Below are 60,948 nucleotides of genomic sequence, written 5' to 3' on the forward strand. Positions count from 1 at the left end.
CTTGTTTATGTAGCCCCCTCTGTGAGCTTTCTCCTAACCTTCACTTGGCAGATTAGCTCCCTAAATACTAGCCAGATTACTTCTTTTGTTGTCAAGGAAGGGGTTGGAGTTTCTAATACTTTATTTTCTTTTAGGTACTCTTATCCTCTGTGTTCTCCAATAGCAATTAACTTTTACAAAATGATACATAGGGACGAAAATAGAAAAAAAAATCCCTCCAAACCTCTCCTCACTAGGTGCCTGGGGACAGTAGACTAAAATTTAAAATGGTTGGTAGAAAACACTCCCTGCCATGGAAGGTGGGGTACTTCCTAGACCTGGGAGTCCCTTTCCCCTGGGAGTAGGCTCTGGGAGAAGGGCAGGATGCAATGGGGAAAATGGGTGATATCAAAATAAAAAGACTATAGAAGTATGTGTTATAAAGTATGTATTATACATATATCTGCATCAAATCTTGACCTTCTCTAATGTGTGTTTGGGAGAGAGGAAGATAATTGGGAACTCAAAATGGAGCAAAAAAATTTAAATGAAAATAAAATTTAAAAATGTAAAAGACCACCTCTTTTTCAGAGACTGGGAACAAAGGAGGAGAGGATGGGGTAATGTTGAAATTTTGTGTAGAACTGGGAAGAAGATGGGTGCTCACAACTGATGACTTCTGTTTTCTAGATAAAGTTTGAGGAGAGTGATGGGGGAGGAGTCATCTAAGTGGCTTTTGAGGAAATTAGTTTTGGAACAGAAGGTGAGACTCAAGATAATAGTCCACCAGGGAAGATGAAAAGGATTTAAGAGGAGCAAGGAAGCCCCAGTGGAGATTAGATTAACACAAATTTGCAGTGGAACTAGTCAACAAAGTTATGTGACTTTCTCCTGGGTCAGGAGGTAGGAAGGCAAATGTTGGGCGTGGTCTAGAGTTGAGGTTTGGAAAGGGATGAGCCACAGTGATATGGCAGTGGGGTAAGGAATTTGGGTATAGAGGACAGCACAAAGTTATAAAGCCATATTTAGGATGGGAGGAAAGTGAGGCCAAAGAAGACCTGATGTAATGACAAGAGGGCGCTATGGTAAGTCAAGAATAGCTTTAGGAGACATGAGGTACAGGGAGAGATGGAAGGAAAGAAAGATTACCATCTAAGAGAATTTCAGAGTTGGGTATCATGGAAGCTGAATAAATACAAATGATAGTGTCATCAAGGGTATAATGTTTCCAGTGGGTTTGAGTTCAAATCGTGAGAGTGAAGGAGGTTGATGGACTGGGAGACCAGGAGTTTGAGGGGACTTGAGTATGTACAGTAATGTTCCCAAGCATAGGGGCAGAGAGTAGGTGGAGAGAATACTATGAGCCTTGTATTCGTTATTTTGAGGAAGGAAGGAGAATGACCTGGGAGGATGTTTAAAAAATGTTATCAGAAACACCTTACAAACACAAGGCAAGGGGTAGCTAGGTGGTGCAGTGTGATAGAGTACTGGCCCTGGAGTCAGGGGGACCTGAGTTCAAATCCAGCCTCAGACACACAACACTTACTATCTGTGTTACTCTGGGCAAGTCACTTAACCCCAAATGCCCCCCCCAAACAACAACATCAAAAAAACCACAAGACAAACTTTAGGCAGACCCTCTAAAATTTACAAGAATTAATTACTGACTAGTGGAAGAGCACCTCTTCCAAGCTGTGAGTGTTAATTATTCACATACCTCTGATCTGTACAGGTTAAGTGCCTACACCTTCTGCCAGCTGATTTTTTTTTCCCTTTCTCACCAAAGGTGTAAAATACTGCCCAAGTCACTCAGGCCTAGCAGGGGATCCGAAGATGTGTTTATTTTGCAATTAACAAATAATGTTAGGCAGTTCTGAGCCTGGAGCGAAGGGCCGGACTTTCTAGTATAGTATATTAATTTTCAGTCATTTGTGTGCAGTGTTGGACAAGTTCCAAAGTTGCACGTGTGTGCAGCTTGTATATTTTAAGCTTCTCGAGGGCAGCAGACAGTTCATCTTTCCCTCCCTCCCTCTCTGTCTGAGAGAGAGAGAGAACCTAAATATACTGTGGATGTTCATTAAATGTTTCTTGATGGTGGGGGTTAGGACCTGATTGACAAAGGGGAGTTAGGTCAACCCCAGATTGCAGGTTAAGGCTTTTATCTTTTGTACACACCTGGCTTGAGATACACCTTTATATTTTTCTCTAGGGATATACAAAAGAAGAATGAGTAGAGACCAGCATTCGGAGATAGGAGGTAGGGGTAGAGAACAAACCCAAGTGAAGTCGACACCAACCATCCCCCAAACAAGCAACACAGCACGTGATTAAGTCCTTCTAGGATTTGACTAGCTCCGAGTCGCATCCGCAGCTTTTATCTCCAACCCAGGAGATAACTGGGGGCGGAGCCTAGCTGCGGCTAAGCAGGAGGCGTGGGCCCTTTAAGGCAAGCTCGGTTCCTGTCCCCCGGAAGCGCCGGGCGAGCAGAGTGTGGTCAGGGGGGTGTGCCCGCGCGCTGAGCTGCTGCCGGAGAGTCAGGAGCGTGTGCGCGCGGGGCCTAAGGGAGCCGGACCAAATAGGGGCGGAGCGGGGAGAAGGAGGAGGGCCGAGCTCGCGCCCAGGGGGTGGGCTCGAGCCAGCCGGGTTTCTTTGGCACGCGGTCCTGGCCACTCAGAGAGCCCGGCGCCTGTGGACTGACAGGCAGAACGAGAGAGGGGAGGGGGTTGTAGGGAGAGGGGGACACAACACCGAGGGGAGGTCGCGGCTGAGGTCGCTACATAATTAATACACTCCACTCCCTGCTCCAGGCTGGAGGCTTGCAGAAGCTGGGGGAAGGACGCACTGGGGGGGCCAGGGTAGAGCCTCGAAACTTGTGCCGGGCTGTTGCTGGTGGTGCCGCCGGGGATTACGGGGCCAAGACCCTCTGTCCCACTTCCTCCCCTTGCCGCGGGATCCAGCTTCACCCAGGGAGCTGCTGGTGCTGCCCTGAGTGCGAAGAAATTCGGAGACCCGAGCGTTGAGGCTTGGCGCCCCTTGGGAGCCAGAACCGGGGCTTGCACCCTGGAAGTTTTTCCTCCACCGCTAACTTTGTCTCTGGAGGAGAGATTCCAGGCAGGTGTGTGAGCGCTGCTGGCCGGCGGGGCTTTCTGGGGAGGCACAGCTGACTACCAAGGTAAGATCGGGAGGCGTGTGCTTGTGTGTATGGGTGTGCTTGTGTGTATGGGTGTGCATAAGTGTGTGCGTGTGTGTATTTATATTTATGCATGTGCGCGAGCTCTGTTTCTCCCGGGAGGAATCATCTCATCTCTGAGGAGTTCCTCAGCCAGCTGGTATTGGGAGGTTTGCACATAGACTAATTGGGTAACTTTTATTCATCTCCAAACCTGCTCCCCCACTCCCTCCACTGTACCAGAAACGGTTGTTTTAATCAAGTACCTCTGAGGGTCCGCCAGCTTATGCTGTGGATGTTTGCACAGGTGAGAGAGAGCCTGGTCTTCAGGCTGGGGAGAGCGTTGCTTCCAACACTTCATTTCTTTGCTCGATCCCTTTCCATCAACCCCCGTCTCTGGGGCCGGAGCCTGCCTAGTTGGCCCCTAAGCTTAGGGGGCACCGGAGCTCTGGGGTTGAAGTTGCACCCTGCCTACTCTCCTTAGGACCCAGGGGGAGTTAATAAGTCGGGCTTCCCCGAAAGCCCTCCCCCTCCCCTTTTTCCCCTCTCAGTCTCTCTAGCTGCTGGGAATACAGGGCAGTACTCAGTTTTCAAGGACAGGAAAAAATCTGCCGGAGTTTTAAAATAGGACTTGCATCCGTCTGATTCCCAGCAGTTTCCTTAGGACGCCGCCTGGGGCCAGGGTGTGGGTTCTTTAGCCCTCCCCGCGAGGTGGAATCTCTTCTTCTGGCTCCGCTCCCTGCGTGTCAGCGCCCTGGCTTCGCGGGGCTGTCGGGGTCTAGGGGTTTGGCCGCTGGCTCCGGGCGGTGACTGTACGATGACTGTCCCTTTCTTTCTAGTTGGAAAGGGCTGGGTGGAGGGAGCCTGACTCCTTAAACCTAGAGGCGGGCATTTGCTAGGTGGTGTGTAATGAGAAGGGAGAGGAAAGAGCTAACGTGGGTCACTGCACATTAACCTCTGGTCCTGTATCTGTTACTGCCCACTCGCCCCCTTTACACACACTCCTTATTCCTCTCCTCCTCCCCAATTCTCCTACCCCCACCCCCGCACTCTTTCGGGTGACTCAGCAGAGGGCGCCAGTTCATGCTTGTTGCAAGAGGGGAGGAGAGTGGGGAGAGGAGAGCGAGGCCGAGTGTTGAATTTCTCTGCTAGCAGGTAAGGCATGAAACCTACAGACGCCCTGGAGAAATGGGCAGCCTGGCCCGCCTTCAAGGATCTTGAAGAGGGCTCCGGGAGCCTACGGATGGCTCCGGGAGGGAGCAGTTTTCTGGGACAAGAGGTTGGAAATGAGAGGGAATTTAGGAAGGTGAGGGGTTACTTTTCCAGTATTCTTGCTTGTACTGTTTGACTGAGTCACGCCGGAGGTGAACTGGATTCACAGTGCCTAAAGATGCCTTGGTCTATATATATTTTCCAACTAGGAGGTGGACTAGGTAGGTGCGGGGGCCACCCATATTCCTAGGAAAATTTTATGGCTCCAGATCTTGCAGAGTTAGAGAGGGAGAGAGAAGGGAATTGAGGAATTGTAAAAGTGGAGGTTTGCCTGTTCAATTTTGTGAGCTGTAGAGAAGTGCTTGACGTTGTTATCATCCGGAGGTAACTTACGTAGCTGGGAGTCTCACTTGAATAACAGTTGCACGCCCTAGCACACACCCACAGCTTTACCCTCACCCTCCACCCTCCTCTGCCCTTCCCCCTGCAACACTTGCAGGGAGCCTTCTCAGGAGCTTTTGATGCACAGGATGGTGGTTCAAGATTTCCCTTCTTGAGTTTTGGGAAGCTTTGCTGTTGAAAGATTATCCAAGGCCGGGGATCTGGGAAAGGGGGGGGGGTCTCAAGATTGGAGGCGGGGCTTGTATGTGTGTGTACTTGGGGGAACCACCATTTCCTTTGACGTTAAGAGCAACTGACTTGAATTTGGAGCTCTTTCTGTGCCAGCCAAGCTCTGGGGAGGCTGCATTTGACAGCACGCTGGTACTGAAGTGGGAAAGCCCAGAGTACAGGACTGGGAGTCCCGCCCTGCCCTCTCCCCTTGATCAGTTCCGTATGTACTCACCACATTTTTACGTAACTATAACCTATCTTTAAGAAAGTTTAAAAAAAAAGGCACTTCCCTTCCTTTCTCAACTCTCCCCCTTCCTCTTTGCTCTACTCTCGACATGCCTTAGACTTCCAGTACTTTTCTCAAATAAATAGAGTTACTGATCTGGTAGTATGTCGAGGACAGGGAGGACAGGTTAGCAAAGACAGCAGACAGACAGAAGTCGATAATTGTATTAAGATGAGGCTGCTGAGGCCGTGAGGGCAGCCTGAAGGTTGAGACTCCGTCGAAATCTGGGTCATGTGCCCTGCTTAAAAGCCTCGAGGGTAGGAATAACAGCACCTGTGATGTCCAGCAGTTCATGCAGCTGAAAGTTCCCCAGAGGGTGATGAAGGTTCGGAACTGGAATTGGATAACTTGTTTTCTTTCTTCCTTGGGGTTGTAATAACCCATTTGCAAGTGCTGGGGCGACACCTCTCTGACTTTGTGCATTAAGTACCTGATTTAGCTGAAGAGAAGAGCCTGGTGAAATTGGATCTGATAAGCAACTTTTAAATTCTCTCCGGTCCTGAATCTAGAAGAAATGAATGAGTTCTCCTTTCCACCTACTGCCCACCTCTTGAAATGGGGATATATATTTTCTTGTGTATATTGGGAGGGTGGGGAGGAGTACAAATGCTTAACTTAAAAGCTTTGGGAGATACAGATTTGGCACATGCCCTGTTGACATTGTCTAATGGAATCACATGTTGCTGTCCTAAGGCTCCAGTCATCTATATGCAAGTAACCCTATACAGCCACATGTGGAGACTGACTTACTGTCCATATGCTACAGGTTTTGATGGACTTTCTTTCCCAATACCACCCTGGCCATTGTTAGTGTTTGTGACTTAATTAAGCTGGCTTCTATTAAGCATTCAAGAAAAGGACTGAATGAGAACTTATCCCTGGCACTCCTTGGAACCAATTTTTTGATGGAATTATACAATGGAATTAGAAATAGCATTTATTTACTTCATCTGGTGGCTATTCTGTAATGGTAGACTCTTTAGAATCCATACCTCCTTTTAAAGTATTCATTTTATTAGTGTGAGAGAGTCTATTGAGTTATTCAGTTGACTGACCCAACTTAAAAAAAGCTACCTCAATCTGGTAAGACTAAATCAATCTCCACTCAAGCAAAGGCATTTAAGTAGATGAAAAATTCTTAATCAGTTTGAAAGGAAAGAAAGTGTGGATGAAATGAAATAAAGCAACATGGGAAATATGTTGGTATTGGTTGGGAAGACAGTCACACCCAATGGGGCTTGTATAAAGTAGCAAGCCATGCTAGAATCTGGGCGTTCAAATGTAGGGCAAACCTAGACAAGTAGCCAGCCCCCACTATAGGACCCCAATCTGCCAGTGGCTGGGGTTGGAAAAGTGAGCCCCAGGTTTGCAGTGCAGTAGTGTATCAAAAATATAGCTGTGTTCAGTGTAGTTATATTTTAACTTATTTAACTCAGTCATTTTAACTTATTGTGGTGAGTCATCTCCCCTCCTTTCTCAGTCAAGTGTGTCTTAGGAAAGTTACTCAACCTATTGACTTTACCATTAAATCCTCCTCAGTCACCTTTGGGGCTTCATTCATATGTTAATGTAATGTAATGTAACTATACTTTATGTAATGTATACTATACTTTAAGATTGAGTTTTATAATGTTGTATCTTTTTTGCCCAATAAGCCTGCCTTTTTGAAGAAAAAAAAATTTTCAGACTCTGGAATGATACTTATTATAATTGGTGACTCAAAATGTCCCTAGTGCTGAGCCAGTTAAAATGGGGAGAGGAGGGGGTGCCTGACAACTATTAATTTAAATGCTAAACTTTCCTTCCCTTCCTTCTGCCCTACTTTAATTTACTTTCCTTTTCCCCCTGAACTCCAGAGAGATACCAGCAAAGACAGTTAATAGTTGGACCTTGTTTGCCATCACTTTGAGTTTTCCATATGCATGGATTCATACAAACGCACACACACACACACACACACACACACACACACACTGGTAAGTATATCTGATTACTTCTAACTTGCCTAAATACTTAGAATAGTTAACAAGAAGCTCAGAAATCATGAGCATGCTCCCTCATTCTGTCCTTTTATTTCAATTTAGTAATTTTAAAAATTGACCTATTAAGGGTAAACACTACAAAAAAAATAGCCAAGCCTTCCACATCCCTATCTCCCTTTCCCTCTTGGTAGAATGTTGGCCAAAGGGGCCATTTTCCTGTTGCATAATATTTTGTACTGTGGATTGGTTGTTTCAAAGTGAGCTAAGTGGTAGAAAGGAGTGTGTCTGCAAGGATGGGGTCTGGGACCTCAACTCCAGTGACGTGACACCCACAGTGTAACAAGGGTATTGCAAGTTGAAAGAAAATAGTTTTACCCTTTTATAGAGTGAGCTCATCAGTGAAAGTTCTTCAATTTCACAAATAGTGGAGAAAAACTGGGGGAGGGAAGAGCCTGAGGGTAAATGCAGTTTCCTTTCATAACTTCTGGTTTATTAGAGGAAGGAAGAATACTTCTCTAATGCTAAGAATATTAAAATGAATCACCGAATTTCAGAACGGAAAGGGAGCTGCTTACCTAATGTTCAATGGACCTTGGGCTCAAGAATTGTTTCTTTTAGAAAGAAAATTAGAAAAATTGAGGCTGTAGGTTTAGTGAGTTGGAACTGGCTGCCTTTTCCACCCACCCCCATACCTGGAAAGTTCTCCCTCCTCCTCTCAGACTACTGACCTCCCTGGCTTCCTTTAAGTCCCAATTAAAATCCTACCTTCTACAGGAAGCCTTTCCTAACTCCCTTTTAAGTCCAATGTTTTCCTTCTGTTAACTATTTCCCGTATGTAGCTTGTTTCATATATGTTTGTTTGTATGTTGTCTCTCCCATTAGATTGTGAGCTCCCTGAGAGCAGAAACTGTTTTTTGCCTCTTTTTGTATCCCTAATGCTTAGCATTCTTCCTGGCATATAGTAGGTACTTAATAAAAGTTTAATAATTGATTGATGTACAAAGTACTAGGGATACACATTTTAAAATGAAAGTCTCTGCTGTTCTCAAGGAACTCACATTCTAACGGGGAGCTACCACACATGTGAGAGGGTTCAGCTGCTGGGCAAATGGCAAAGCTTTATTTGTGGTGTTCCTTAAGACCCAGGGGCTGGGCAGAAAAACCTGGGTTCTAGTCCAACCTCTGACACATGCTAATCATGTTACATTCCTGAGCAAGTTGGCTTCACCTCTTGGTGTCCCCAGGTAATTCCTTAACATAGTAAGTGGCTGAATGAATAGCTGTCAGTCTGCATTGGTGGAGGGAGTTTGCAAGCTGGGAGCTCTCTACATCAATGAAATCAGACCAAAAAGGAAAAGGGGGAAAAATTTAAGCATATGAATAGTATTTCTGGAGCCTCCTAATCTCATTATCTAGCCACTAAAGCTAACTTTGTGGCCATAGGAGAGAGATAACTTTCTTGGTGGTGCATAGCTCACAATACCAGAGGTCATACTGGGTTTTAGTTCTGTTTCCTTTGCCTGTCCTGTAGTTCAGTTAGGTAGTGAAGTGGATAGAACTCTGGGCTTGAAGTCAGGATGTCCTGAGTTCAAATCCAGCCTCTGACACACTAGCTGTGTGACCCTGGGTGAGTTGTTTAACCCTGTTTGCCTCAGTTTTCTCATCTGTACAATGAGCTGGAGAAGGAAATGGCAAACCACTCCAGTGTCTTTGCCAAGAAAACCCCAAATGAGGTCACAAAGAGTTGCCTATAACTGAAAAACAAGCTTCCCTTATAACTCAAGTCAATTTCCTCATCCATCAAATGGCCAGAATAATGTTTGCCTTGTCTTAGTGGCATTTAGATACAGATGTAGAGGCCGTCTAGTTAGTACAACACCCACATTTTACAGATTAGGGAGCTTTGGGAAATTAAATGTCTTATCCAAGGTCACACAGGTAGTAAATGTCAAAGGTGTGATTTGAAACGAGGTCTTTTGAGTCCAAAACTAATGCTCTTTGAGGATCAAGAACCTCATCACACAAACAGTACCATGGTTTTGTTTGTAAGCAAGAGTAACTTTGAGTCTAGCTAGGAACTTAGCTGTTTGATTGAAGCTCAATTGTTACTTGTAAAGGGTTAGGAGCAAAACCGCAAGTGTTTTTGTGAATGAGGGCCACACAATTTGTATCCACTTGTTTCGCTCTGTGACTATGAAGAAAGGAGCAGCTGGAATACATGTGCCAGACCTGCCCTCGCCTGTCGCCTCTATTGTGCTGTGGATCAACTCGTAGCCTTATTTGGGGTTGCCTTGCATCTTGTTCAGAAGCATCCCACATTCCCCAGCTGTTCCAGAACCTCTCCATTCAGGAGCCTGCCAGCTGCTCCACAGCAACTGCAGTGACCCTGGCTGCCTCAATTAGCCAAGCAAGGTGAAATTGGGAAAGTCTGTCCAATTTTATTGTGAGCAGTCCTGTTTATCTGGATGATCCCAGCCATCATTCTGGGCTGCTTAAAAAGGAAATGTTCAAAGAAATGCCCCTGAGGTGGTCTGTATATTAAAATAATTTGGAACTACTGTCTGCGTATTGAAGACTCTGGCACATAGAATAACTGTTGATTCTATAGTGCTCTCCTTATAAAAACTTTATGTATGTATTATTATCTCCATTTTGCAGAGGAGGAAACTGAGGTTCAGATGCAACCACAGAATAGCAAATGGCAAAGCTGAAATTTAGACCCAGATCTTCTCACTTGAAATCTAGTAAGGTTTTTATTTATACTGTACTGATATCCTTTGCATTATATTTAGTACCAAATAACTACTATCTTATTTCAAAAACAAATGTACTTTTTAGTTTCTAGACAAATCAGGAGGCTTTACTGTATGGATTTTGTAGCCTAAGCTGCTCTAATGTGTTGCACAGAATGCTTCAAAGTGATTCTTTTTGATACCGTTTTACCTTCCTCCTCACTTCAATCTCTTAGGATTCTTAGGTCCTAAATCAGGGATGGGGAACCTGTGACCTCAAGGCCACGTGTGGCCCTCTAGGTCCTCAAGTGAGGCCTTTTGACTGAATCAGATTCCATCAAAGGGATGCATTTGAGGACCTAGAGGGCCACATGTGGCCTTGAGGCTGCAGGTTCCTCACCTCTGTGACCTGATCTGTGATTTGATGATTATTTATTAGTAGTGTTAATGGCAAATTATTTGGATAGCAGTGCCCTTTTTCCCCCCAATGAACCTCACCCCTCTCAGCCTTTCCTGCTTCTGGTGAAGGCACCAGTATCCTTCCAGTCACCCTGCCTGGCACCTTCACAGTCATACCCCAACATCAGTCTCCCTCACTATACTCATCCAATCAGTTGCCAAGTTTTGTCGATTCCAGTCTGTCACATAGCAAACACCCTAGTTCAAGTCCTCATCACCTTTCATCTCAACTGTTACAATAGCCTCCTAATAAGTTTCTTTGCCTCCAGTGTCTCCTCTACAGAGCTGCCAAAAAGGTAGTCCTAAAGCAGAGGTCTGGCTATGTCCCTCCACAGCTCAGTTAACCCCTTTTTCCCTCTAAAATAAAATACAAACTCATCTATTTAGCATATAATAAAGCCCTTTACAACCTGGCTGTAACCTACCTTTCCAGGCTTAGGATGCATTACTCCTCTTTACTCTCAGGTCCAGTCATACTGGCTTTCTTGTTCTTTCTCATCTGACACTCCGTGTTCTGTCTTTGTACAAGCTGTCCTGATATCTAGAATGCCTTCCCTATACCTCTGCTTCTTCAAAACCCAACTAGTTTCCTTCAAAGCACAGATCAAATGCCACCTTCTATAAAAGGCCTCTCTGGTTGTTTCTCCAATCCACCTCCCCCCACCCCTGGCCCCAGCTGCTCCTACCATTGTTCTCCTTCCCTTCTGTTTACAATTTAGGTGCTGTCTTGGCCAAGAAAACAACTTAATGTTGTGTTGCCCAGTAAAATGTAAGCTTCTTGAGGGCAGGGGCATTTGTGTCTTTGTATTTCCAGCTCCAAACACATAGTATCATCACTTAATCATTGTTTCTTGATCTGTAAAATATTGGGAGGGTTTGAAGTAGATAGTTTCTCAGGCTTCTTCTATCTCTAAAAGTATGATCTTGGACATTGATCTATATGCCACAATTCATAGATGGCTGGTTCATTTTTTAAATGTTTACTTATGTTCTCTCCTTCCTCTCCTGTCCCATCCATATCACCTGGTTCTTTTTTATCTAGAAGAATCATTTTTTTTGGTAGGGGCATATTAGTCACTTTATTTGTATAATTCCAAATCGATTTCCAAAATGGTTATACCAGTTCGCAGCTCTACCAACAATGTATTAGTATGTCTATAGAAGAATCATTTTTACATTAGTACAGACAGGTTAATAGCTCATTCCCAAGGGTGTGATGATTGCAGTAGTGATGATAGATGGCATTTAGATGGCATTTTTTAAAGTTTTCCTTTGCACTCATTTTCATTTAATCCTCACAAACAGCCTGATGAAGTAGGTAAAGCACTCATCCTATTCAGAGTTGTCCTTGTGGTCATTTGCTATTACACTTAACTTTTTTGAGAATTGTTCTCACTGTTTTATACGTGACTTGTCTTACTTCACAAGGGCAGAGACAGAAGTTTCTCCTTTTTTTCCCCCATCCTCACATGTGTAGGACTTAACATAGTGCTAGGCACATGGTAGGTAATTTGTAGAATAAATATGTGTAGGTTTCTGGGCACGTAATAATGTCTCTTTAAACTTCCAAGCTCTTTCAAGAGGTAACCAAAATGTTTTTGTAGACTAGTGCTTGCAATTATTTCACAGCTTGGTGTACTACAAAGCTTCTCTGTTCATGTCTGATAGTCAGGTGGAAAGCTAACACATTTTGTCACTTTCCCAGTGGGGTTGTTGGGAAGTGAGCCAGGCATTCCCTCCCTGGTGGGGAGCATGTTGGCCCTTCAGTGCCATTGAACCTAAGAGATTAGCACTGTTCCCCGCAGAGGAAAGAATACTAACAATTCAGCTCTGTGTGAGCAACAGTTGGTAGACTCTTCTTTGCCCTAGACTTTTTCTAGTGTAGCTACTTTCCCGCTTAATTCTCTCAACTCCTGTGTTCCCGCAGCCAGCACCACTCCACCCCCCTTCCAAAAGAGAGGGCTTTGCTTTGTCAGGCTAGGTTCCTTTTGTTGTTGTTTTCATACCAAGTTGGCTTGGACCCATCTGGCTATTGGTAGTCTTCAGTTTAGAGTGCTTGTCTCAAATGCTCTTAAGGATCTTATCTTTGTCTTTCCCCTCAGCTAATTCCTTTACTCAGGGCACATCTTTTTCTTTTCTGTTCTTTTCTGCTATTCTTCTAGTCACTTTTCCCTAATCTTTCCTTCCTCTGGCTAGTTAAGACGCCCATGTCAGCTCCTTATATCCAGCTGATCCTTTGTGCCAACAGTTTCCCAGGACCTCCAGCCATTTCATTGTTCTTCTGTCCTAAGCTATTCTGTTCTTTTTCCTTCTCTTCCATTCTCACTACCTCTTTCTGCCACTACTTTTCAAGAAGTGCCCTCTTTTTTTTCTTTAGCTATGTTCATATTCTGCTGCTTTTGTCCTAAACCAATTATGTTTGACTTTTGTTTTTCTCTATTGTGATCATTGTAATGGGGATAAGTTAGGGAGAGGACCAAGACTTGAGATTTAATTGGTATAGGGAACTCCCAGGTGAAATCAGTCAATAAATATTTATTAAGCACCTACTGTGTGCCAGGCACCATGCTAAGCACTGGACAAATTGAAGAAATTCTTTCTCTTAATGCAATTTAGTTCTTCCTTTGCAATTTAGTCTAGGAGAGTTGTCTAGAGTGCTCAGAACTTAAGGGACTTGTCCATTGGCTTCAAAGGTAACTTTCTATCTGTTATACTATTCTGGCTCTCATAATCATTGCATCAAATGCCACTATTTCCAGCCTGGCTTTTATAATCATTAAACTTCAATAATCCCATACCAAGGCTGGCTTCATAGGAGACTATTTTTTAAAGAAATGGTGCTGTGATAGTCAAAATTGAAATGCCAGCCTTGAAACTAGCCAATTTGGACATTTAGAAATTCTGGACTTTGGAGAGAAATAGTTTAAAATTTATTTTGGCATTGATTTTAAAAATAACTGACATGTCAATTTATTTTGGATACTCTTTTTCCTTATAATATTGAAATTTTGTATATGTAGAATTAATAGAATGTTTGTTGTTGTTGTTTTTAATGGTTCTGAGATCTACTTGGAAATGATGGGCATTTTTCTGACTTGTCTATTTTGTGTGTAACAGTAAGTACACTTTCAGTAGAAATCAGAAGATGCCACATTTCCCTTTAAGATAGGAGACTCTTTAAGATAGGAGCCTAAAGGTGACCCAACCTTAAAAGGAAATATACGTCGTCCCCCCCCCGCCCACTCCCCCACCAGAATGTGCCCTTGGAGCTCAGTCTTTGAGATCCTTCAAAATTTAACGTTGATGCCATTGTTGACTCGTCTGTCACTGGAGTTAGAAAGGTCCTTCTGATTTTGTAGATGAGTCTCTTTAGTTCTCCCTTAGAAACCCTGAAAACATGAATCACAGTAACAACTCCAGTTGCTGTAGGACTGTAAGTGTTTTTCTCGCAACAACCCCATGAATCAGGTAGTGCAAGTGTTACAATGTTACAGATGTTGCTGCTCAGTTGCTTAGTCTGACTCTTCATGACTCTGTGGACCATTCTTTCCATTGGGTTCTCCTGGCAAAGGTACTGGAGTGGTCTGCCATTTCCTTCTCCAGTAAATTGAGGCAGACAGACTTAATGACTTGCCCAGGGTCACACAGCTAGTGAGTATCTAAGGCCAGATTTGAACTCAGGTCTTCTTGACCCCAGGGCCAGTGCTGTATCCACTGAGCCACTTAGTTGCTTCATATTTTAAGATGAGGAGATTTATAGTTTCATATTGGTTAAGCCCAAGCCCCACATGGAATCATAGATTTAGAAACAGAATGAATCTTAGAGGTCATCTAGTCCAATACGCTTATTAATAGATGACACTGAGGCCCTGAGAGGTTAAATTACTTGCCAAGGGTTGACTCAGCTGGAATTCAAAGCCAAGTCTTCTACCTTCAGACCCTCGTACTAATAGGGATCTTATTTATAGCTGCAAAAATATATTGCTAATATATAAATTGTTGTTTTTCAGTTGTTTCTGACTCTTTGTGACCTCTTTTTGGGTTTTCTTGGCAAAGATACTGGAGTGGTTTGCCATTTCCTTCTCCAGCTCATTTTACAGACGAGGAAACAGCGTTAAGTGACTTGCCCAGGGTCACACAGTAAGTGTGTGAGGCCAGATTTAAACTCATGAAGATGACCCTTCCCAACTCCAGGCCCAGCACTGTTCCACCTAGCTGCCCAAACGTCTAACTAGCCAGCAAAAATTTCACCAGTGCCGTTGTAGTAATTTGGTCTTGTGACATTGGAGTATCTGGTAAATATTCCCCCCCTCCTCACCCTGGGCCCATGCTTGGATCCATGTAGCATAATCCTAGAGAGTTGTCTATGCCACTGAGAATTTAAGTGACTTAGTCACGATCACTCAGCTAGTATGTGTTAGCTGATAGGGAACAATGAGATGAAGAAAATAGCACTGCCATGGGGGTAGAGAGGGTAATGTGTCACTAACTTTTTAGATGACTCCTGCATCTTGATTAACCTTCTGGCAATAGGAATAATGATAGTAGCAGCTTACATTTCTGTGTATTTATGCATTTTCCTCTCTGTTCCTTATGGCAACCCTGTAGAAGAATTATTCTTTCTAATCTTTAGCAATGGCAGCCCGACCTCTTTTACTGGCTTCTAGGCCGGTGCTCTTTGTACTCTGCAGTGTAGGGGGCACCCAGGAACTTCTGATGGAAGAGGAGGGCTGCTACAAAGCAGTGGGAGAAGACACCACTTTGATTCTTAGTGCCTGAAGCTGCCGGAGCTTGGCAGCAGCGTTCAGCCTTACTACTGCTTGGCTCAGGACCGATGCCCTTTGGCACCTACTTGGCACAGCAGTGTTCCCCGACCCAGGATGCCATGAATCATTTATAACAGAGAAAACATTCATTACCCCCAAACTTATACTTTTTCTGAAGGCTTATACATTAACTATTTCTCCTTTCTTTAGTTTCAAAAAATGCTAGCAAAACTGAAAATCTCTGTTCTCATAACACTTCACAGTTCAGCAGTCTAGTTCTTTCTTATAAATGTGGAGGAAAGTTTTTTTTTTTCTTTGTGGACATTGCTGTCAGTTCAAAATAGTAAAACAAGATAGCAGCATTATTGTTTTCTTTTAAATGATTTTTATTGATATTGTTTGTTTTGACATTCCGTCCCTATTTCCCTACCCAGAAAGCCATCCATCATAACAAAGGATAAAGAAGAGGGGAACATGGTTTAGTAAAACTAGTGAACAAATCAGCTAAGGCTCACAGTGTAAGCACCGTGCCACACCTGTAATCCTCCATCACTGTAAGGAAAGGAATGAGGGGCATTCTCTCCTCTCTTCTTCAGGACCAACCTTCATAAGCATATTTTTATTTTCTGGAAAGCAAAATCTGTATTCTTAATAATTTTGTGAATAAGATTTAAATTACTTTTGCCTTCACTGGTCCATAGCATGAAAGAAATCTCTTTCACTAAAAATATATAGAGCCTTAGGGAAGGCATTTGTAGTCATGTGAAGTGATTAAACACAGGATGACTGTATTCTCTCATTCCTCCCCTCCTCTCTTATCGGCTAACATGGGTCTTAATACTCTCTTTATTATGTCTGGATAAGACCCAGGTTGTGAAAACTGTAATTCAGCGTGTCCCAGCAGGGAAGATTAGGGGACCCTTTAGTTTTCCATGAGCTGCAGCTCTCATCCTAAGGACAGAGAGGTAGAAAAGGAGGCTGGAGCGTGTCCAGAGTCAATCTGGAAGGAGCAAAAGAGTCTCCTCACAAAAGAACAGGTATTATGATAGTATCCAGGAAGAAGGGCAGGTCTGCCCCCACCCAGGGAAGAAACTGTATTAGGACAGAGACCAAACCCCTGCAGGCTCCTGATGATAAGGCAGACCTGATTGTAAGCCAGAGGGCCTTGATGCCTGAGGAAGGTGTTTCTGCTGCTTGAGCTTGCACTGCCTGCTTGAGGTCCTGCTCGAGACCTGTGACCAGCCCAGCAGCTCTCCTAGCCTCCCAAGGAGGCCTCAGCAGAGTCAAATGTGTTTTAAAATAAATTCCCTTGTCACTTTTTAAAAAACACAGTAATGAGCAGGTCGTTGACTCAGTGGATGGAGCACTGGCCCTGAAGTCAGGAGGACCTGAGTTCAAATGTGACCTGAAACACTTAATAGCTCTGTGACCTGGGCAAGTCACTTAACCTCAATTACCCCCATAAACAAACTAGTAAAATGAAATTCTGCTATAATTGCCTTGGGAGAGATGGTGGAGAGGGTAGAAAGGAAAATGTAATTTTCTTGAGCCTAAGAGTATTTTGTGAACATCTACTTCATTCTGTCACCTCAAATTCCTGGAAAAATTAATAGCATATAAGTTTAAGTTAGAAGCCAACATGCATTATCCAGGTAAATTTCTGGCCCATCCCCTAAAAATGAATTGGACAGATCTGGAAGCTTGTCCATAAGAGTGGTTGCTGCTTTTTTTTTTAACTTTCAAATTATACAATGACTTATTGAAAAGAAAACTTTTAATTACCTAATCATTAATCATCTCTGTTATATTAAACTCATATATCAATTTAGAGTTGGAAGAAACCATATACAGTATTGAGTCTAGCCCCTTATTTATATATATAGTTAAGGAAATTGAGACACAGAGAACTTCGGCATCTTACCAAGGGCCATGCAGATATTGGGCATCTAGGTGATACAGTGAATAGAGTGCTAGGCCTAGAGTCAGAGAGACTAATCTTCCTGAGTTCAAATCCAACCTCAGACACTTACTAGCTATATGACCCTGGGCAAGTCACTTTTGCCTCAGTTTCCTCATCTGTAAAATGAGCTGGAGAAGGAAACGGCAGACCACTTCAGTATCTTTGCCAAGAAAACCCAAAATGGGTTTACAAAGAGTTGGACACGACTGAAAACGAGTAAACAGCATGCTGAACATAATGAAGATACTGCAGTGGTTTGCCATTTTCTTTTCCAGCTCATTTTACAGATGAGAAAACTGAGGCAAATTGGGTTAATTGACTTGCTCAAGGTCACACAGTGTCTGAGGCCAGATTTGAACTCAGAAAGATGAGTCTTCCTGATGCCAGGCCCAGCCCTCTGTCCACTTGCCGCCTATAACAGTTCAATGACCAGCCTCTCTGAGGGGGCAAACCCTCTTGCTCTCATATTCCTCACAAAACTAGTGTGCTTGGTCAGGAGCTAGAGTGGGGGGCAGTGCAATGTCTTCTTTAATTCTGAGTCACATTGAGGCCCATGACTGTACTAACAGCACTCTTATCTATCCAATGGCTGTATATGTTTTACATTAAACTCCCTTGTCACTTAAAGAAAAACAAAAACAAATCAACCATGCTTTTGTTGCGTGGCAAGTATTTTTTCCCTCCCTTAGAGGAAAACCAAAAATTGGTTGCTTCCTGCTACATACGACTTTTATTTTTTGGAATACTTTTGTTCTACTATCTTCAATAGCTCAGCATTTTCCCCTTGCAGAAAACCATAACTCTTATTGTGGAAAACTTCACTTTCATTTCATATTCAAAGGTTGGTACAGTGTTAATTTGTTCAGTTTGTGGAAAGAACTATTACAATAAAATGCAATAAACCCTCACATATGTGTTTTCCCCTCTATGCACATCTCATACATTTTTTTTTAACCATTGGCAGACACCATTGGGATTTCTGAATAACTTAGTGTTATTTCTGTCAGTAGATATACCCTCATTTCCCATTTCATATGCAACTTGTCATCTTAAAACGAATGTGGGGTTGGCAGTATGTTTTCTTCTTTGTTGTCACTTTCAGCTGCCAAATTCACATGTGATGCTCTGTTGTCCACTGACTTACTTTGCGGGTTTCACACTTAATCCCTAACTTCTCAATTTAAAACGGGGTCATTTGCTAAGCGATGTTTCTCATTCTTTGCAGTCGTAAAGTAAATGGGCAGGAATGAATGTGTGTAGACAATGTTATGTGGCTCCGAAGCAAGGAGCATAGTGTTTGGAGTTAGGAACTGGCTTTAAATACAGGCCTTGCTCCATATTAACTATGTGACCCTGGGCAAACCCTTTAACCTCTTATGGCCTCAAGATCCCTTAACTGTAAATTCAGGGGCTAGACTAGCAGGTATAAAAAGTCTCTTCTAACCCTAAATTTCTGTCTTTGTAGACTTATGACTTTCTTATGGTTATTGAAGATTTTTCTTTTCTTTTTTTTAAAATTTTATTAATTTATTTTGATTTGTCAACGTTCACTTCCATGTGCTGTTGAGTTGAATATTTTCCTCCCCCTTCCAAGATGGTGCACAATCTGATATAGACTTTACATTTACATACCCATTAAACATATTTTCACATTAGTGAAGTTGTAAGTAAAAATTAAAACCAATAGGAGGAACCATCAGAAAGATGAAACAAAACTCAACAGAAGGTAAAAATAAGTGATAGCGATTGGACTTCCATGGTTCTTTCTTTGGATGTGGACAGCATTTTCCATGCTGAGGCCTCTGGAGATGTCTTAGATCCTCGTAATGCTGAGAAGGGTTCAGTTTAACAATCTTAGTCAAATGAAGATTTTTTCTCCACAAGTGTAAAACTTAGGTGAAATTAACTTAAATGTGAAAAGTGCTAGTGTGTATCACATGTCACTATGTATATGCCATTTCATTCCTTTCAGATTACAAGCTGTATGAGGGCAGGAGTATATTGGTTTTTTCATCGACATTTTCAGCACCTAGCTCAGCATTTTGTGCATAGTTGGTGTTTGAGGAATGTTTTTACCTATGAATGCCGTATAGGCTAGAAAGTGCTAGTTCCAAAAAAACAATTGAATACTCATGCTGGTATACAGCACCCCTTCTTCCACACCCCACCTCCAACATGCTCCCATGGAAACCTGCAGACTTGAGGCCACATGTGGCCCTCTAGGTCCTCAGGTGCAGAATTTTGACTGAGTCCAAGTTTGACAGAACTGATCCTTTTATGAAGGGGATTTGTTCTGTGAAGTTCGGATTCAGTCAAAGGGCCTCACTTGAGGACCTAGAGGGCCACTCTTGATCAGACTAGTGCTATTCCCTGAAGCATGCTTAATCTGGGAGGAGCTGGCTCCTTGTCTTCACTAGCTTTTCGATAAGGAGCATTGAAAGTTTGATTTGACAAAGAAAAGACGTTAGACCAGGAAATCGCAATTGAAATGCCAACTTGAGATGTGATACCCCTCAGTGCTTCATGTAAACTTTGCAATGTTGACATAACTAGAGAAAGGCCATGAATCCAATAGGTTCCCCATAAATTCCCTTGTCATTAATAAGTATGATTGAAATAAAATTACAGAGCGACAGAGAGTCATCTAATTTGAGTTGGTGTTTCTAGTACTATCAGTTCTGAGTAAAGAATGAAGACCTAAGAGAAACAGTTTTTGTAGCAGTGGAACATATTTTGTTATAGCAGCAGATTAGGACCTTGGTCATAGAGAGAAAACAAACTATGTGGTCTCTTTAATGTGGGAAGTATCCACATCCAAGTGCAATTGAAAGTCCAGTCTGGTAACGGGGGAAAGAATCATAATTGAAGAAATCTGGGAAATGAGCGTTGCCCCTGTTTTCTTAACCTTCCAGCGGTGCTTTGGGGAGGAGTTTGGTTCAGCTTAGGTAGATTTTCATGAGTTCTCTCCTTGGGCCTCATAAGATGACCTCCAGCAAGTCATTTGGTCTATTTCTTATTTTATAGTTGTAGAAAGGGAAGGCAAAGATCTTAAATAGTAATGAAGCTTATTTATTTACAGCAAGGGTTTTTAAGCTGGAACCCATGTACTTGTTTTTGAATATATGTATATATAATATAATATAATAATATATATAATAATATATAATAATAATAATATAATAATACATATATATAAATATAATAATAATAATATATATAGTATTTCCATGTAATTGCTTTTCTTTTTAATCCTATAATTCTGAAGAGTCTATAGACATTACCAGACAGTCAAAGGGGCCTACGACACAAAAAATTAAGAACCCCTGAATGAGAGAGGCTTTCAAACTTTAAAAAGATTTGTTAAAGCAAAGAAAGTATAGGTGATTACTAGCCCAACACTGTAGAGGAGTACAGGGCAGAAATCTCCACGGGTCCCTTCTCAGTGCCTTGTCTTTGTTTTGGTGTGGAGGTGCCATCAGGTACAGAGCGAGTATCATCATGTCCTACCAACCTCTATTATCTGAGGATCAGTCCGGCTAAATTTGGAAAGACTTATTGCCCAAGTTTGTCCACTGGATGAACTTCTTGGTCCATAAGGTTATGTACTAAGTCATAGAAGCATTGTGATCCAGGTGGGTGGAAGCAATTACCCATGGTGATGAGATCCTGGATCCTTGAAGATCTGAGAGAAGAAGCAGCCCACTAACTCCTGCAGTTTACCTTGCCTTGCTAATAATCAACAACATTTGTCAAGCTTTGTGCTGGGCATTGTGCTGGTGATACAGTGAGATAATCCTTGGGATGGGTAGGAGGAAGAGGGATACAACACCTCCAGGGACTGGGTAAATCCAAATAACAATACCTTCCCAATTCAATTTCAGGAAGCATTAAGTACCTGCTATGGGGCTAGCCACCATGATAGATGTGATAGAAGCTAGGTCAGTGGCAGGGATGATAGGAAATATAACTTGACTTTGCAACTTTATCTATTTCTAAGTGAATGGGAACGTTTTTGACATTTTTGAAATTTGTAACACTTTAACATAATAAAATCACAGGGAAGACTTAACTCAGGATACTGGGACAAGCAGCAGGAGATGTATCCATAAATTAACCTTTTAAGAGAAATTCAGTTGTGGGAAATGAGCACTTAATTCTCAGAAGACAAGGCCTTGGCTAGAGCAAGACAGACACTGCTGGGAAGGCTATACCTGTAGGAAAGATCATAGGTTGGGTCTGTGGAGGAACTCCTCTGGCATATAGCAGCTGTTGGGGGAAGGAAGCCCAGGAGAGTGGGCCATCTGGTAGTTCCTGTTTAAGCTACTTAGCTTGTTAACTAGGTGCATAATTCAGTTTTTTCTACTTGTCTAAGGAGTGTAGTTGTCAGCCCTCCCCCTTAATCTTGATGCCCTTGGTCAAAGCATTGGTTGCCCTGCCCTAGGTTTGGTTTCGTAATTGTCTAGTTTTCTCTCTCCTTGCGCCATCATTTGTCCTTGGAATAGAAAGCTGCTCCTTGGAGGGAGATCCAGTTTCAATACAGCTTTCTCTAGTGGAAGTGATAGGCCTTCCTTGGGGGAAAGTGAAGGAAGGTAATTAAATGTTTCTGCTTAAAAGGTCTTCACTTCCAGCTCTAGCTGGGCTATATGCCAAATAAAAGCCAGCAGGAATGATGATCACAAAAGCAAGAGGTTGAAAAGATTTGCTAAGGCTTAGCTTCAGTGTGAATTATCTACCTTCTGACAATGTAGATTTGACCATAGCTGAAAGTCTAGAGCACCAGGTAATCACATCCTAGGATTTCAGATATGGAAGGAGCTAGATGGCCCAGTAGATAAAGCACTGGCCTTGGGTTTGGAAGACCTCAATTCAAATCCTTCAGACATTTACTAGCTCAGTGAGCCTGATTCAGCCTCAGTTTTTTCCCATTTGTAAAATGGGGATAATTTTAGCATCTAATTTCTAGGGTTGTTGTGATTGGATTAAATGAAATAACATTTGTAAAATGCTTTATGAAGTATCTTAGGCAGCTAGGCTGTGCATAAATAGTGTTGGACTTGGCATCAGGAAGATCCGAATTAAAACCCTGCCTCAGACACTTAACACTGTGTAACCCTGAACAAGTCACTTTATCTCAGCCTCAGTTTCCTCATTTGTAAATATGAGGGCAATACTAGAACTTAGTTCACTGGGTTGTTGTGAGGATCAAATGAGAGATAATATTTAAAGTGCTCCACAAACCTTCAAGCACTATATAAGTGCTAGTTATTGTTATTATTATTTAATACAACTGCCCTTATCATGCTGATGAGGAAACTGAGACCTAGAAAGGGGCAGGGGCTTGTTTATGGTCACGCAAACAGTAATTCACAGAGATAGGGTTTGAACCCCAGGTCTTTTTAACTCCAGTCCAAAATGCTTACTTTACACCAAGATGGCACCAAACTTTTTTCTTTCTCTTTACTCCCTCTTTTCCTTGCCTGTCTAATAGAGACTGAAATTTGTGGAGTATGTGTACTAAGAGAAATAACATGTTCATAGCTTCAAACAGGCTCTGATTCTCTAGGCTGTTCAGGCTGCACATATTTCTTAGATCATCAGACCAGCCTTGGAGTTTCCAGAGCCCAGACTTCTGGGCATTAGTCATAGCCTATATAGTGTAGAATTAGGTAGAATGAGGGACAGGGCCAAGGCAAAGCTGATGGGTCAGTCACCACTGGGCTCTCCTTCCTCCTCCTCCTCCTCCTCCATAGAGAAATGCAGGCTTTCCTGTGGGCAACTGGGCAGTTAGCCAGAAGCCCTTTGGAGCAATCCAACCCTGAGCTTCTGGTAACTTGAGTCCTGGCAGCAGGAGAGCTGCTGATAGTCTGTTGTATGGCACTGGAAGAAGCTCAGACTTTGTTATCAAATGGCTAATGAGGATGTTATTGGAAGCTGCTTTCTAACTAAGCTGGCTAGGAACGCTTTAGAACTGGATCTCTATTAATAGCAGTGGACAATTAAGGCATACTCAGGAGATCAGAAAGTAAGAGTATTTGGGTTTTCATAAGTATGAAATGGAGCATGTTGACATATCCCTAAGTACATTCTGAAATTCAGACACCAAGCTGTCATCCGGACTGCTGTTTGTAATCATATAAACTATAACAGAAAATAACAAATATTTATACAGTATTCATGTTTATGGAGAGTTTTTCTGACAACTCTATGACGTAGATAGTATGAGCATTAGCTATCCTCATTATACAGATGAGGAAACTGGGGCTCAGAAGGCTTGTCCAGGTCATGTGAGCTAGTAAGGTTTGAATTGGAAGCCAGGTCTCTTAACCATAAATTTAGCGCTCTTTCCACCACCCTACAATGCCTCTCATCTGCTGCTTCTAGGAAATTGTATGCCCAGCTCCATTCCCCTCCTCTAGGCTGGCTTATGCCTCTGTTCTGCCTCCTTTCGGCTCTGAAATACTCTACTTATACTGTGTTTGTGTGTGTGTGTGGGTGGGTGGGTGGGTGTGTGTGTGGGTGTGTGTGTGGGTGAGAGAGAGAGAGAGAGGTTGGTGATTTGTTGCTTTGTTTGATGTGTTTGTTTTGTCTCCCCAAGAGACAAATTGCAAGCTTAGGTCATAATCTCCCCAATCTTCTATTTCTTTTCCCCTTCCCCTCCTTCTCTAAACACAAATAGAGCCTTCTTCCTCTATGCTCTAGGGATTCACTTAACAGCTGTGGTTGCCTGGCTCTCCTGATTGATACACACTCAAGCTGAAATTCAAAGCATGTTTGGTGATATTGAAATTGATCTGGGATATTACTCCCCCAGTGCTTCCTATGCCTTGTGGTGATTCTTGAGGAAACTAGCAAACCCAGGCTTTGTTTTTGATGTTGTAAGTTTCTCATTTGGGATTTTCTCAGCACTGCTATTACTTTTGGCTGTGCTTAAATATCCACTTAGGAAGTGCAACGTAAAGATTTAATGGTTTGGTTCATTCAAAGATCGGATCTAGTTATACTTTTTTATGGTGTAATGGGAAAAGCACTAGACTAAGACATCTGTAGATGGGTCCTAGAGCTGGCTCAGCCCTGACAAATCATTTAGCCCTCCTCTACTTCCATTTTCATTTATTCACCAAGTCCTCTGAGGCCTGCCTCTAAAATGTTTTTTCACCTACATTTTCCCTCCCCAACCCCAAGTCCCCCGTTCCACCTCCCCCCATTGCTATTGTTGCCACTTTAGTTTAGGCCCCTTATTACCTCTTGCCTGGATGATGGCAGTGGCCTTCTAGCTGGTTTAACTGCCTCCACTCATCTCATTTTACAGATGAGGAAACCTGAAGCCTAGAGAGGTTAAGAGGCTTGCCCTAGATCACGTGTGTAGTTAGTGGCAGGGCTGGGACAAGAATTCCGGTGTTGTCTGCCTCTCAGGGCCAGCTTCATCCCGTTACATCTGCCCAAACTTAAAGGGGGGAAAAAAAAACCCACGTCGGTGAACAGCAGCCCAAAAATCCAACAGTTGTTAACCAAAGGATAGAGAGATCTTAGCCATGGAAGAATTAATGGCCCCAGGCTGGTGTTGTTCATTTGGGTTAGAACTTTGTGAAAGATTTCTTCCTTTTCAAAGGTGTAGCCCAGCACCCTAATTTCCTCATCCTTAACATAATCATAGATATTTAGGGGTTTGTAGGGAAATCACTTAAGCCTGTGGTAAGTTTTAGTAACTTAAATATTCCCTTGAATATGATGCAAGTGAAAAAAAATCATTTAATGCTTATTTAGCACCTACTACTGATTTTAATTTAGAAAATTTAAAATGAAAATGCTTGGGCTTTTTATGTGCATTATAAATTTCTGGATACAGCCAAACTTTCAAGTAGATACTTGTGTGTTTTGGTCAAAATACAAGGCTGTGCTACCTTGGAATATTTTACTTTTTTTTCCTAAATTGAAATGCTGTAAAAAAAAGTTTTCCTTTTTAGTCATTATTGCTATTAATAATAAAGTAATCATTCAAATATGTTGTCACATTGAGGCATTGTGGCATGTAATGGCTGCAGAGTTGGCCTCTGAGTTAGGAAGACTTCGGTTCAAGCCCTACCTCTGACACAGCTTGGCTGTGTGACCCTGAGCAAGTCACTGGACAAACATGTGCCCGGAAGTAACTCTCTAAAACTGTAGACTTTGCCTTGAGGGGAACTCCCTATGGTGATGAAATCTCATCTTAGGTCTAGGCATCCCCTTTCCATTATTTTTCCCCTTATCCTCTGAGTTCTTATTGTATTTTTGATGAATTTGTAGCGAAAAGTTAAATTGACTCTAACTTTCTGAACTCAGTGAGGCTGTAGGTGTATAAAGCTCTTCTAAGTTTTATTCTTTGTTGTGTTTGTGATCCTGTCAGGTTAAATTTGGACTAAGAGAGGAGAGGAAAAATGAAAGTCCAAATCTATTTCTAAATGAGCATGTTTGAATATGTTTGGTGTCTATCATCTTTAGATTACTTTCCTTACGCGTGTTCTAACATGTTAGAGCTCTCAGGTGACTTTAGTCAAATCTCCTGGGTTTGAGAATAAGAAGTTTGTCATCCTCTAGTTCTTATTTGTTTCAGAAGTACATTTTTAAATGGTCAGAATTCATACAAATTGATGTGTTCATATTATCAGTTTCCCCCAAATAAATCCATCATTTGTGTAGGGCAATATTTATGTTTATAGATTGGAGTTATGATTTAATTAAGCAAACAAGCATTTATTAAACACCTAATGTGTGCTAGGTCCTGGGAATATAAAGATAAAAAAGAAACTAATTTCCTGCCCTCAGGTGACTTACATTTTATTGGGGGAGACATGTCCATATAGAAGTATATACAATCTATCTATACCTATATTAAACTGCTCTTCTGCTTGAAGTTGGCTGCCTAACAGGGTCACAAACCTGTGGAAGGTCAACACTAACAGTACCAGATTAAGATGAGACATGTTTGTCGAAAGTGAAAAAGTAGAATGAATATCTATGAATTGACTCATTTTGCCATAAACTTTGATAAACTTTAAAAAAATTTTGAGGAGAAATGGTAGCTTTATGAGACTTCAAGGCCCTGTGGTTTCATCATTGATTTGACCCCCCTCTACTTACATAGATCAAGACCATTCAGCTGTTGTAGATGTTCTTTATAAGTTTCTACAACTTAAAAAAAAAGTCATTGCCTGGTAGCCAATCTGTTAATAATGAGCCCCTCTGAACTTTGTTGGGCTTCTTTTCAGCAAATATATAGTTAATTTTCAGGCCCATACTTGAAGTCTTTCCAGAACCTGCTAGAGCTTGTAATTCCTTATAACCTTTGACAACCCAAGGTTACCTCCACAAAATTATAAGGCACTGGAGTGTAATTTTAGTTAAGGGCATTAATGCTCAAAATAAAAAACAGAGTTCAAATCTAGCATATACCTCAATTTCTAAACATGGTCATGGTGTTTTGACCTAACTCTGTACAAAAAATCTATCATTGCGGAATGCCTGAATCTAGTGGGCACATCAGTATGCAAGTTCTTCTGAGAAAGAGAACACTGAATTTTGTAAGGACGTAGAATCATTGCATCTTTGAGTTAAAAGGGTCTTTAGGGGTCATCTAACAGAATGCCCTGTTCAGTTTTGGAATCCCTACTATAATATTTCTGAGGAGTGATCACTCAACTTCTCCTTGAATACTTTCAGTAACAGGGAGGTGGCTGCTTCATGAGGCAGCTGTTCCATTTTTGGAGAGGAAATTTGGTAGAAAATTCTTCCTTATGTTGAGCTAAAATCTGGCTCCTTGTAACTGCCCGTTACGGATCTTAATTCTGCCCTCTTGAGGTCAAAGAGAAAAAGGATTCCTCATCCTTTTTACAGCATTCATTTGCAACTTAAATCTTCCTGCAGGCTAAATAGTTGCTTCAGCTATCTTTTTTGACATAATCCATTGGACAACTTCTAGTTTGTCTATGGTCCACTTAAAGTACCCAGAACTGAGCACAATAAACTGGGTGTAGTCTGACCAGGAAAGAGTATATGTCATTTCCTTTGTTCTGGACATGTTTCTATTAATGTGATCTAAGATTAGTTGGGCTTTTTTGGCAGCCTGACCATGTTTTATTGAGCTTCTAGCTAAAATTGCTGGATTTCTTTCTGTCACTCAGTGTTAAGTTGTGTTTCCTTCTTCTGTGGCTGGGCACCTGATTTTGTGAACCCTAGAGAACGACTTGGATCAAAGTGAAGTTTAAAAGGTAGAAATGTGGACTCTAGGGGGAGAGATAGAAGGGAGGGCAGACTAGAGGAAGGAGTATTCAGAATGCATGCCATCTTGGGGTGGGGAGAGGGGCAAGATGAGTGGAAGTTTGGAACTCAAAATCTTGTGGAAGTAAATGTTGAAAATTAAAAATAAATAAATTTATATATATATATGTGTGTGTGTATGTATATATATATATGTGTATGTATATATATGTGTATGTATATATATGTGTATGTATATATATATGTGTATGTATATATATGTGTATGTATATATGTGTGTATGTATATGTGTGTGTATGTATATATATGTGTGTATATATATATATATATAATAAAGAAATGTGGACCCTGCCCACAATCCTGGGCTGTGGGGTCTTTAATTTGTGTTTTGTTTTTCTTTATTCTGTTCTTCACCATTTTAACTGCTCTTCCCAGCTTCATTCTATCTGAAAATTTGATAAACAGGCACTTATATTTTCATCCACCTGGGAAGTGACCACTTTCATGAAGATTTTGTGGATCCCTCTGGATAAAAATGACCCCTTCCTCCTCAAATTTTTCATAACGTCTTGTCTGACCCTTAACACTAACCACATTCTGCCTTGTGTTGCATTTATTTTTTGTGTGTGTCCTATCCATCCTGTCAGATGAGAGGTGGCCCAGATACTTATCATCTCTGTGATCATGGACAAGTCCTATAACCTCTCTGAGCTTCAGGGTTATTTGTTTGTTTTTGAAACAGGGATAATGATACTCATGTTATCTGTCTCTCTGGTTTTCTGAGGCAAGCTTGGCAAACTTTATAATACTTTGTAAATGTGAGTCATTATCCTAAGTCAGAGACTTTTGTTTCTTTTTCTCCCCAAGATCCAGCACAGTGTCTCGTTTGTAGCAGGCACTTAATGTTCGTTTGAGTAACATTTTTTATTGCACAGCACCAGGTTGAAGATAGAGCACTCTGGCATGCCACTGGAATAGTTGATCACTAAGTTATATGAATCCACCTAACGGTACTCTCAGTCCGTATTTCTCCATTTTGTCTACAAAGATCATCTTGAAAGCCTTTGCCAGACATGTCATCGAAATCCAGATATATTATCTCCTGTCAAAAAAAGAATGAAAGAAGGTTAATTTCCCAAACTACTCAGTGAACCTACAGGATACAGAGTTGTAGTACCCACCTTCCTGAGGCCATTAAGTAAGCCATGTCTAGAATTTGACAGAATCAATGTCAAGTTCACCAGTTTGTCTGTTGTGGGAAACTGTCTGCCCCACTCACGGTAGAGGTGTGTAATGTCTTGTTGTTAGAATTATTATCAACTCATATTTATCACTTCATAATGATCAAAGATTTACAAATTATTTTCCTCTCAATTACTGTGTGAAGGCAGGTAATGGATGCATTACTGTCCTTAAGAAGCTAAATCTATAAAAAACTAAAGTTCAGAGAGAGGCCAAGTGACTTACCCAAGGTCAAACCTTTGGTTAATTGGAAGGTCCAGGCTCTTTCCCCTACATCCTGCTGCCATTTCTACCCACCACCACTGTGATAGGTGCTGTGATGGTTCCTGTTCTCAAAGGAGAGATGGGCTATCTCCTGTAGCCTAGGAAGATAGGAAATAACACAAAAAACATCGACTAATGCAAAAGTGAAACATCAGTGCCAAATTTTTAAATAAAAAATTATTAGGAAGATTTTCCTTGCATCATGTATTGTTTTGGGTTCTGTCCTCTAGGGCCAAACAGAACAAATCTAATCCTTGCTCCTCATGACATCCCTTAAGGTACTGGAAGATGGTAATCAAGTCCTCCCTAAGCCTTCTTTATTGCACAGTCACTTTCTTCTTGAACATTCTGTAGCTTGTTAATGAGAAGTCTCATTTGTCAGTATACTTCCCCAATGAACATGGAGTCACAAACATGGTGGATAGGAAAGAGCAATTTATTGATGGTCAGAGGACTTGGGTTTGATTCTAATCTTTGCTGCTTACTGACCTCATATTACTGGGCCTCACTTTTCTCATCTGTCAAACGACGCATTAGACTAGACATCCCCCTAGCATCCTCCCATCTCTGAATCCATGGTCTTATGACCCATTGTTCAGACCAGAGAGGTAGTTACATGAATGACCTCATTCCTTGGTGATTTATCTAAGTGATAATCTTGGATGGCTCTTGTTCAGTCTCCCATTCCCCCAGATGAGATCCTCTTCAGTACTTTTGTGAATGGAAAGGAGCGGAAAGCTGTTTGAGGTAGAGGATGATCATTTTTAAGATAATAGTACTGGCTTCTGACAACAGGTGGCAGTGATGTCTGAAGGCTTGACAGCTCTTAAGTTGTCATTCATCAGCTGGGCAAAGAAGGGGTGCAGGTATACTTAGCCCTTAGCTCAGTCCTTCCCATACAGGGCACAATTACCCTTTTGCTAAGAAGGTATTTTGGGAACAAAAATCTAAGAGCACACAACATTTGTAATGTCTGTTCCTTGAGTAATCAATAAATATATCATGAATTTGTAATAAAGTCTTGAGTTTTTTTTTCTTTACTAACACACACTTTTAGTTTTTTTAAATTCTTATAATTCTTCACATCATATTCTTGGATCAGGAAGTCTGAATGATCAGAATACCTTGGCTAAGAACTTGTGAGCCAGATCCTTTTCATTTAAAAAGAGAAAAGGAACAATGATTCACTGCTTGGCTAATCCATATCCCGTGCAGTTGAAAGGAAGACTGATGAGTGCTTTTTCTGTGAGCAGAACATTGTGCTAGGCACTGGGAGAGATGCATCATTTAGGGAAAAGGTCATCTTTTCCCTCTTGGATCTTTATAACTTAGTAGTGAGGTTGAGCATAAAAATAATCACAATAATAAAAAAAAAGTCAAACAGATGTCACAGCCCTCATTTTGCATAAGGATGGATTAAGTTTCAATGTCAGCATAATAGTTTTTGTGGTTGCCAAGGTACATAGAACTTTGCATTATTCATGAAGCAGGATAACTTTAATTGACAGTGTCTGACCAAGGTGTGTCTTAGTGATAAACTTAGTCAATATGTAACCTGAAAATAAATTCCTAGTTGTTGTGAGATTTGGACTTCATATCCACCTAAGTATAAATGAATAAGTAGCAAATAAAATACTTTTGCTTTCATAGTTGATGGCTATTCAGTAGAACTCTAGCAAGTTGGAAATGGGTCGGAAGTTTCAGTATGACTGGACCGAGATGAATAGTTTGGTCATAGATCCCATTGATCATTTAGAGACTATAGAAAAAATCCTGGTGGTTTTAGTGGTTTTACTTGTTTTGATGGAACTTTCCTTCAAGAAATAGCAGCTATTAGCCATAGTGGTCATTCAGAAAGAGCTGACTTTGGGTTTATTTTATTGAACTTAGCATTTTTATAGTATTTTAATGTTTGCAAAGTGCTTTCTATATATTATCTCATTTGGTGCCTCCACTACCTACTTCAAAGAATTGTGAATAATAGATTGTTATTCTTGTTTTTACAGATGAAGAACTGAGACTCAGAAAGTATGCTACAACAGAAAAAGCTCTGACTGTGGAGTCAGAGAACTTGTTTCTAACACTGTCTGCGTAACCTTGGGTAAGTCACTTAGCTTACTTAGGTCTCAGTTTTCTCAGATGTCATTTGAGGGGGTTGGAGTACATAGCTTCTGATATCCTTTTTTAGCGCTACATCCATCATCTTATGAACATATGGAAGGTTAGGTGACTTACTCAAGGTCACATAGCTAGTAAATGGCAGACCCAAGATTCCAACTCAGGTTTCTTGACTCCAGATCCAGTGTTCTTTCCGACAGACCATTTCATGCTTGGACATCCCCTACAGTTAGGGATTGGATAGCGTCTGGGCCATTGGAAACACAAAGATTAGCTTAATGCTTGAGATACCAAAACAAATGCCTATTGGACTACATCAGCTGCCTGTTGGACATTGGATATCTCACATGCATCTAAAACTGAGAACTCTCTCTCTCTCCTTCTTCCCATCTCTTGCTTCTTCTTAACTTCTGTAGGGCACCTCCATTTTCCCATCACCTAGGTTCTTCTCAGGAAGTGTCCTCTACTCTTTGCTCTCTCTTCTCTCCCCTCCATATTCAGTCAGTTGCCAAGGCTTGTCACTTATGCTTCCATCAATATATGTTGCACCTGGTCTCTTCTCTTCATGCCTATTGCTACCCCTCATTCAGGATCTCATCACTTCCCATCTGGACTATGACAGTAGTCTCATTGATCTCTCTGATCTAATGTCTCCCCTCTTCAAGACGTCCTCCACATAGCTGACAAATTGATATTCCCATTAAACCACGAACCCCTTGGCAGTAAGTACTGTGTTTTACCTTTCTTTATATTCCCCAGCATAGTGCCTGGCACACAATGATCACTCTAGGCCGTTCTATCATTTTCTTCCATACCTTTGCACAGACTCTTTCCCATTCCTGGAATAAATTCCCACGTTACTGTTACCTCTTACTATGACCTTCAAATCTCTTAATATGGCTTTGGGCTTTAGCTTCCTCTTCTGGAAGTTGAGATACTTGAACTTAATTTCTGGGTTATTTCATATGCTCTAGCCCAAGGGGTTCTATCCTGCATCCCCCTCTCTCTACCACCTCCTCCAAATCCCTATCAGTCTAGTGATTTGAATAAACAGGTTTTTGCTGTAAACCCATAGTACTCTCATCAGATTCCTTGGGGTAAAGCAGCTAATCACAAAATTGAGAGGTATTATTGAAATACCTGTAATTATAATTTAGAAAGATTCTCTATGTCCTTAGGCAATGCGCTGATGAGCATTATCCTCATTTTAAATAGGCAAATCAGAAACTAAGGTTAAATAAAGGCAGTAGGCTTGACTAATATAAGTGATGCATGTCAAAGGTCAAGCTGTGGACATAATAACATAGTCTTAGTTTTTTAGTTGTAACTGACTGTTCTAGGATTGATCTGGTCTCTACATTATTTGAAAAGAGAAATGAGACTGGTAAGAATTTTCTGTAGACTTTTTTGGGCAGAAGGAAAAAGAGGAACTTTTCCTGCATTCTCAAATTCTGCTTGATTTTGCAATTTTTCTTTAATGTTTGTGATATAGCTATGATAAATCCATAATCTATAGATAAGGCTTGGATTAAGGTAGGCTTAAGGGTTTCTTGAAAAGTTTAAAGGAGAAATAGGGGAAAGGTCAGAGAGAGTGTTCCATGGTGAGGACTATCCCACTCTCACTGTCATCTCCCACCCTCCAAGCTAAGTTCCTACCTTCCTCAGTGTCTTTGAATTCTCTTCTCCAGAACCCCAACCCATATAGCCATCCTTGGTGGCTTCAGGATTTAGGTGAATGATCATCCTAACATCCTAACCTCAGTTCATCAACCCACGAAAACTATCTATTGGAGTGGTTACACCTTGGAATTCACCATCCAAAAGCAACTTCACATTCAAGATCCTGCATTTCTATCATAAATCATGAAAGCTTTCATCAAGCATTTAAGGCCTTCTATAATCTAGCTTCAGCCAACCTTAATCTTACTACAACCCTTCATCAGATTTGTGTTCCAGCCAAACTGGACTCCTATTGCCTGAACTCTTGACTTTATATATTTTCGCAAGCCTCTTCTCTAGAATGAACTCTAACTGCATGTTACCCCATTGAAATCCTTTTTTTTTCTCCATGGTCTAGCTTGGGTATCATGCCCTCCATGAAACCCTTCTTGATTCCCCAACTGAAAGGGATTTCTCTCCCTTAAGATTTTCTTAAATATTTTTTTTCTGCATTTCTCCCTTGTTCCTCCTTTCATATTTTGCCTTGTATAAAATACCTGTTAGTGATTTTTTTTTTCCTTCTGATTCCTCCCTGATAGACTATAATCTCCTTGAGAGCAGTGACCATACTTCTTTGGAGGCCATGTGTCATAGTGGATAGTTTGGGATTGCAATTCTGGTGACTTGGCTCCATCACCTGATACCTACTTGACCTTGGACAAGTTATTTAACTTCTTTGTTCCTCAAAAAATTTCATAAAATTTATTGTCAGAGTCTGAGTTTGAATTTCAACCCTGCCACTTATTACCTTTGTGACCTTATCCTTCCGGAGCCTTAATTTCCTCATCTGTAAAATGGAATTGGACAAGATGGTCCCTCCCAGCTCCAAATTTATGATTCTATGATTTTGTCATTTTTCATCCTTGCCTCCCCCAATAAACAAACATGTTTATTGAATTGAATCAATCATTTGTCCAAGGTCACATAGCTTATACTAGATAACTCAGGTCTTCTGACTCTCAGCTGGAACTCTACTATTTCACTCTGAACCCATTTGCAGGGATAACAAAAATCAGTAATAACTATTATGTTGAAAAACTTTTGGTTTACCTCTGGGGTGGGGACAGTAAATAGCATAGTACTAGGCATGAAGGTAATAGAGAGATATAAATGATCTTTTTTAAAAAAAATTTTTTAATTTATTTTGATTTATCAGCAATCACTTCCATATGCTTTTGAGTTGAAAATTTTTCTCCCCTTCCTCCCCCCACCCTCCCCAAGACGGCACAATCTGATATAGGCTTTACATTTACATACCCATTAAACATATTTTCACATTAGTGAAGTTGTAAGTAAAAATTAAAACCAATAGGAGGAACCATCAGAAAGACGAAACAAAACTCAACAGAAGGTAAAAATAAGTGATAGCGATTCGACTTCCATAGTTCTTTCCTTGGATGTGGACAGCATTTTCCATCCCGAGGCCTCTGGAGATGTCTTAGATCCTCATAATGCTGAGAAAGGTTCAGTTTAACAATCTTAGTCATTGCATAACATGGCTGTTATTGTGTACAAAGTCCTCTTGGTTCTGCTCACTTCACTCAGCATCAGACCATATAAGTCTTTCCAGGTTTTTCTGAAGTCAGCCTGTTCATCATTTCTTATAGCACAATAGTATTCCATTACATTCATATACCACAACTTGCTCAGCCATTCCCAATTGATGGGCATCCTCTCAATTTCCAATTCTTTGCCACCACAAAAAGAGCTGCTATGAATATTTTTGTACATGTGGGTCCTTTTCCCATTTGTTTGATCTCTTTGGGATATAGCCCTAGAAGTGCTATTGCTGGATCAAAGGGTATGCACATTTTTGTAGCCCTTTGGGCATAGTTCCAAATTGTTCTCCAAAATGGTTGGATCATTTCACAACTCCACCAACAATGTATTAGTGTTCCAATTTTCCCACATCCTTTCCAACATTTATCATTTTCCTGTTTTGTCATGTTGGCCAATCTGATAGGTGTGATGTGGTACCTCAGAGTTGTTTTGATTTGCATTTCTCTAATCAATAATGATTTAGAGCATTTTTTCATATGACTATAGATGGCTTTAATTTCTTCATCTGAGAACTGTCTGTTCATATCCTTTGACCATTTATCAATTGGGGAATGGCTTGTGTTCTTATAAATTTGTCTTAATTCTCTATATATTTTAGAAATGAGGCCTTTATCAGAGAGACTGGTTGTAAAAATTCTTTCCCAATTTTCTACCTTCCTTCTAATCTTAGTTGCATTGGCTTTGTTTGTGCAAAAACTTTTCAATTTAATGTAATCAAAATTATCCATTTTGCTTTTCATAATGTTCTCTATCTCCTGTTTGGTCATGAATTCTTCTGTTCTCCATAGATCTGACAGGTAAACTATTCCTTGTTCTCCCAGTTTACTTATGGTATCAGCCTTTATATCTAAGTCCTGAACCCATTTTGACTTTATTTTGGTATATGGTGTGAGATTTGGGTCTATGCCTAGTTTCTGCCATACTCTTTTCCAGTTTTCCCAGCAGTTTTTTTCAAAGAGTGGGTTCTTATCCCAGAAGCTGGGGTCTTTGGGTTTATCAAATAATAGATTACTATAGTCATTGACTACTGTGTCTTGCATATTTAACCTATTCCACTGATCCACCTCCCTATTTCTTAGCCAGTACCAAGCAGTTTTGATGATTGCTGCTTTATAATACAATTTAAGATCTGGAATTGCTAGGCCACCTTCCCCTGCATTTCTTTTCATTAGTTCCTTTGATATTCTGGACCTTTTGTTTTTCCAAATGAATCTTGTTATTATTTTTTCTAACTCTATAAAATAATTTTTTGGTAGTTTGATTGGTATGGCACTGAATAAGTAAATTAGCTTAGGTAGGATTGTCATTTTTATTATATTAGCTCTACCCATGAGCAACTGATGTTTTTCCAATTATTTAGATCTGATTTTATTTGTGTGAAAAGTGTTTTGTAATTGTGTTCATAGAGTTCCTGGGTTTGTTTCAGGAGGTAGACTCCTAAATATTTTATAATGTCTACAGTAAGTTTAAATGGGATTTCTCTTTCTATCTCTTGCTGTTGGGCTTTGTTGGTAATATATAGAAATGCTGATGATTTATGTGGGTTTATTTTATAGCCTGCAACTTTGCTAAAGTTGTTTATTATTTCAAGTAGTTTTTTACTTGATTCTCTAGTATATCATCATGTCATCTGCAAAGAGTGATAGCTTTGCTTCTTCTTTGCCTATTCTAATGCCTTCAATTTCTTTTTCTTCTCTTATTGCTAAAGCTAAGGTTTCCAGTACAATATTGAATAACAGTGGTGATAATGGACATCCTTGTTTCACCCCTGATCTTATTGGAAATGCTTCTAGCCTGTCCCCATTACATATAATGCTTGCTGAAGGTTTTAGATAAATGCTATTTATTATTTTAAGGAAGACTCCATTTATACCTATGCTTTCTAGTGTTTTTAATAGGAATGGGTGTTGTATTTTATCAAAAGCTTTTTCTGCATCTATTGAGATGATCATGTGGTTTCTGTTGGTTTTGTTGTTGATATGCTCAATGATGCTGATAGTTTTCCTAATATTGAACCAACCCTGCATTCCTGGTATAAATCCTACTGGTCATAGTGTATTATTCTTGTGATAAGTTGCTGTAATCTACTTGCTAATATTTTGTTTAAAATTTTTGCATCTATATTCATTAGAGAAATTGGTTTATAATTTTCTTTCTCTATTTTGACTCTTCCTGGTTTAGGTATCAACACCATATTTGTATCATAAAAAGAATTTGGTAAGACTCCTTCTTCACCTATTTTCCCAGATAGTCTATATAGTATTGGAATTAATTGTTCTTTAAATGTTTGATAGAATTCGCATGTAAATCCTTCTGGCCCTGGAGATTGTTTCCTAGGGAGTTCATCAATGGCTTGTTCAATTTCTTTTTCTGAGATGGGGTTATGTGAATGATCTTTTTAAAGGGAAAAAAATGGTATTATCCAATCAATTCAACAGGTCTTTTGAGGTAATTAGTGCTATTCTAGTTAGTTATTCTAGTAACTAGTGATATTGAAATTAAATACCTTGGGGAAAAAAGGCACCTTAGACATTGTTGGATCCTTGGGCATACATTTTCCCTGGCTCTGTGAGGGAGGAAAGCACATTGCAGACCTTAAAATGCTGCATCAATGAGAGTTGTGTTGGTGGTGGTGGTATTTACACTGTCATCTATAAAATGTTATCCATTTCCGATAGAGAACTGATGAACTTGGGGTGCAAATTGGAGCATATTTTTTCCTCTGTTTTTTCTTTTCCCTTCCTTTCCCCTAGAATGTGGCTAATGCAGAAATAGTTTTGCATAACTGTATATGTCATGTATATATATAATGGGTATCATATTTCTTGCCTTCTCAATAGATGGGGAGAAGGGGGAGGGAGGGAAAGAATGTGAAACTAAAAATAAAAATAAAATTTCAATTACAAAAAATTATCATAAAACTTGATATGGAATCCTCAGGAAAAATGAATTCTTCTGTCTAGGAGAGTTCTCTGGTGACTAAGTGTTTAAGCATTAGAACTTTAAACTTTAATGATTAGATAGAAACCTTTGTAAAATTTCACTTACTATGGAACAGTAGAGCCAGAAGTCCTGAGTTGAAATCCCATTTCTGATGTGCTTATTACTTGTGACCTTAGACAAGTCACTATCCTCCCTGGACCTTTCTTTCTTCATCTGTAAAAATAAGGGGGTTGGGCTAGAAGATGGTCTTTGAGGTTCCTTCCACTGCTATGACCCTATGATTGCAATGCAGAATGTGAATGAAAAAGCATTGAGGAAGTACTTTCTATGTGCAAAGCCTGCTGCCCTGCCGATAGCTCTTCTACTGCCCTTTCACCCATTATTATTCACCTTGGCCAGAGGGGCAGATCTGAGTGGGTGAATGGCCTGCTTTTTTACAGCTGATGCAGTGCAGATGGGAATCTTTTGGATCAGAAGATTTCCATTTGGAAAGGAACCTTGAAGATCATGTGCTTCAAACTTCTCATTTTGAAAATAAGGAAACGGAGACTTAGAAATTAAATCATTTGTCCAAAAGTCACCCCCAGCAGTGGGAAGCACATCAGAGGAAATGAGTTCAAATCTTGGCTGTGATGCTTCCTGCTTGTATGGTTCTGGTTACCTGTAAAATGAAGGAATGTTAGTTGATGTGAGTTCCTATGGTCCTCTAGCCCTATGTTAGAACTAGGGTTTAAAATCATGTATGTCTTCTTCAAATCTACTCCATTGTGTTTGAACTCTTTTCAGCAGCCAGGTTTTAAGGTCTTCCTTCCTTTCCCATCCCACCCCCTGCCGCCTTCATAGTGGGTTATTAGCTTTTTCTTCTAGTTTTTACTGAATCAGAAACCATTACACTGGGTCAGGAATTTTAGATGGATGAATTAGAGATAAACTAAGTTTAAATGTAGTTCCCCAGCAACCAAATAGGAGAAAGAAGACAGTGAAATAAAGGATTTCTGCCAGTGGCTTGGGGGAGTTGATGCAAAGGGAGAAAGTACTGGTTAAAGGAACATCTAATTTGCCTTTCTAGTAAGGAATGAAGAGTTTGACTTAATTTGCCATATGACTAGGAAGAGACTTACTAGGACAGTGAAGAGCCTCATGTGTGCTCTGTATAAGAAATTCCTTTTTTTAAGGCATGGTTAGTAACTGTAACATTGTGTTTACTTCACCTCTTTGAGAGCAAAGAGCCTAATTCACCACTGACCTCCTGTGGTTTGACCCAGTCTCCTTGGCTAGTTCTTTTGTAGATGGAGAAAACAGAGACCATTAACTGAGGTAATAATAACTTGCCCAAATGAGCATACAGCATGGCTCTTGAATTTCCAGTCTGCTCATTGGTCCATGTGCCAAACCCCCCCCACCCTTGGTACTTTTTGTTTGCTTTATCTCAAGAAGAGGGAGGTGATGTGGAAGACCAGGCTGGGGTGGGAAAGGAGCACAGCTCAAACTCCACATCCTGCTGCAGACGGCAGTTAAGCCTTGGTGTCTGCTACTGGATGAGAGTGGTCAGGCAAACAATGTCAGATGTGTAAGCCTTGCCTTTGCCCTTGTAGCAAAGGGTTACATGGGGTCATCCTGAGTCTGGGAATCTGAAAGGAAAAGAAACAGTCATTCTGGCAGTTCTGGCTCATAAACTTACACTCATTTAAGAGATAAGGAAACACTGTAGACACTGTTTAGATCAATAGTCTTAGATTTATCCTTAGAAACTAAAAGAAGTAGTAAATAATTGGTGATTCAGTATGTTTTTAATTTGAGTCTCATAAACAGGAAAGTCCCAAATTAGGTATTTACAAATTTGTTTTTCTATAGAGCTCTCTCCTATTCATTGTTTGGCATTTAAACTCCCTATGCTATTGCTTATTAGAAGGTAAATAGGAAAATATAGTTCCTAGTACTGAGAATCTGTCATTTTTAGTATAAAAACTAGAAATCTTAGGCCTATTTTCCTGTACTTCTGGAAGGGGAAGAAGCTATGAGATATTTCATCTAGAAAACATTAGTTACTGTGATATTAGAACAGAATTTGGCAGAGGATGGGGAAGTTAGTCCCAAGTAAGTCTCAGACCTTTTAATATTTTATTAGACTGTTCATTTTGATCTCAAGGAAATATAGCCAATTGAAATATTGCTAAGATGACTTGGTGGTACAGTGGAAAAAATGCTGGATTGGTGGTCAGGAAGCCTGCGTTCAGGTGCGGCTGGTCTGCTGCTATTGGTTCTAAGGTCTCGGGCAGCCCAGTTAACTTTCTTGGGCCCCAGCTTCTCATCTATAAAATGAGTTTTGTAATAGATGGCATCTGAGATCTGGGAATAATAGTGTTACCCCCCAACTCACCCGTCCTGCTTCTAACCCAGGCCCTACAGCCATCATTCAGGGAAGCTATTCTTGTAAATAAGGTGCCAGTGATCCCTACCAATTGCCGACCAACTGCCAGGCCTAGGGCAGGCAAACCAGCCCAGCTAAACCAGGAGCATCCCTATGTCTCTCAACTCCCTCTCAATCTAGTGATTTGGGTAAACAGATTTTTGCCATAAACCCATAGTACTCTCATCAGACTCCTTGGGGGAAAGCAACTAATCACAAAATTGAGAGGTGTTATTGAAATACCTGTAACTATTGTCAGACAATGAACCAGGCCCAGAACTGAATAGGAGGAAGAGAACAGATGAAATCTTCTTTGGGAAACAGATAGAAAGTGGCATGTGTCAGGCAAGTCAATCCACTGTGACCACCACATCCCCTCTGACCCATGGAGATAATTTAGGACTCTGAACCCAAGAGTGTTTGAATACTAGTGCCCAACAGATCACTATCCCCCCTTGAACCCAGTCCCCACAGCCATTATGGAGGGGAGAAATCCATTTGGGGAAGAGGACTTCCTTCCCCAGCAGCAACTGCTGACCAATAGCCACACAGTGGTAAGCCGAGGAGCCTTGTGAGTGGCAGTGCCTGCAGCCCACTGGTTCTGCTGTCAGCTCAGCCCTGCCAGCCATGATCCCGGGAAGTAATTACAGAGGAGATTAAGGAGAACCCAGAAAAGAAAGTTCTTACCACCCTTAGCCCTTTCAAATGGTTCCGCACCAGGAACTGATGTAATTTTATTGGTGGAGATGACGAAGAGGCATTACCATTACCAACCATTTTACCCCTGTACCCTAAAGACCATGTGACCTTTCTATCTGACTTGCAGCTTAAAGCTTCTCTCTGTCTCATCTGTCCCATTAGATGTGAGCTCCTTGAGATCAAGACTGTCTTACTTTTCTGTTTGTATTCTCAGAACATGGTTTTGCATATAGAAAGCACTTAATAAATGCCTTTTCATTCATTCATTCATGATGGCTGGGGAGAGTCCATGCACAAGCTATCCAAAGTCACGGATGGTCACTAAATATGGCGCATTGAGAATGCCAAATAGTAAATCTTCTCAACCATTCATTGCCATATGTAGGTTTTGTACAGATGATATAGAACCATCATCCTAAGATCATAAATTAAACTTGGAAGGAATTTAAGAGGCCATCTCTCCAACCCCTTCTTACAATGACTGAGGCCACCCTGGAAGGTGATGTGTTTGCCTCCCCATCACTCAGGGTAGAAGCATTAGAGTTTTGATTTGAAAAGATTGGAACCCAGGACTTCTGACACCAGAGCTTGTGCTCTTTTGATAGTTAGAAACTTAATTGTCTAATCTAATGGTGCCCAGACGTTATAGCCCTTTCCAGGTGGCGAGTCACATTGTAGGCAGGCCAGATATCGTGGTCTGCCTTTTCAAAAACAGTGTTTATATTTTCTCCCTTGTTTTTATATAAAATGGGAGCTTGGCAGCTTGGCCAGTGATTCAGTATTTGTTTTAGGTGGTGTTATTTAAGCATAAAGGAAGCAGAGAACGTGATCCTCTCTGGGCAGGATGTTCCTATGCCTGGTCTTGCCAACCTTTCCCTTGTATGTAACTCCTAAAAAGCAGTTGCTCATGATGTGCAAATAATATGATACCTAATTGACCAAATGTAAGTTTAATGTTTTTCTTAGCTATGTGAAAAGATGCGTCATTCCAGGAGTCAGGAGACCAGGGCTCTACCTTAATAACTATATGATCTTAGACGACTTGGTTGAGCTCACTGAGCACCCCTCTGTTTCTGAACTCCCTATCAATTGAGTGATTTGGGTGAACAGGTTTTTTTTTCCATAAAGCCATAGTACTCTCATCAAACTCCTTGGGGGAAAGCAATTAATCACAAAATTGAGAGGTATTATTGAAATACCTGTAACTATTGTCAGACAATGAACCAGGCTCAGAACTAAATGAGAGGAAGAGAACAGATGAAATCTCTTTTGGGAAACTGAGTAACACTTTGCCTGATTCCTGCTGTTCTTGAAACAAAATCCCATCTTTTTAACATTATTATTCTTCTGGTGATGTGTTATGACTGTAAGTCATGGAATGCCACATGGTTTGAGGAATCAAATCTGTAGGTCACTAAGATATCAATGGAGATATGCATGATAGACTGAAATAGGCTGCAAGGAATTATGAATCATGAATTCTGAGGAACACTTGGTTTAAAAGATATCAAAGATATGCATGACCAGAAAAGTGTAAGGGCCTGGGCTAGTCATATATAAACAACCAGTGATTATAGATATATAACCTGGGAGTTCCATAGTATCAAGAGATCTAGGCCAGCACCTAGCCTAGTACATTGTGTGGAAAACTCCCTACTGGAGTTTTCACAGAATATGAAGGCTCAGGGTTGTGATTTGGACCTTGGGAGGGAAATACTAACATTGATGAGATGAATGATTGAAAAAAACATTTATTAAAGGCTTATTGTATGCCAATCACTGGGGATATAGATAGAATGGTGAAGACAATCACAGCCCTCTAGGAACTCTGTGTTCTAATAAAGGAAGAGAATACATAGAAGAGTGATGATTTGGGACAGGTATTTTGTTTTGGAAAGTCATTAGGATGGTGAGTAGATTGACTCATACTTTGCAGTAGCTGTGACAGTATTAATTTGGTTGTGGTTCCAGAACGCTAAAGTTGGGGGAGAGTTGACACAAAATGGCTGAAGGTTAAAGTGAAACATAACTAGAGAGACCAGTCTGATGTAGGGTTAGATCACAGGTCCATTGGAGTATTGTCTGCATGAGTCATTATTTTCTATGCACAAGTAGATGAATAGGTATTTAAATTTATTTCTTATTATCATACTAGCATAATTTTGATAACTTGTTGAATAAGAAAAAGTAGCCAAAGAGGAAAATACACACATTTCTAAATCTGGAGATATCCTACCTTTTCAGTAACTTACATTAAATATGTGAAGGGATGCCCAGATAGAGTAGATTTAGGTTAATTGATTAACATCAACTATGAAGAACTCATTAACTTAAAAATTTTCAAAAATTGTTTTCTTGTCCTTTTATGTTTATTTAACAAGTGTTTTCATGCCTACTAACTATATGCTCTGGGGAATGTGGGATATAAGATGTACAAGAAAGTATAAAGCTGGACTGTGCTACAAGGAATTTACATATAATCTTGAGGTATATCTTTTAAAACTAAAGGAATTTTCATTTTTGGAAGTGACCATTTCACACCTATTTTAAACAGCTTCATTTATTTTTCCAGATAAGTTTTGCAGTTTCTTGATTAAAACCCTGTTCTGAAACTCCATTGTGGTGTGGAGGTGATCTTGGGTTCTAGAAGGCAGTGACAGCAAAACACATATTCTGGTAGGTTTTACCAAGCATTTGAATCAATGAAGAATGACACCATGACTTCAAGGTCAGGCTTAGCTCAATGCACTAGGCTTCATCTTTAGGATACTGGCCACCAGGAAATTCCTTTTTTTAAACAAGGCCATTCACAAAATCTAGAGGGAGGCATACCAGTGAAACCACTGATTTCTCAAAGTTCAAATTTGTAGCAATGTCAGAAAAGTCAATGACAATTTGGTTATTTTTTTCCACTAGAACTAATTTACCGTAGACTTTTTAATATGCTTACTGGGAAGATCAAAAACCTGGATGAAACAGTAAAGGTTTTATTTTCAACATATAATTAATTCTTTATCACCAAATATGTTTATTTTAACAAAATAACATATATTTCCTAATTTATAATTGCTTTATTATCTGAAATGTGAGTTAAGAAAACAAAAAGAGGAGTTTTGTTGAAAACAAAGAGGCCAAATCAATAAGAAAAAAAATTGAAATATTGGTGTGTAGCAAACATTTCCCTGGGTATCTGTCAACAGGAAGTTCTCCCTATCTGAGGGCCCAATTTGATTGGTCGGATTGATTGACCCAATCCCATCACTACCATCTATGGGAGTAAGGAGTGTCCTTTTATCTTAAATCTTTGATCTTTAACCTAGTTCAGTCCTTCTAGATATCTACCTCTGTTTGGGTTAATAAACTTCTCTCAATAGCAAAATCTATTTGCTATTATTTTGTGATGATTTGTAGGGTAAAAGACAACATGTCTTCGTTTTACAGTTCCAGATAGTTTTAACTCCAAGTCAACTAATCGACTTCTCCCTAAGTTCCATAGTTCTTATGAACTAGTTCTTTTCTTCCTGGCCTCTAGCAACAATATCTTATTCTATATGGAAATTTCATTCTTAAGTAGCCACTTGATTCTTTTATTATTTTTTATTTAAAATTTTTTTCAATTAACAATCTTTTGTTTCCCTTCTCCCTACACCCCTCATTAAAAGAAAATCAAAAAGATAAAAAAAAAGAATAATAGCAATAACTAGTATTTATATAATAATTTAAGATTTACAAAGCAACTTATAAATATTGTCTCATTTTATCCTTATGGCAGCCCTTGAAGGTGGATGCTATTATTAAACCTACTTTATAGATAAAAGAATTAAGGCACACTGAGGTTAAGTGACTTGTCCAGGGCCACACCACTAGTAAGTGTCTAGAGCTAGATTTTAACTCAGTAAGATGAGTCCTCCTGACTCCAGGCTCAGTGTTCTATCCACTGTACTACTTAGCTGCCCTCATATTGACTTAGAAAACCACATATTAACGTTATGTATGTTCTATTATATTCTTTCCACTGAGCCACCTAGCTGACTCCCATATGCATAGTCAAGTAAACCAAATCTCCTAGTTGGCCATTTTCCCAAAATATGTTTTATTCTGCCTTCTGTCAGGAGGTGGGTAGTTTCCTTATGGTCCTTTGAAATCCTGTTTGATCATTGTGTTGAACAGAGTTCTTAAGTCTTACAAAATTGTTTGTTTTTACAATATTGTTATTATTGTATAAACTGTTCTGTTTTTGCTCACTTCACTCTTCATCAGTTGATACAAGTCTTCCAGGTTTCTCTGAAACTGCATCCTTTATCATTTTCTATGGCACAATAGTATTTTATTACATTCATAGACCGTTGTTTGGCCATTCCCTAAATGATGAGTGACCACCTGATTCTTAATTTGTTATTCTATCTTCCCTTCGTTTTTTTCTCTCCCCAAACTCTTTAATTCCTCAAAGATTCCCAGCCTGAGGTTCAGTTCCATTTATTTATTTCTTCATCTCCCACTTGGATAACTTACAAAATCCATGCCCAATCCTCAGGTTTCATAGGGGGATCATATTCATTGCTCTCCTACTCTTCAGGTGCTAATCCAGCTTTGTCTCATCTGACCAACTCCACTACTGAGATATGGACTTACAATTATAAAATAATGTTACTAAGTTAAGATTAGTCTAGTATCATACAAAAGGATAAACATACACACATGCATGCACACACACATACACACTTTCTCCACTTGTAAATTAAGGTACTGTTTAAAAATATCATTGCTATCTCATAAGAGAGGCAGTGTGGTTCCTTGGATAGAGAACAGGCCTAGAAGTCAGGAGAATTGTATTCAAGAGACACTTCTGACCAATTCTGGCTGTGTGACCCTGGGCAAGTCACTTAACCATTGTCCCAGTTTCTTCATCCATAAATGGGACTAATAATAGTTCCTAACTCCCAGAATTGTTATGAGGATAAAATGAGATTATATTTGTAAAACACTTTATAAAACTTAAAAGTGCTATGTAAATGCTGGCTGTGATGTTGATGATATGTGGCCTCAGGTCACAGTCTCTTAATTTATCCAAGTCTCATTTTCCTTCCCTGGGAAATGAGATTGGACTAAATGATCTCTAAGATCCCTTCCAGCTTATTTATTAGCTGTGTGACCCATGGCAGTTCTCTAAACCTCTTCCATCCTCTGTTTTTACATGAACAAAATGGGGATAATAATAACACCAACTTTGGAGGGTTCTTTTGAGGATCAAATCAAATAGCAATATAGGTATGACATATGTAAACCACTTTGACATTCATTTTTTTAAAAAAAATTGAATTCCAAATTCTTTCTTTCCCTTCCTTTCCCCACCCAATGATAAGGCAAACAACATATCAATTATATGTATGAATTTATTCAAAATATATATCTATATTAACTATGTTGCCAGAAAATAAAAATAAAAAGCAAGAAATATAAAGAAAATGAAAAAAAGCACACATCAGTCTTCACTCATCGGTTTTCTCTCTGGAGGTGGATAGCATTTTTCATCATGGCTCCTTTGGAATTGTCTTGGCTCATGGTCTTGATCAAAGTAGCCAAGTCCTTCAATGATTTCCTGGTTCTACTCACTTTACTTTGTATCGGTTCATATACGTCTTCCCAGGATTTTCTGAAATCATCCTACGTGTGATTTCTTTTAGTACAATAGTATTCCATCACAGTCATATGCCACAGCTTGTTCAGCCATTCCTCAATTAGTGGGCATCCCCTCAATTTTCAATTCTTGGCCACCACAAAAAGAGCTGCTATGAATATTTTTGTACATGTGGGTCCTTTTCCCATTTGTTTGATCTCTTTCGGATATAGCCCTAGAAGTGCTATTGCTGGATCAAAGGGTATGCACATTTTTGTAGCCCTTTGGGCATAGTTCCAAATTGTTTTCCAGAATGCTGGACTAGTTCTGTGTGAAACATTTTGAAAATCTCAAAGAGCTGGATAAATGTTTTGCTGCTGCTGCTGTTACTACTACTATTGCCTTCCCAGGTGCCTTGATGCCAGGGAAGGGGTGCCATGGATAATGGACACAGAAGTTCTCTAGGTATTAATAAAGGTATGTTCCCTCATTGTAAAGTTATTAGGCATTGTAGTTTAGAAACCAGTAACTTGTGAGTTTGATTGGTGTAAATCAGTTCCGAGGGCTGGATCCTTCCTGGGTGAATGTATAAGATTGAATTTCTGAATCCGTACAAATGAAGACCAGTGTCTAGACTGGAATGATTTTTCCCAGCTGTCAGCCCTCCTACATGTCACTTTTGTTTGTTTGTTTGTTTGTTTTAGGCAATTGGGGTTAAGTGACTTGCCCAGGATCACACAGCCAGTAAGCGTCAAGTGTTTGGTCTGAGGCTGGATTTGAACTCAGATCCTCCTGACTTCAGGGCTGGTGGTCTATCCGCCGCACCACCTAGCTGCCCACTTTTGCAGCCTACCTATTCCCACTCCCTCTCCCAACAAATCTTTTTTTAAAATTCATTTTTTCAATTAATAAGCATTTATTTTCTCTCTCACCCAGAACCATCTTTGCCACAACATCCCCTACAGGTGGTACTTGCCTATAGAGGTGCCTAATACCTATTGGTGATGTTAATTAAAGAGCATTGCCTCTCATCTCTTGTGTTAAAAACAAAACTCAGGCTGTTATCTTCTCTGAAATGTTGGGGAGAGTTAAATTATGTTATAATCTCATCCTTAAATGGACTCTCCATTTGGGGGGGGGGGAAAGGAACGAAAGCGCTGGTGTGGGCCCAGAAGCCTGGCATCCTTGTTCACTTGCTCTGTTGATATGACCCCTGCATGAAACTTCCTCTCTTGGGTTTCTGAAACAGAGGAAAAAAAGAGGTTGGCAGGGCTGCCACAAAAGAAAAAAAAAAGAAATATCTTTTTGGTCAGATCTAAGAGGAAGGGTTTTATAAACCACTAAGAGACTGAATTTCTCTTCCTGTTAAGGGATTGGAAGGCTTTTTGGCCTATCACGATTATCTAAGAAACCCTGCCTCCTTCTAAATAAGATTTTGATGAAAGCAAGGGAGCCCAGGGAAAATGAGTTTTTATTGCAAATGTGCATAATTTAATTTGAAGCAAATTGGGAGTCTGGCTCAGGGAAGAACTGAGGCTGGGGAAAGGGTCATATCTAATTCTGATCCTCTAATTGTACAGACCAGTAAGTCTGAGGGTAGAAGCTTATAATTTTGGTTTGTCCTCACAAAAGCAGAGAAAAGTGCTTTCTAGTGCTAATGCCAGTTTGATAGGAATAGGAGAGCCCTATAGTGGCATTCGGGGCTTGCCTGTCAGCTAGCTGATGACGAAAAAGGGCTGTCTATTTAGACGACTCTTCTGGAAGGAAAGAGTAAAAACTGAGTTTGATGATAAACGTTTCTCTTCTAAACAAAACAACTGTTCAAAGACTTCCTAGGCAGTATAGGCACTGGTTGATTTATCTTAATTAAAATATACTTATTTAGCACCTTCTCTTTGGCTAGCCATACAAATTGGAGAAATGCAGAGAATATATCAAAGAACCAATAACTTCACTGGGGAAATGGGGCACATCACCTGCTTCTGGAAATGTGATTCTCCATACTAGGTGAGGAACAAATGCTTAGTAAATAGTTCATAGAGTAAATGCCATAGGGGTTCAGTGAGAGGAGAGATCATTTTGAGGCCCTTGGTCACAAAGGCCTTGTGAGAGATGTGAGGTTTAAAGTAGTTCTTTAAAGATAAGTGAGAATTGTAGAGGGTAGAGGACCTCATTATAGATGGGGCTGGAAAGATTCATAATAGGGTGCGTAGGTGAAAAAATGTCATGCGCATTTCGGGGACAGTGAGTAGACTAGTTAGGCTGGAGTGAATGGTTTTTGTAGTGGGCTAGTAAAAGAGAAGACTGGAAAGGTCAGTTGGGGCTAGATTTTGGAGTGCAAGCAATGCTCTGCTAAGGAATTTGGATTTCAGCCTGTAGGCAGTTAGGAGTCACTAAATGTTTTTAAGCAGGGGAATGGGGAGAGGAAGGAAGGGCATGATGAAAGGACATGATGAAAGTAATATTTTTAAGACAGTAAGCCTGGCCAGCTGGATAGAGTATAGGGAGAATGATTAGAGACAGAGACTAGTTGGGAGACATTGTAATAATGAAGGTGAAAGATAACAAGGACCTGGACTGTAGTAGTGGTGGTGGAATAGAGAAGAAGGGATGTAGAAAATTGGTAATAGAACTTTGTGATGGGATAGAGTTTTTTTTTTCTCTCTCTCTCTCTCTCTCTTTCCCTGTGTGTGTGTTGTTGTTATTGTTCAGTCATTTCAGTTGTGTTTGACTCTTTGTGATCACATTTCTTGGCAAAGATACGAGAGTGGTTTGCCATTTTCTTCTCCAATTCATTTTACAGATGTCAGAACTGGCAAACAGAGTGAAGTAACTTGTCCAGGGTTGGTTTTTTAATATAACCCTTTCTCCTACCCTATCCAGCAAGCCAACCTTGTAACAAAGAGTAAAAAAGAAAGTAGGCACAGGTGAGAGGCAATTTAACTGAACTAACCTTAAATTCTTGAACTGATCCTCATATATATGCGGTGTGCCATATTCACAATTCCCCATCTTTGCAAGGAAGGGAGGGACATACATTTTTCATCTCTTCTCCACATCCCAAAGTATTTTTCCAAAGTAGCTTCGTACTGTTGTGAGAAGCATCCATTTTCACTTTCTGATTATAAGCCAGGTCTTAACATAATGCCATGTTCTGTACAACTGAAGGTAGGTAAAGGTGCTTAGGTTTACTTCTTTGCTTTGCCTTAGTATAGGTGCCTACTTTTATCTATGAAATATTGATTGAAATATTTTGTAACTGTTGAATAGAAAGTAAGACTTAAAACAAAGAAAACAATGGTATAAAATTATGATATTTTGGTTTGTTAGTTTTACATTTTTCTAATTTTGTAATTTGTCACAGGATTTGGAGAAAACAGTATGTTTGACTAATTGTCCATTCTGGTTAACTGAGTACAATCTTAGTTGTCAAAATACACAGTATTGATTTTCAAAGAATTAGAATTTTAAAAAATATGGTTCTACCACTAAGCGTTATTTAATTTTTAGTGACTGTGATATAGAAGCTCCAACATTTTATGCCTTAGTACCATTGATGTAAGCATTGTTTATCATGGTATGAGTAGAAACGTGGTTCTCTGAGCTTTTTGTTTATTGGGATTCTGGCTAGATACTAGCTCTCTGTGTTTAAGTTAACACTATGATACGATTTGCGACCACTGGGAATTAGAGAATCACATAAGGGACTTCAGAGCTTTCCTAGTTCAACTTGTCATTTGACCTAGAATACCTTAAATTATGTTGACAAATAGCTACTCAGACTCTGCTTGAAATCTTCAGTGAGGAAAAACTGAATCTCTCCCAACTTTAATGCTGGGAAGTGTTTCCTTACAGCCAGTCTAAATCTAACTCTTTGCAAATTCTACATGGTTTTCCTGGTCCTGCCCTTTGGGACCAAGCTAAAGTCAACAAGCCTAATTCCTCTTTAAAGACTTTAAAAACAGTTATGTCCCTCTGCTTTCCATCTCTCGGCTAAATATTCACCAGTGACCCTTGTGTGGTAAAGTTGTCTAACCAGCCTCATCACCATCTGGATGAACGGTAGCTCAGAACTATCCTTTCACCAATGGGTCACCCATATTGAAGATAGGTCCCTCAGAGATCATCCATTCCAACCTCACCCTGAAGCAGAATCTCTTCTACAATGTATCTTACCAATGGTCATCTATTTGTTATAAGGAAGGACTTGGTTTTTTTGGACAGGAGAGATTGGTGGAGTTGGGGTGATTGACAGGGATAGGGAATCGATCTGTGATCTCATTGGCATAGGGTGATTCTAGATGAGAAAGCTTCCAACCGTGCAGGTTGGCACCTCCTCAGTAACTTTTAGTCTTCTATAGTGGTACTGAATTTCCTGTGGTACTGAAAGGCTAATTATTTGCCCAGTCATCCAGTCAGTATATGTCAGAGGTCTTCCTGTCCCTAACACCAGCTCTCTGTACACTTCCTTTGTAGTATTTGAAAAAGGAAGAAAAGGTTGTTGATGAATCATTAAAAAAAACTCCACAGAACAGAGCCCAAGGAAGATTAGAACGGGACATAGACAAGTCAGGACAGTGTAACTGTCATGTTAAATATAAAGCATGCAACAACAACAACAACAATGAACTTCAAGCTCTATCTAGTGGAAATTTACAGTTTCAGAAGCAATCCACCTTTTCTTCTTTGCGCAGGGAAATGTTAATACTTACTGCTGTTTGTCAAGTTCATAATAATGAAAAAGGAAAATTTACATTTCAAAAACGATCGTTAACCCTTGCTTGAAGACTTCCTAAAGCATTCATGATCAGCCTCAACTGGCTGATCTGTCATGTTCTTAATGTTCTGGTAGGGAAGAATGTGTATCTTCCACCCTGGTTCAGGGAAATAATTAAGCTAGCATGCTAAGGTGTCACACTTGGGTTCTTCAGGATGCGTCTTCCTCCTGCCTTCTGGTTATATAAGCTGCTTAAAGGGTTTGTACTATAGTGTCATGGCGTTCCTAAACTTCCTGCTCATGTAGACATGTCCTTCAAATGAATAGGAGGGCTTTTAGGGTGGATTTTCAGTTTCTGTTCAGGTGGACAAGAACAGGGAGTGGTAACTGAGATTGCAGCCCTTAAAGTTTGGCTTGAAGAACTCTTTAACTATTTGGGGGGGGAGGTGTCTCTACATTCAAGGATGGTTCATTCGCCCAAGAAATAGTTGTGGGTTTGTTTTTTTTTTTAGCCATACTACATTTGGAGAATTCAGTCCATTCTGTGGTAAAGATGGGGGTGGGGGATGGGGTAAGGATCCTTTCAGCTGAGTACAAGTGATTATATACCCAGGTGATAATTTAATTTCACGTATGTTTGTGGTATAAGAGATTTATACAGAGATCTCACTGAAGAAATTTATAGCTAAATCATAGCTCCAAAACCTGACTTATATAAGAAGTAAAAGAAAGAGAACCTTAGCTACTACTGGTTTAAAAAAAAAACAACACTCATTTGTATTGAGAATAAGATTAAGAGTGAGAAGCTTCTTATCACTGACCTTAATCAGATCTCTTTGACTCTCTCTTTGATTCATTTCTCATTTCTGAACAAATAGAATCTGTACCAGAAGAGTGTTAATGGCTGAATTCAGTCAAAATGCATTAAAAACTCATGGTCAATTTAAACTACCTTCAGAACAACAGGTTATTAGATTACACATATTAGATAATTCAGAAACATATAATTCTATAACTTTACTAGGAACTTGGGGTTTCCAGCTAAGTGGTGCTAAGATTAGAAGCAGCTCACTTAGGGAGAGCTCCCTCTGGATCAGAAGAGTAGATATCGGGGACAGCTAGGTGACACAGTAGATAGAGCTCTGGCCTTGGAATAGGAGGACCTGAGTTCAAATCTGGCCTTAGATACTTGACACTTAATAGCTGTGCGACCCTGGGCAAGTCACTTTACCTCTATTGCCTCACCAAAAAAAAAGTGGAGGGAAAAAAAAAAGAGTAGATAGCATAACCAGGGATGGGGAACCTGTTGGCCTTGAGGCCACATGTAATTTTCTAAATCCTTAAGTGTAGCCAAATTTTACAGAATAATTTGAATTCAATCAAAAGACTGCATTTAAGGATCTAGAAGCCCACATGTGGCCTCAAGGCCTCAGGTTCCCCACCCCTGCATAAGTAGTAGCCTTGCTAGTAAGGGACATGGCTGCTTGGTAGTATTGAAACTCTCCCAGTGGGAATGGATTTTGAACATATGATGGATTATCATACAGAAAACATCATCTTGTAAGTTTGCTTAAAAATAGTGAACATGAGATTACTACTCTTGTTTAGGGAGAGGCCTGAGCCCTGTATTTGGAGTGAGGCAAACAAGTCACTTCAGCTCTCTGAGCCTCAAGCAGCACTGTAAGATGTAGCTACTAAGTTCTATGAAGTAGGATGGGATGGATGGGATGGATGGAGTTCCTAAATCAGGGATATCACAGATTCTCGGCTGTCTGTTTCTTTTCCCCCTTTCTTCATAGAGTACGTTTCTAAATCATTCAAGTCATTCATCAAGAAGCATGGATGTGGATGGCCAGAGAGCCATCAATCTAGCATCCCACCCATCAGTAGTTCCCACCCAGAGTAGGTGCTTAATGAATGACACTTGACTGACTGTTAGCAGCTCTCAGGAGACCCTTTAATGTAGGTTCTTCCTTTGGTCAAGAGGTATAGGCCATACATGCCAAAGGTGTATAGCTTACTGAAGTGTTCCACTGTTCTACCCTTTTAACTAGGAAATTATTCCTTGGGGAGAAGGCATAGGCATAGGACCATGTACATGTACAGGGAGAGTGGCTTTATCTGGATAGAGGAGGAGATTATAGGATCAGAAGATGGTGGCTCTCAGGCCTATTTAAGACTAAGTTGGAGGGTAGAAAGGAACCAAGGGGTTTTTCGGTGCTGAAGGTGGCCAAGGTGTAGTGTAGGTAGAGAGTGGTGAGAGGAAATTAGGTCTTAGAGATCTAATTTTAAAATCTCTGTCTTTTTACAGAAGGTAATCCTGAGACCTAGAGAGAGGGTATTATATATATATTTTTTTAAATGGTCCATGATGCTTTCTCAAATCACACTTTCAGATGTTTAAAAGATAAGTGACCTCCAGGCCAGAGAATCAGTTGGTTCAGAAGACCCAAGAAGAGATCTTGTGCCAAGAGAACTGGTTTTTGATGGATGAACCTAAGGCTGTAATGAGGATAATTTCCTGCCCATAGGAAATGAGTGTTGGAAAAAACCTGTTCCCTGTTGCCAAATGGATACTACATCCCACTCAAATCCTGCTGAAATATAACCTTATTGTTATTTTTCCTAAAAGACATTATCAAAAACAGAATTGTTGGCTTTGGAAATGTGACGTTGTGACTACAAGAACCAAGTGCTCCGCAACCTCTAATAATTCAGAAGACCTCATGTAATATCCCAAAGACCTAGTGATGACCGGCCTTCTCTAACAGAGCCAACAAAGTCCAGTTGTAGAAAGTTGTAAGAAAGAAGAAAAAAGAAAGAGGAGAAAAAGTAATTCAACAAAACCAACCAACCCATTACCCCATGGGACAATATATACCCATAGTTTTGTACCCATAGCTCTCCACCTTTGCAAAGAGAGGAGGGAAATGTGTCTTCTTCCTCTTTTCTTCAGGAGCAACCCTGATCATTATTGTGATTATCAGGAGCTAGGTGAAGCTGTGACTTTTGTTCTTTCTGTATACTTCTCAGTCTAGGAAACCCATAGAAGACCCTGTACAATCCTGTAAAGTGCGTTATCCTTGTCCTCAATACCAAATGATGCTTCTTAAGCGTCCACCTATGAGGGTGGAGGAGGGAGGAAGCTAGGCCAAGTTATGAATGAAGCAAGCTAACCACTATCCTTGCTGCATATGGCTTTGTTAAAAAAAAAAAAAAAGACAGCTGCTATGTGGACACGAGAACAGAAAGCTGTAAAGTAACACTCAGTTATGTAGCACCGAGAAGAAAAAACATGGCAGGATCACAAACTTTGTTAGTTTAATAAATTAACTCTTTATATTAGAGTTATTTCACATTTATGTGCACATTGTATGACTTTATATGGTTCACAAGAATTGGGATAGAGCAAAGGATATATCATCAAAAAAATCAATAAATCAACTTCATTCTTAAAATGAAGACTTAAGATAAAAAGAAGACTTAAGGCAGAGGGTAAGGTGATTGAAAGGCAGTGGAAATCATCAAAAATCCTATTTGGTGCCACTCTGAAGAATTCTATAGGTAGGGCTAGATTTCAAAGAAAATTGCTATGATCTTAACTCCATCAGGGATGGACAAATACTTTAGCCTCGCCCATTTTTTTTGTTTGTTTATGGTTTCCAGTGGTGTTACTGTTCCAGATTTAACCCCTACAGCCATATACCAGCTTATAATGACTAATACCATATGTCATTGTTTTGGAAACTTTAGCATGTTAATAGTTTGTGTCTTCGAGCCTTGATTTCTGCTCTGACCCCTTTATTCTCAACATGTGCCTGTCTGATACATTTAAATCAACAACTATGTGTCAGGTACTATACTAAGCAATGGAGCTGGACACACCCACACCCACACCCACACCCACACACACACACACACACACACACACACACACACACACACACGCGCGTGCGCACACACACAATGAATTAGAGATAGTTTTGGAGAGGAAGCACTAGTTAATGGTACATAATAAGGGAGAGTGGAAAATCCTTCTTATAGAACGTAGAATTTTAGTTGAGATTTGAAGAAGGCCAGGAGGAAAAAGGTCATTCCAGGCATAGGTTTGGTTCATTGACAATGATCAGTCAGGAGATGGAGTGTCTTTGTGAGAAACAGCCAGGAGGCCACTGCCAATGGATTGTAGAGTACCTGTAAGGGGGTAAGGTGTGAGAAGTTTAGAAAGGCAGCCCAATGGGATTTAAGCTTTTCTGTGATATTTCTCCCCATCTTCCCCTGGCCACGGGTGACCTTTCATTTGTGTGCTTCATTCTCTTCTAACACTGTAGAGACCTTGCTCCAACAATTATCCCTTCACTGACATCTTCAACCTATCCTCTTTATCCACTGCCTCCTTCCCAGCCAGTACAAATATGCCTCAGTATCCCTGAATACAAACAAAAACCCTTCCGTCTGTCCTGCTACACCTCCGACTGTCCTGCCCCTCCCTCGTTGTTCCTCTTAATTGCCAATGTCCTTGAGTAGTCTGTGATTATTGACTTCTGCACAACACTGAGATGCACGCTGAGAGGCAATCGCAAACCTTCCAACTGTCAAATCCAAAAGTCTTTTCCCAGTGTTCAGTTTCTTTGACCTGTCTGTAACCATTTGCTGTTGATGACTTCCTCCCTCTGGGTACTTTCTGCTCTTGGCTCCCATGGCACTTCCATCTCCTTATTTCCTTATTTTAACTGTGGGACTATTCTTTCTCTGGCTTTTCTTTTTTCCCCCTGCCCTTTACATGTCATGAGTGACATTAAGCAACTTGCTAAAGTCATAAATGCAGTAAGAAGAATCCAAAGGGGACTTTGACCCTAGGATTCTGTGACTTCAGTGCCTATACTCTTTCTATTGCATCATGCTGCAGTTGTCTGTGCAAAGTCTTTCTCTCTTCTCTACATTCTCTCCTTTTGTTATCTCTTCCACTCACATACCACTATTGCTTTATGTGGAATGACTGCCAGGAGAGTAGTTCATTAGTATAAGTCTTGGGCTTAGTCTAGAAGACCAGTCTTGCATCTTCCTTTAGTAAATGATGCTTGTGCCTCCCAATACATAACCTCTCCTGTCTCACCTTTCCCTTTCCACTGTCACCATCCTAGTTCAAGCCCTTATAGCGTCTCTTTTGGATAGTTGCAGTTCTAGCCTCTGCCCGCTCTGATCTATCCAACCCACTACTATAAGTAATCTCCTGATCCATAAGAATAGTCACATTACTCTATCGTTTAAAAATATTCTGTGACACTTTGCCCTGTGATTCAAGAGTGTTATTTGCATGTATATTTTTGTTTAAAATTAAACAAAGAGTCATTCCATCTAAGTTTTTAGATTCTATATCCTGCTTAGTTAAGAAATACAAAATCTTCTGTTTGGCATTCAAATTCCTTTATAACTTGGCCCCCTCCTACCTTTCCAGCTCCTTATCTACCTTATTCCATTTCCCACCCCCCTTCCCAACACACACACACACACACACACTATGTACTCTCTGATCTAGTCATTGGCTAGCATCCTTGCTATTCCTCACACAAGGCTCTTGTCAAGTAACTTGTGCCATTTTCACTGTCTGAGCCCCTTCCCTGGTCTGCTGTCCCTCATCATCTCTACTTCCTGGCTCCCTTCAAGTCCCAACTAACATCTTTTACAAGAAGCCCTTCCTAAGCTCCTTTAAGTTTTTTCCCTCTGTTGATTATCTTCAAATTTATCATGTATTTATCTTTTTTGTACATAGTTTTTATGTATGTTGTTTCCCTTATTAGACTGTGAGCTCCTAGAAGGCAGGGACCATTTTGCCTTTCTTTTGTGTCCCCAGTGTTTAGCACAGTACAAGGCATGTGGTAGTACTTAATAAATTACTTGTTGATTTGATTAAAAAATATAATGAAGAGCATTAATGTGACCTTTTGTATTCTCCAGCCAATGATGTCCTTTATCTGAGTCAATAATGAATCGTATATTTAGAGATTCTTATTGACTCCTTCTGTCTGAGTAACCTGGTATCATTTGGAGGGAAGGATTTTCTTTTAGATTAAAAAATTTAGGTAACTCTTTAATAGTTGGCTTGGTAGCTATGGGTCTTGTAATACCTAGAGGGTTTTACTGGACATCAGGGCTTTAGAATCTGTATTGGATCCACAAAAAGCAGAGTGGATTCAGCCTTGACCCAATTTTCTAGCATTGCCACTTCACCGTGATTAATATTTAACAGACATCTGAGAATCCAAATATAATACGTCTTGAGGCCATTATAGAATCCAAGGAACCAGCCACATTAATCCAAACTTGGCAGGTGGTTAGGAGATTTTTGTTTTTATTCTGAGGAGCTCCTTTATTTTTCACCTCAAGAAGATTTGTCTGGTTTTGAGCCATTTGGGGAGGCAATAATGTAAATATTTGAACTGTTGCCCCAGAAGAAGCTGAGAATGCAAAGCTACCTTTACCAAAGCCAGAATCTGTTTTGTCTGGGATGATGGAGAAACAGCTGGGCAGTGTAAAGATGATAATCTTTGCTAGACCACTTGCAAGCCCTTAGTATAAAAGGAAATCCCAAGTTCAGATTTTAAAAGCATCTTGACATCTTAAAGCAATACGCCAGGAAAAAAACCTGTCTTTAATAATGAATGCAGTGGGAAAAGTCACTAAATTTGGAAAAGATTTTTGAGTAAGGAATCTTATTTAGAAAGTAAAACAATGAATTTTTTTAAAGAACTGATTTTTCCAAACTGTATCCTAAGAGATTTAGTGCAGAGAAACACCTGGAAAATCAATCGAAGGATTATGAAAATATTGCTAGAATGAAGAAGGTGTTTTGGTGTTTTTATACACCAGGAAGTCATTTGAAAAAATATATCCTGGCCCCATAGTACTGAAGGGAGGGGGAAGCTTATGCTCTGGAGAAATTGGCAGCGGAATTGCTTTTGTGGGGTGATTCCTATGCATTTCCCTTTGGGTAAAACTTGTGGTTTTAAAAACCAAAAGCAGAGTAAGTTTTAAAAGCTGTTTTCAAGCTCAAAGCCAACTGGATTGAAATATTCTCTCCCCAAAAAGAAATTAATTCCAACAGATGACTAAACCCATGGCTGCTAGGGATTGCTGTGCCTCATTTTGGGAGTGTGCTTTACTTTGGTTTCCCCATCAAACTCAGGGTTGATACTCTTATAGATAGACTAGGAAAGGGGGAGAAAAATATTCAAGTTGGTATCCTGGAAGAACCTGTGCATTTCAAAAAAGCCAAATTTTTTAATTCCAACCAAAACAAATGAAAATTTTTCTGTGTGCTCCTGAGTACTAACCATGAGTTTTGTCTTAGAGTAAACAGGTATATTTTTAAGACTTCCTTAAGTTACCATCATTTAAAAACTGGACTTTCATCCGTTACTTTAAAATATGTGTGTATAATTCTAAGTTACAGGAATCCAAATTTGTGTGCGTGTGTGTGTGTGCACGCACGTGCATATGTGCACAAGTGTGTGTTTTGTCTTTGGTGCCATTTCTAGATATAGCTTTATAAAATGCTTAAGGTAGGTTACTTTATGTGTAAATCATAGAACAATTAAAGACAATAATCTGTAAGCAACTAATGGAACTTTGATGTGGAATGTTATGTAAACACTGTTGATTTAGAAGAATTTAATATGCAAACAAATTAAGAGTATTCCTAATTTGCATTTCCCTTTCCTCTACCTGTACCCTGCCCTGCTCTTTTGTTATATAAATAAAGTATAGTACACTGAGACTCCATGATATTGCTGTACTCCTTTGTTTTTTTTCCCTCTTAGGTTAAATGAAGGGGATCTTCAAAGCATTGTTGATATAAAGTATTCACAAAGTTTTGAAGATTTTATTAGATACACTGGAAGTCAGTCTGTTTCCTGAAATCAACAGTAAATTGAGTGTCACAGAAAGCTTTTTCTTAGTATAGAGGACACAATAAATGCTCATCAACAATGCTGCTAACACACACACACACACACACACACACACACACACACAGTCAAAATTGCTAGCAGAATGAAATGTTTCCGTACTTGTATGGACTTACTTAATATTCGTTGAGACAATGTTAATTCAAATGAATATACATTTAACTTTCCCGTGGGTTATTTCATTATTCACTTGAGCTTAGAAAAAGGCACACAGATTGGTAGTGTCATTTGCATTTGTGAATAACTTAAACTCTCCTGTTGTGTGATGGAATACATAAAGCATTTATTAAGTACTTACTATGTGCAAAGCACTGTGCTAATTATTGAGGATACAGATAGAAAAGTAAAACTGCCCTTAAGCATCTACCTCATGCCAGGCACTGTGCTAAGCACTGGAGATACAAAAAAAGGCAAAAGATAGTCCTGCCTTCAAGGAGTTTACAGTTTAGTGGTGGAGACAACATGCAAACAAATATACACATATAGAAGTTGTATTATATGTGTTTTAATTTGGAAATGTCATTACCAAATATAGCACATCACCATTATAAGACACCACCAGGAATTCCCTCTTCACCATTCCTGACGAGTGGTTATTTCACCTTTACTCCAGGACTTCCTGTGAAAGGTTGTTCCCTACTTCCTGAAGCAGCCCATTTCTCCTCTTGAATAGCTCTCATTGTCAGACCTATGAAGTGTTAATCAGTTTTTCTATCAAGCCAAAATTTTCCTCTTTGCACTTCTACTTGGCTCTTGGTTCTGCCTTAGAACCTACTTAGATCTAATTCCTTTTCCACTGGACAGTCTATCAGATGCTTGCAGACAGCCATCTTATGTTCCCCTTTTCTCCCACCCCCTACTCATTCTTCTTGGGCTTAAAATTTCCATTTATTTTAACCAATCCTCAAATGACATTATCTCAAAGTCCCTCACCATCCTAGTCGCCCTTCTCTGGACATCCATTCTCCAGCTTATCAACAGCCTTCCTCATTTTCGCTGGCTGTTTCTCATGCCTGGAAATCTCTCCCTTCTCATCTCTACTTCCTAGCTTCCCTGGCTTCCTTCAGGTCTCAGTTAAAATCCTATCTTCTGTAAGCATAGAAAATTTATGTTTACATTGTACTGTAGTTTTTAAAGTGTCCAATATTATGTCTAAAAAATACTGTATATAACCTTAATTTAAAAAATTCCTTATTGCTAAAGAATGCTAATCTGAGCCTTCAGAGAGTCATAACCTTTTTTCTACTGGAGGATCTTGCCTTGGTATTGATGGCTACTGGCTGATCAGGGTGGTAGTTGTTAAAAGTTGTTGAGGGTTGGGGTGACTGTGGTGATTTCCTAAAATTGTTATCCAATGAAGTTTTGCCTTGTTGGATTTACTCTTCCTTTCACTTGAATACTTAAAGGCCATTGTAGAGTTATTAATTGACCTAATTTTAATATTATTCTGTCTGAAGGACAGGGGGGCCATAGGGGAGAGAGAGAGAGAGAGAGAGAGAGAGAGATAGGGAAGAGCTAGTCAGTAGAGCAGTCAGAACACACACAACATTTATCGATTAAGTTCATTGTCTTATATGGGTGCACTTTGGGGTGCCCCCAAACAGTTATAATAGTAATATAAAGTTCAGTGATCACAGACAACTGTAACAGATTTGATAATAATGGAAAAGTTTGATATATGGTGAGAATTACCAAAATGTGACACAGAGACACAATGTGAGCTCATGTTGGGGAAATTGTGCCTATAGACTTGCTCCGTGTAGGGTTGCCACAAAGCTTAAGCACAATAAAGCAAGCTCAATAAAACAAGGTATGTCTTTCCATCTTATTTTTCTGTAGTTGTTTTCATTCTATCTTCCCTTTTAGAGTGTTAGCTTGAGAACAGGGGCTGTCTTGTATCCCCAGTGCTCAGTACATTTCTTTGCACATAGTAAGTATGCACTCGATAAATACTAGTTGATGTGAATGATTTACCTATTCTCAGCAATACAGTGATCTAAGACAATTCCAAAGGACTTATGATGAAAAATGCAATCCTCCTCCATAGAAAGAACTGATACAGTCTGAATGCAGGTAGAAGCATACTATTTTTCACTTTCTGTGTTTTTTTTCATGGTTTTTTCCCCCTTTGGGTCTGTGTCATCTTTCACAACATGACTGAAATGGTAATATTTTTTCATGATAATATGTATAACCCATAACAAATTGCTTTCTATCTTAGGGAGGGGGAAGTGAGGAAGAGAGAGAGAAAATTTGGAACTCAAAATTTTAAAAAAATGAA

General features: G+C 40.0%; 1 long non-coding RNA gene across 2 annotated transcripts; it reads left to right on the forward strand.

Annotated features, from left to right (window-relative positions):
• The first annotated feature begins 2,493 nt into the window (after positions 1-2,493).
• Positions 2,494-58,485, forward strand: LOC110211265 (uncharacterized). 2 transcript variants are annotated; one of them, XR_013485797.1, is made up of 3 exons: positions 2,494-3,151; positions 30,924-31,018; positions 46,394-46,473. It is a non-coding gene; the product is annotated as an uncharacterized LOC110211265 (long non-coding RNA). The 2 variants fall into 2 exon arrangements; XR_002325339.2 differs by lacking the exon at positions 46,394-46,473 and adding an exon at positions 53,097-58,485 and having other exon boundaries at positions 2,497-3,151.
• The last annotated feature ends 2,463 nt before the right edge of the window (positions 58,486-60,948 follow it).

Source organism: Phascolarctos cinereus, unplaced genomic scaffold (assembly GCF_003287225.1).
Source record: "Phascolarctos cinereus isolate Bilbo 61053 unplaced genomic scaffold, phaCin_HiC Scaffold_1;HRSCAF=81, whole genome shotgun sequence".
In the NCBI taxonomy this organism is placed as follows: Eukaryota; Metazoa; Chordata; class Mammalia; order Diprotodontia; family Phascolarctidae; genus Phascolarctos; species Phascolarctos cinereus.